This window comes from Rattus norvegicus, chromosome 2 (assembly GCF_036323735.1).
Source record: "Rattus norvegicus strain BN/NHsdMcwi chromosome 2, GRCr8, whole genome shotgun sequence".
In the NCBI taxonomy this organism is placed as follows: domain Eukaryota; kingdom Metazoa; phylum Chordata; class Mammalia; order Rodentia; family Muridae; genus Rattus; species Rattus norvegicus.
In genome coordinates, this window is record NC_086020.1 from 93239062 (window position 1) to 93295008 (window position 55947).

At 40.1% G+C, this 55947-nt stretch overlaps 1 protein-coding gene across 3 annotated transcripts; it reads left to right on the forward strand.

Moving 5' to 3' along the window:
• The first annotated feature begins 3717 nt into the window (after positions 1 to 3717).
• On the forward strand, positions 3718 to 25987 carry Snx16 (sorting nexin 16). 3 transcript variants are annotated; one of them, NM_022289.3, is given in 8 exon segments: positions 4461 to 4649; positions 6287 to 6760; positions 8888 to 8974; positions 9947 to 10095; positions 17571 to 17640; positions 23076 to 23212; positions 23691 to 23810; positions 24894 to 25808. In NM_022289.3, coding segments are annotated over 7 exon segments (1035 nt in total). In that variant the 5' UTR covers positions 4461 to 4649; positions 6287 to 6385; the 3' UTR covers positions 24991 to 25808.
• The last annotated feature ends 29960 nt before the right edge of the window (positions 25988 to 55947 follow it).

Below are 55947 nucleotides of genomic sequence, written 5' to 3' on the forward strand. Positions count from 1 at the left end.
AGAAAGGACTGGAAGAGCTTGAAGGGGCTCGAGACCCCATATGAACAACAATGCCAAGCAACCAGAGCTTCCAGGGACTAAGCCACTACCTAAAGACTATACATGGACTGATCCTGGGCTCCAACCTCATAGGTAGTAATGAATAGCCTAGTAAGAGCACCAGTGGAACCCCCAGTGAACGTGATTGTTGGGGGGAGGGCGGTAATGGGGGAAGGATGGGGAGGGGAAGCCAATGGAGAAGGGGAGGGGGAGGGTTTAAGGGGATGTTGGCCCGGAAACCGGGAAGGGGAATAACATTCGAAATGTAAATAAGAAATACTCAAGTTAATAAAGACGGAAAAAAAGAAATACTGCGTGTCAGATCTGAGGTAGAGCTTGCACATCACCTGGCCCATCATGCTGTGGCTTACCGACTGCTCTCAGGAATGACTAGCATTCATTATTCCCCTCAGCCACAATCTCTCTGCTTTTGTTCTCATGGCTTCCATGTTTCTGCAAAACAAAATTCCACTGAAGAGGTGTGGGTGTTGGAATCACTAACCAGAAAAAAAAAAAAACACTAAAATTGTATTCACTCATTTTCATTCATTTATTTGCTCAACTTGGCCCTACCAAACTTAACCAGAGGTTCTGTTGAGTAATGGAGGTAAAAAAGACCACCTTTCTTGGCCTCAAGGTGCTTCCTTTCTGGTCCCAAAAAGCAGACACAGAGATAATCTTATCTGATGAGACAGGAGTTGACAACCCACCCAGGGGGTTGTCAAAAGGAATGTGAGCACTGATGTAAGGAGACAGAAAAATCGCAGGCCAAAGAGTCAGCAAATCCTGTAAGGAGAGAAAAGCGTGAGCGCTCAGAGCAGCAAATGATGGATGGCTACAGTTGGACTTCCTGGTGCGCTCTCCTATGGCAGGTCCCCAGGAAGTAGCTGATTCATTGATTTCCTAACTGATTGCTATGTGGGTGATATAAACTTCATGAAGGAGCTTACAGGTCTCAAAAAGGTACTTTGTTTTGCAGATCAGAACCAGAAAGTGCAAATATCTAAAACGATCTTGTGGCAATGTGAACTGTATAAAGGCCCAGCTATTTAAAACTGATGTAATTATGGGAGACCTTATTTGGTGTTACAGGCTGTGGGCAGATAGATACCTAATGCATACATAACCCAGCTCCTGAGATTGAAGAAGGAAGCACCAAGGATACAAGACCAGATCAGTTTCCATTCACAAACCAAGAACAGTAGGCTATAGAGGGTGGCTTCCTTGATTCCAGAGAGTGAGCAGGAAGGCATTATGATAAGATCATGATCGATGTAGTCTAAAAGACAATCAGAAGCTTGTCTCTATGTCCAGTTTCACCCTAAAACCACCTTTCAGTTCCATCAGGCTGTCCCCTAACCTTCCCTCCACACCCCTCACTGTACTGTGTGTCCTCTCTCAAGGTTTGTACTATGAGCAGAAAGGCCAGCCTCCCTCCTTTAACAATTCCTGCTAACCTGTAAAGGCCGGAGCAGCCTTCCTCATACATAAACTCCATAGAAAGTACCCAAGTGTCAGATGCTAGTTAAAAATGTAGCAGAAAGAACATCAAAGACAGCTGGGAAAGGATATGTGTAGCTGCACCAGGGAGAAGGAGGAAGTTTGGATTGGCTCTCAGCGCTCAAGAAAATAGTCGGGATCCACCTCAACAAAACTGGGGCTTCTCCTCATGGATCGCATTCATCCTCTCAGGGTCTAGGACACTGAATCTGACTTGCAGGAAGAGTTTTTCCCAGTAGGAGTTCCACAGCGCCTTACACATACCAAATGACTCTTGCTCTGAATGTGAGAAGCTGGAGAGGTCACACATCACATCCACAGTACCTGATCCAAGCATCAGGTTGCCATGCTGCTGCTTTGCTGACCTCTCAGATCTCCGGAACTAGATCACCTATGGTTCTTTCTCTAGACTCCCAAGATCATGGCAGTGAGAAAATAGATCGCATGAGTACAGATCCTAAATAGCAAGACTACAGGAACACCCCCTATGGAGAGCAAGCACAAATCCCAGAATTAATTATTTTTAAATTTAATGGGGTTATTTCATGTCCATTTTTAGTTATAAATTACTGAGTAATTGTTTTCCTATATTATAAACATCATATTTCTGTACAGAGTTTTCGAAGGGATAAACTAATAATGTTCCCTTATGAACTACCACACTTATTATCTGTATATGTTTCTGTGTGGTCTGCATGCTTACATGAGTGCTCACACACCTGTGGTACATGCTTGTATACTTGTATGCAAATTGGGCAGGTATCACCCCTTATCCTTCGTTGTTCTTTATTTTCTGAGGCAAGGTCTGTCACTGAACCTGGAACTAATACAGCTAGTCTAGGAGCCAGAGGTCCACTGCATCCACCTCCCAAGAACTGGGATTAAACACACACACATGCACGCACACACACACGCACACATGCACATGCACAGACTCCCGATTGTTCTCTGTGGGTATTGGGGAACTGAACTCTGGCCCCCACTCTTGCCCAGCAAGTGCTTTATCCACTGAGCCATCTCTTCAGCCCAATTTAAATAATCGTAAGACTTTTCTTAGGGTTCACTGCTCATTTTCAGTTTGCCTGCGTTACTTGCACTTTTGGTTTTACACTAAAACACAGTCTTTGACCAGATTTAGGCAAAAAGCTAACATGTTGAAGTAATGAATCCAAGGAAAGTCAAGAAGGGAGGAAGAATTGAGCAGTCTTAGAGAAATTAGCAGTAGGGCTTTCGGGGACTTCTCACCACAGATACTCCTATGACATTAGTTTCTGTGACATCAATCTTATGCCTTTGCTTGGTCCCACTGCCATTTTAATTCTTTGGAAAGAGCTCCTGTTGGACACAAGTTGGATCAAATATGCTGCTTGAAAAAAAACCCAGTTTAATAAAAACTGTGTGTAAAGAGATATATAAACCTAGCCACCAGAGAAGACAAATGTACAGAAGATAGAGCAATTCCTTAGGAGGTGGGAAATATACCTTCCCATTTCTACCTCTTTTCTCCTGTAGATTTTACATCTCTTCCCCATCACCCTACTATCACCTCAGGCTGATAATAGCCATACATCTTCTTTAACAATACCCTGGGTGCGCTCGAATGCCCTCTTATTGTACGTACATAAATACACATACTATATGCCTATATACATACTCTCACCTTCTAGAGCCTCAAACCAGTGATATATATATATATATATGTGTGTGTGTGTGTGTGTGTGTGTGTGTGTGTGTGTGTTCAAGTGTGAGACACTATATAGAGTGTAAAGTAAAAGTTCTGTAAGTAGAAATGGCCAGTATATACAGACCGTGATAAGGCAGTAGCTCTTATCTGACAGCACACAGAGTGGTCTTCCTTTTTAACTATTTACTGAAAGTAAAACTAGCCATTTGTCAATGCCAGAAAATATGCGATATATACACATATATAAGTGTGTCTGTATATTCTGTTATGCTCCATTCAATAATCTGTAAAAAAAAAAAAGATTACTCTTGAACAATTCCAACATCCTTTACAAGATCGTCATCTTTCTCCAAATTAAGGTCCCTGGACACCCTTATTCCTTGAACGTTTTCTTTCCTTGGCCCCTCTAGCCCTATCCATATTAAGGAAAATATTTCAAGGTTCAACTTTCTTGACTTCACTTTTTTCTTCCCTTTATTCAATGATATTACTCATTGAATTACTACCTTTCTGTCTTCTGTCTCACCCATACTTATTTCTCCAATAAAAGCTAAACCTATGTCAAAAACTATTTAATCGTTTTGGTATCACCACTCTCAATTTTCCTCTTCTTGGTATTGCTTAAAAGCCTTAGAAATCATAGAATGATCTTTAAATCAGACTGCCAAATTGTACTGATAAATGTTTCTGTAAACTTTGATACATAACCATTAAATAATAGTGTTGCTGAAACATAAGTTTTCAAATGAGCAAATCTAAGCAGCCTAATACTGTTTTCACTTGGGATAAATTACTGAGAAATTCAGGAGTCTTTACCATAGTCCTAGATAACAGGGACAAATATTCTATAAAATAGTATTCTGCCTATTCAAATCAGTTTTCAATCCATCAAAGTGAGGCTAATTATGGGAAATGACTAACCTTCTTGAGCCTCAAACCAATGATAACTACAAGTCCCATGATGCAAAGCTCGAGCCTGAGCCTATGTTACACAAAGTGCTTCCTGGGAATTGAAGTCTTCTCGTCACCTACTTGGCAAACTAGATATTGTAGACACATTTCTCAGAAACTCATTTTTAGTAATAAAGTCTGTGGGAGAAGATAACTGTCGATTCCCTGTGACGGACTTAGATTTGTTCGGGCCACTGCGGAGACAGGGACCAACAATTCTAGTGTAAGCCTCCGGGGGCGGCGCCGTGGTGTGACGTCACTTCCTGGAGCGACATACCCCCCTCCCACTTCAGGCCGTCCCTTCCCTCAGGTACGCGGGAACCTGCCTGGGTGGCTGTGCCAAGGCACAGAGTGGCTCGTCTCCAGCGGAGGGTCACGTGAGGAGTCCGAGTGTCCGGGCAGGACGGGACCAGCCGTAGTCGAAGAGGAGCCGCCTTCCTCCACTCGGCAGCGCGGGGTCGCGGAGCGCACCAAGGTAGGACGCGGGGCCACCTGCCGCCTAGACGGCGGGCGCGCGAGAGGTTGCGGGGACGCGAAGGGAACCCGGACCCCGCCGCACCCCTGGCCACGCCTGACCTGCGGTTGCCCGGGAGGACTGGAGGCGCCCGAGCCCGGCCTGAGGGGTCGCGGCCCGCGCCGACCACATCTCCCTGCCTGGTCCCCTGGGCCTGCGTTCCACCACCATGCTGTCACCCATCTCACAGGTAGCGCGGGAGCATCCTCCTGGGGACAGACGTCAGGCGCCCCCGAAGAACGCGACACGCCCTCCGCAGGCTTGGCCGGCAGCTCCCGCGGGTGGGAGTCCCGGGGCGCACACCCAGGCCGCCCTTGGCAGCCCGGGGCCTCAGGTGGCAGATGTCAGAGGCCAGCGCTGGGAACTAAGAGAGTCCTGCTGCTCAGTTATTCTTTAGGGGAGGGGCGAGGGAGTCAGGAAGAACCCAAGGGGTGAATCTGCAGCTCAGGTTTCTTGAATGTTCGACCAAAAGGAAGGTTGTACTGGCCGCGTGCGGTCACACACCCTGTTTCAGCGTCTTCCCACGTCCTGAGGAGACAGCTTGCTAAGAGTAAATAAAGTTAGACTGATCCCCTGTTGCTGTATATAAATAGACCTGTCATTTCTCCTGGTCAGTACGTAAAATTTGAGTTTATTACTTATTAAGGAAGTAATGGTAAATTATTACTTCTTCTACAAAATTATTCTGACATAAAGTATATCCATCATTTAGACCTTAGGTTATTGAGAATTAATAATAGAGACGCTAAAGTAAAAAATTTAATCATTTAATTTCATTGACCGTAAACCCGATATTCCCCCCACACTTTTTTTTCATTAACTTGATCAAGTTTACTTTTGAAATATATTTGATTCTAAGTTTTAAAAAATGTTACTTTCAAAATAGTTGTTGTTGGCTTGGTAGTGCAGGTGTGTATCCCAGCATCTCTGGAGGGTTCAGCAAGATCAAAAGTTCAAGCCTACCTGGGCTGCTTAGCAAGTTCACAGGCAGCAACTAGGTAAGGTAGTGAGGCCTTGTCTAAAGATTAATATTTTTTAAGGAAAGGTTTAGAATACATGCATAGTATTTGTAAGCCTCAATCAAAATAAAAGGGCATTCCTTAATAATAATCTAAACTTCTGACTGACTGTGATTAGCCTGTGTAAATCCTTGGGAGTTTCAGTAATTGTAAAAAAAGGTAAAATGAATGACTCTTTTTTCTTCTTATGTTCCTGTGTTTTGTATAGTAGTACCAGAACGACAAAACTTCTCTTCTTTTTTCTTTTTCTTTTTTTTAGGGGTGGGAGTGGACAGGAAATAGGTTTGTATGTATGTTGGGACTGAGTCCATTTAAAATGAATATTGCAAAACCTGAAGGAAAGTAGACAAAAAAAAAGATGATGTATACCATGAGGGTCAAGAAAAGAGAGGTAAAATAAGTTTGTTCTCTTTACCATGTTAAAAAGAGTTCACAGAGATAAATCAGATTAAAGGATGGTGTTAGATATATGTCTTCATAAGTATTTGAGTGTCACAAATTAAGAGAAGCACTTTGTTTTCTTTTGGATTGAGTTCTGGATTGAAGAGTAATCCTTCAATATGTCCTTCTTGTTTTTAGATAGTGAATTCCTGAGAAGAAAACAATGAACTGCATCTTGGTTGTTCTTTAAGTATCTGGACTTAAAGGTATACAAGTTTGTTGCCAAGACCAAAGAAGATGGCAACCCCTTATGTCCCAGTTCCGATGCCAATCGGAAACTCTGCTTCCAGCTTTACAAACAATAGAAATCAGAGGAGCTCTTCCTTTGGCAGTGTGTCAACAAGCTCAAACTCTTCCAAAGGCCAGCTAGAAGACTCAAGTGTGGGCACTTGTAAGCACACGAATGTCCAGGATCAGATGGACAGTGCATCATCAGTCTGCGGCAGTCCTCTCATTAGAACTAAATTTACAGGTACAGATTCGTCCATTGAATATTCTGCTAGACCAAGAGACACTGAAGAACAGCACCCTGATGCACTGAATTGGGAAGATAGACCCTCAACACCTACAATTCTGGGTTATGAAGTTATGGAAGAGCGGGCCAAATTTACTGTAAGTATTGGCTTCTGCACAGCAGTAACAAGCAAAAGGTTGGTTTACTGGTGCGCTTATGTGTGCTGATTAAGGATAGCCTGTACTTCAGAGCCTTTGGGATCCACTTTTGTTTTGGTATCCTATTTATGAAAGTCACCCTTAATCTTGAATAAATTTAGGTAGCTCATTTTTATTGTTGGCAGTACTTGTTTTTTGAGGTTCTTTCTGACAGTGCTACAGTGATCATTTTGTACCAGTCGTGTGGGAAGTACATGGACACATTTCCATTTACAGTCTACTTAGGAGTAAAGTTGTTAGTTCCATAGCCCAGCTTGGTGAGCCGTGCTCTGTGGGGAACCATTGCAGTGTAGGATTTCCACTCACTTCCATACCTCCCTCATGTGTTGCCTTTTTCCTTCCTTCCTTCCTACCTTCTTACTGTATGTTTTCTACTTTATACACAATGTGAGTTTTCTTAATGACTGTTACATTAAACACTCAAACCTTTGTGGCTATTTGGATATTCTCTCGCACATTCTCCATTTTGCCATTTTCTGTGTTCTGGACCTGGGTCTGGCTGCACTTCTCTACAGTCTTTGCCTCCTATAATGCTGTAAAGATGTTGCCCATGTTTTTGTCTAAGAGTTGTTTTGTTATAAACTTTAACATTTATATCTGCAGACCATCCAGAAGTGCTTCCTAGGTCTGCGCTGCGATGAGAGACACATCTATTTCTATTTTTCTGTGAAATCACTCAATCAGGCATTCAAATAACTAAAAGCCTTCCTTTCCAGTGTTTCCTATGACGTATCATGAAGGTGAATCTTCTGTGCTCCACGTTGACAGATGTTGATACTCAATACTGTTGCTTCTCAGGATAACCTGCGCTGTTTTCCTTATGCACTGAGATTTGTGACGTCCGTAAACCAACTAATCATCTTCACATTACTGTCCTCAAGTGTCTGATGAACCCATCGATATTTGTCTCAGATTCCTCCTGATCACGTCCTATGTTGTCCATGCAGCAGCCTTGTGGTCAGATTTCTGTCTGGTATAGCCATTTGATATTCGTGGAAGAGGTCTGCATTTACTTGTTTTCCACTTCTTACCTAATTATTTTCAAATCCATCCAGCTTTAATATTTAGGGGTTTGGTTTTATTTTGTTTTTGTTTTTATTGGGTTTTTTGTTTGGTTGGTTTGGGTTTTTTTGATTGTTTGTTTTTTGGTATTTGAAGAAAGGGTTTCTCTATGTAGTCCTTCCTGGCTGTTCCTGGAATTCACTGTTTTGATCAAGCTAGCCTTGAACTCATAAAGATCTGCCTGGCTCTGCCTCCTAAGTGTTGGGCTTTGGCATGGGTCACCATTCCCAGCTTTGTTTAAATACTTTAATAATATGTGCTTATGCACGTTGCCTTGTATGTGTTTATCATTAACCTTGCTAAAGTCACATTAAATCAAAGAGTTTGGTTTTGCATTTTCTTGAACTAAAGTTTTTATGTTTATTCACTGCTTCGTGCCATTAACAGATGCCTGGAGGAGAGGCCCTCCAAGAAAAACTGTTGACATAATTTTTGAAAAACACAATCTATTATATAGGATGTAGTTACCATACTGTTGAGATGGGAAGAGACATTTTACCAGTTAAAACTTGATGGCATGTCTTTACACTCACCTACCCATCGTATGAAAGAAAGCATTCTCATTAACAGTATGCTAGGGCATGAATGCTTGTGTCTGCCTAGATTCCTATGTTGAAGCTTAAGCTCCAAGTTGGTGCTGCTATGACATAGATCTGAGCTGGTGTTGGCTCAGTGAGTAAAAATGCTTGCTGCCAAGCCTCGTGACCTTAGTTCATCCCCGAGGCCCAAGTGGTAGAACCAGTGAATAGTTCCTCAGTGTTGCTCTCTGACCTCCACACATATGCTGTGGTGGTTTGTCTTGGTCATACTTTAAAAAATTATTTTGCTGTCATATCCATACATTTGATTCTCTAAATGATTTTGTATTTCTTGCATAAAGATTGCTTGATATATCAAGTAGTTTTCTACAAATGTTTGATTTCTTCCTTTTTCTGCCCACCCCCCTTCTCCTTCTCCCTTCTCTCAACATCCTTTGCCTATCTCTCTTCCTTTCTCTCTTTCTAGGTATATAAAATCCTAGTAAAGAAAAGTCCAGAAGAAAGCTGGGTAGTTTTCAGAAGATACACTGACTTCTCCAGGCTTAATGACAAAGTAAGTAGTCAGACCCCGAGCTGCCCTCAGTTGCCAGTTATGTGTCTGTTCCCTGCATCTTCACTGTGTGTAGCTTCCTGTAAGTTATCAAGTCTTTGTAGGCTCATAGGAAGATCATATAGTTCATTTTACTATAGTAATCATTCGTCTCATCTGCACAGTTAGCTGCATATTTATGAAAAATTGATCCAATCTATTTCATATATGATTATATAACCTCAAAAGTTTGAGGAAATCTATATAGCATCACCTACAATAAAAGGAATGTGAACAAAAGTCTGTAATGTTGATATTAGTTCTATTGCTGCCTACACTGTTAAAACTCTGGTTAATAGTGGTTGGGACTGGGGTGTGGGTGCTCTTCAGGACCAGACAAGCTCACAGTCAAGCTTTTGGTCGCGCTACACTCTTATCTGGTGTCTCTGGGGAAGAATCAGCTTCCCAGCTCATTCAAGTTTTGGTCAGAGTTTGGTTTCTGAATGTTGTAGGGCAAGGCACTTGTTTGATTGATGTCTGTTAGCCAGAGATCATTGTTAGAACCAGGGTCCATCCTTGTATGTGGTTGCTCCATCTTTAAAGTTGCAGCCTAACTACTTAAATGGGCTAGTCAAAAATTGAATACATAATTAACCAGAGAAGATACAAAAAGCTGGTTAGGTAATATTTAACAGTATTTTTGAAATTGGAAATGAAAACTATAGCTGCAGTGAGTCCTACTCGTTACTCCACCGAGATGCCTAGCATGAGAAGGTGGGAAAGACCAGGTGCAGGCATGATGTGGAGCAACTGGAAAGCCTGCATACCCAGCTCTGGGAGATAGCAAGGAACAACAGAGGATGGCTCAGCTGGTTCCATTATCACAGTCACTTGTTTAGTGAATAATTTCAAACAGTCCATGGTATAGAACAGTATTCCATTCATGTAACTGAGCTAAACATTATCTCTCTCTCCCTCTTTTTTTTTTTTTCTCAGTTAAAAGAGATGTTTCCAGGCTTTCGATTAGCACTTCCTCCAAAACGCTGGTTTAAAGATAATTACAATGCAGACTTTCTAGAAGACAGACAATTAGGACTACAAGCGTTTCTTCAAAACTTAGTAGCTCACAAAGACATCGCTAACTGGTATGTAACACACTGAAATAAGAATTAGAAAAAGGATTTCAAAAACAAGTTTAAAACTAAAGAATAAACTTAGGACCAACTTTATATCAGCATATATTGGAGGGTGGGGATGTAATTACCTCTCTCAAACCCATGGAATTTTCTTGCTCTCTTTCAGTTGAGAATTTTATTTAGCATTTAATTTTTATAAAAATTTTAAATATGAAGAGAAAAATATCAGCGTACAATGTCCTCAAACTATCTAGCTGTACACTGGATTTTAGTATCAAGCATGTTAGTATTCATTTAGACAAAATGGCCCACATAATATTCAATTTTTGGTTAATGTAAAAATAATTTTTTATATCTCTTCTAAGTAATATAAAAATTAGGAATTTAGATTAATTAATGTAGTAAAATAACTTTTCTGGAAACATTGAATAGTATAAAAAGATTTTACTTTTTGACTTCTGAATATAAGAAAATCTCTTAATGAAATATATTGCTTGAAGGATTTATGTTATTAGAAAAATGAGAACTTTTAAAAAACTACAGAGAGCATTGACAGTGAGCAGGAACATATAGTACGTGTCTGCTGCTGTGTCGTAGTAGTCGGCGGCTCTAACCCCCTGGCGGCAGCAGTGAGTTCTTTCTACCTGTGCCAGTGTTCTAGAAACTTAAAAGACACACAAGACACACACATACACACACACACACACACACACACACACATACACACACACACACACACACACACACACACACACACACACACACACACACATCCTTATATTTAATAATTCCCTAAGCAGCTTAATGGTGGGGCCACTCCCAAACCTCCACGTAGCTAACACACTCTCCCTGCCAATACTCCTGAATTATTACGTACTAAATCCTATGTATATGTATGCTGGCTGGCCCAGCCTACGGCCCTACAGCCATGACCCCCAGCTCTCACATGTTGGCTGTCTCTGTCCTGCATGTCTCAGGCCTGATCCATCTGCTCCCCCAGCATGGGGGTTCTGCTGCTTCTTTGGCCCCCTTGCCCTTGAATCCTAAAGTCCCGCCACTTTCTCCCTGCCTAGCTAGCCATTGGCCGCTGACATCTTTATTCACCAATCAAAACCAGTTGAGGGCAGGAACCCTCTGCATCTTACATGTGGGATTCTTTTGCAATTTCCAAATAATATAATGCAAGCAATAAACCAAATCCACAGCATGGCTGTGTGCAGTTTTTCAAATAATGATGGAAATATCTAAGAAAGCTGTCTCTCCCTTCCTTTCATTCCATCTTTATGCATAGCACCTTCACCCTCAATGAGACCTGCATACTCCATGTGAGCATCTTGCTCCTCAGTGTGTGCTGCCTCAGAAGAATAGGCTTCAGGCGTCTGTCCCCTTCCCAGCATCATTGTCTGTGCAGACCTGCAAGTCGTCTTCCACACATGCTTTAATCCCTTCCCTTAGGATCCATCCAGACTTGTCTACTTTTCCTCTGTCACTACCATCTTCACCCCAGTGCAAGCAGGTCTTGCCTTAATTGCTGTAGTCTTTCCTCTTATCCTCGTCTCCTCCTTCACTCATATGTCTGTAGCTCGCTGCAGCCTCTGTTCTTTATGCAGTGCAGTTTGATTAGGTCATTCTGGTCCCAGCCACCTTGCCTATCTTTCCAGCAATGGATTTGTTATTCCTCCACTCACCCATTCTGTGTGTATCTGTCATATCCATCTCCTCTTTGTCTAACACCAACATGCTTCTTGCTCTTCAGGTAAATTGTTTTCTGCAAAGGCAGCATTTCGGACTGCTACTCCACTAACTCCTGCACATCCCAAAAGTTTCAGTCAGCATAGGCTTCACTTCATTAGGTCACTGGCCTTTTTGACTAGCATGTTGCCTCTCCATTTCGAAAACCAGGTCTCTGCTTTCTCATAGCCTTCGCTGGTTTGTAAGTTGTCTCCTAGTGCTTTAAGATACTTGTGGTACGTAATGAACTTCTGTACTTCTAGGCAGGATGATACTAGCTTTCTACCAGTTTTTTGAGAAGATAAGACTTAAGTCATCACCACATAGTTTAGTTCTCCTGAGAATCCCAGTTAAGAAAGGCTGGTTGGTACTTTCATCACATTTTGATTTGCACATTATGCTTTTATTAATTGGTTTTGACTTTTTCACCAGATTTTAAGATCTAGTTATGTGGTTATTTCATTCATTGGGCAGTGCATCCCAAGCGTCTCACCGTGCTGACTCAGTTAGTTCTTAGTGTCTCTTGAATGAACGAATGAATGAGTGAATGAATGAATGACAGGACTGTTGGCACTCCATTAAAAAGGGGTTTGTGCAAATGAGACTGTAAAGAGATAAATTTACATTTCAGGAAAACCACTAACAAAAAATAGTGTGCATAAATCATAAAAGGCCTTTACAGTTTATCTTATATTATTAAAAAACTATGAGATCCATACATCCTTTCTTTGTTCTCTTGCCCCATATTCAATAAGTCTTCATACTCAAAATGTGCTAAATTATACTCCAGGGTCCACGTTAAGTAACCGTTTTTATAATTTTATTTTTAACTAGCAAAGTGTAACTTTTTAAAATTACTGGTAATAGGTTTCAGTCATTCAGTGTTAGGAATTGCAGCAGGTGTATAGTACAGGAGCCTGGAATGCCAGCTTGGGAAGTAAAGGCGGGAGATTTTGTACGTTTGAGTTAAGCATGCGCTATATTGAAAGGCCATGTTAAAAAATAAAATAGATGAAGTTAAATCGATTAAATCAATTTATCAGGAAAAAAGGGAAAAGGGGTTAATAGAGGACATGTATCTTACATGCACAGGGCTGTGGCTTTGACCAGAACTGCAAATAAAAAGAGTAGACTTAAACCAGGCATGGTGGAGCTTGCCTTTAGTCCCAGTACTTAAGGAAAAGGCAAGTCGATCTATCTCTGTGAGGGCAAGGCCAGACTGATCCATATAGTGAGTTCTAGGACAGCCAGAGCTATGTAGAGAGAGCCTGTCTCACAACAACAAAACAAAATAAGTAAATAAGAAAGATAAGAAAGAAGTTTACTTCGTTAGAGACATTCAGAATTCCTAAAACTGGAGAGTTGGCTCAGTGGTGAAGAGCACTTGTTCCTCTTGCAGAGGATCTGAGTTCAGTTCCTCTGGCGGTTTTTACGAGCATCTATTACTCCACTTCCAGGCACATAAGACCATCTTCTGACCTCCCAGCACAGGTGGTGTGTACCTAGTGTACTTACATTCATACAGACAGGGCACTTACAATAACATACATACATACATACATACACACACACACACACACACACACACACACACACACACAAAGTGAATCTAAAAACAGTGTTAAAGGGTTCCTGAGACAGCACACTGAACTTTCCTCAATCTATAAATGTGCCTTTCAGGAAATGAAAGTTTCTGACCAAGTTCATCATCAGACATCTAGGAAACCCACTTAAGTTGCATTAGGATGAAAATAAAAAACTTTTCTTTGTTTGTGATAATGTATACATTATTTTTCCTGCATGATATTTAACATTGATCTTACAGTGAAAGAGGTTCCTTAAATAGTTAGTATGAGAAGGTAAAGAGAAGAATTATTCATCTGTCATTAATGTTAGCCCCGTAACTGCTTAGTCACGTAATATAGAAAAGTTGGGCAACTGCTGAGTGACATAGATTATTAAAGTAGAGGTACTGGACGGGAGGAGCAATACTGGAATTTGAATCTGTAGGAATTGTCGCAGTTGTATGGCTAGAAAGTAAGGTTGAGATTGGGAATAGGAAAATGTATGATAGAAAGGAGGAACTAGAACATGGGTTGTAAGTCTGAGGCTGCAAAAGAGCTATGTCCAGACTCCAGAATTGCCATAGTACTACCCTGCTTTGTTTTGCGTTGTCTCTCCACCTTTCATGACTTTCTTCTATGAACTAAATAGAACAGAGGCTGAGTTACTCACAGCAGCAACTGCTCTTATTGGTTCTGTTCCTAGTGTACTCTGAACAAGATGTCCATGGATGCCTCCCTCTCAAGTCACACAGTAGAGGGAAGAAGAGAATTCACTATTCAAAGATATAGAGAGAAGAGTCTTTTCATTTCCTTTTGTTGCACAGGGAACAGAGTTTCCACGAAGGTAGAAAAGAACAGACAAAATTTCTGCACTTGAGTGTCACTTATAGATTACTACAGAGAAACATAGAGTGTGTGCTGTACACTCCCAGCACTCAGGGAATGAGGCAGGAGGACCTCAATTTCTAGACCAGCCTGGCATATAGGAGAGATGTGTGTGTGTGTGTGTGTGTGCGCTTTCTCCTCCTCTGTGTGTGTAGTGCACAGATACACACACAGGCAAAACACTCAGACACATCAAAATACCAAAACCATCAGAAATAATTGAAGATAAACTGTACTGTATCTTTGTACATCCAGATAATTGTTGATGTATTAAACTACTCTAGCTTTTCTTTCTTGTACACTCTGCACATCTACTGTTCTGCTAGCCTGTGTGCCTTACAGATGGCCGACGGCTCTTAATACTGTTAGGATTGCTCCAAATGGGACAGGCCAGCATGGAGAAAAGATGAAAAGAAATTAAGAACCCCTAGTTTAAAAGTATTGAGAGTATTGTGTTCAGGTCTATTTATAAAACACAAAGCAAAAACAAATTAAATGGACTATTTTCATACTAATAGGGTTTATTAGACAGACATATTACTTCTTCAACAAATATTTACATAGAGCTTATTGTGTGGAAGTGTGACTACACAAAGATAAGTTAGGTGCTAGTCCTGAATTAAATCTAAGTGAAAAGATGTGCCCCCAAAAGTGATAATGGAAAGAAATACATCTGTTAGTGGAAGAAATGTCAGACGGCATTTGAGCTCTACAAAAATAATGATATTTGGCCCATCTTTGAGACAGTTAAGAAGGATTTGTCAGATGAAAGAGAATTTTCTAATCAAACTACAGAAGTCAAGCCTACAGGTCATATGCTGGGAACAGCATGAAATTTGATTTGTCAAAGTGCAGTTCAGCTATTTGCACAGTCTCAGTTAAAACACAGCTGTCTAATGCTCTCTCCTACACTGACATCATTTCATCCTTATGCACCATAGCAATATCTACTGTTCTGAGTCTTCACAATTATTTCACATCCTACTTCCAATGTTTTTCTCCTTTTGAACTCTTTAATCTACCAGTTAAACCTGAAGAAGTCCTGTGGGGAGAAAGCTTTCAGACATTACCCCAGACTAGAAGGGAAACGGGGGGAAGGGGGGTGAGGGGAGCTAACGAGAAGCATTTGTGGGTAATAATAAGTATGCTGAACCATGAAGCATTAAGAGTCAGGTTACCAGTCAGCATGAAACACAGCTCTAAACACAAAGAGATAGGTTGCTAGAATGTCATAAAGAAAGGTAGCACTACTGTAGAAAATTGCTCTATGCCAGCTCTGAGACCTGAGCTCTACTCCCTCTTGCTAGAGGAGCTATAGATGGGATTTTGAACTATGGGTCACAAAGGACCAAACTGACTAGTACAGGTTCTAGTGGGCTAAAGGTGTCCAGGTAGGTGCAGGTGATCCGAATCTACCTAAGCTCCCTGTACCACACTTCCCGCTACCTCAGAGGCATCACTTCACTTTTATCTAACTGTGCTACTTCATGGAAAGAATTGGTAGGTAGGGTACAATTCCTACATCACTGGTAATCCTGGTCTCCTTTGTACTGTTAAGCTATTGCAGTATTCTCAAGGCCAGAACTTGAGAGTGGTAATACAAATTGAATGTGTTCAGAGAGTAATGGCCTGCAAGGAAGTATTTAACTTAATACCTAAGATAAAATCATTTTCAGAAGAAAGTAGCACAGATTTATTCTCAGGAAACAGATTTAGGGTCTGTCTCTACCACTTGCACTATGACTGTAAAGGTCATTTTTCTGTGTGGACTTTGATAACATTTTTTAAAAAGATTTATTTATTTATTTTATGTATGTGAGTACACTGCAGCTGTCTTCAGACTTACCAGAAGACGGCATTGGATCCCATTACAGATGGTAATTTGCCACCATGTAGTTTCAGGGAATTGAACTCTGACCTCTCGAAGAACAGTCAGTGCTTTTAACCACTGAGCCATCTCTCCAGCCCCCAGTACCTTGCCTTTTGGAGCAGCTGTGAGAGAGAGCAGTGTGACTCAGTGTACAAGTGTTATTGCATTGCTGGTGCTTCTAGAAAATGAAGCACTGGAGGAAATGAGGACCATCCTCAATGTTTGGTGGTGTCATGTAGAAGATTTAGGGTTACCATGATTGGTTCAAAGAGCCGAACAAAGACTCATAAGTAGAAGTTTTAGGGAGACAAATTACCACTTAGTAAAAGAAATAACTTATTCATTCACAAGGTGGTTTCTGTTCAAAACAGAAACAGTGCATCACCTGTTGTTGTCTGATGCTTAAAAGGGACAAAAAGCGTAATAGAAGATTGATTCAGCTGCATCACAGTGAAGATCTTCCATGTGTCCTTTTTCCCTATTGGAAACATTGGACAGTCTAGAGTCTGCTTACCATCAGCTTCTTTGTTCTGTCTTTGGACTTTTATTTTCCTAATACTACTTTTTATATTCCTATTTTTCTCTTAAAGAGATCTCACTGAATATCCAACTTACCTCTTCATGATTACACAGCTTTCTCATTATAAACCTCTCTGGCCCAATATGACCCGAAAACCCTATTCTCTTTTCAACACAACGCGGCATGTCCTTTATTTAGTGTGTCAGTTAATCATATTCTTGCCTTTTACAAATAAGAAATTGCACATATACGTCAAGTTCTCTCTCAGGCCTGCAATTGCTGTTTGGAAGGGGAGAGTGTGTTTATTGTGAGGAGTTTGACGGTTCGCTGTCTTAGCCTATTATGACGATGCAAAGTATGTCCATAGGAATGTTTCATTATATAAGATGTTTGCTATAGAGAGATGGTCACAGGTTCTTCTCTTAATACCTCGGGCATGTGCATATGAAGTATAAACATAGCAAGGGCAGTCTTTAAGGTATTTCAGAGTAAAGGCTCCTTAGACCTTAGAAAGAGAATATAAATTAAGAATTGCTTTCCTTCATAGCAAGGTGACGCCCATGCAGCTGTCGGCACTCTTGCCTCTTTGAAAGTCAAGAGTGAGGTTTGCTGCTCAGGATAGCAGTCCTTACCATTAGTCTGATGTGTTGGTTGTGATATGGTTTGCATGTAACAGGAAACTTGGGGTTTTTATGTACATTCATAAGATCCAATAGCTTGAGTAAAACCTTTTATCTTTTATAGTTTGGTATTTGCATGTGGCTACATATGTAAAGACACAAACAAATTGTTCATTTTTATACTTCCTACAAAATCGCTTGCCTCACACACTGTAGCTTCAATGTGTCTTTTGTGTTCTGCTGTCTTTTGTAAATTTATTTGTATGCCAGCTAATTTTTTTGCCTTTGAAAAGCCTTGCAGTGAGAGAATTTCTTTGTCTGGATGATCCACCAGGTCCATTTGATAGCCTAGAAGAAAGCAGGGTAAGTGCTGTATTATATGTCACGTGAAAAAAATAAATAATACAGTACAATTACTATATTGTTTCTTGGATGGATTGGCAAACAGCAAATTATCAGTTCAAACTACAGTGATTTTATACAGACAGCTTTTAATATTTGAATCAAAGGTTTCTTTCATTGAAAAACATGGACCTAGTTTAGTGAACAGATAAAAATTCTATGTAGCATGTAATGAATAAAAATCTAAAATTAAATCCTTTCAACTTATTTTTATTGCTTCAAAAATTAATAAAAATTACTTCATTTGGCACTGATTTTATGATGAGCATTCCTTTTCTAAGGTATGCAAGTGAGGAACCTACTGTTAACATTCAAATTAAGCTGATTTTCAGAGGTAGACGGGTTGTCTTGTTAGCAATTCAGCCCATGTTTGATGGTACTCAAATTACAATAATTGACACATTAAAGGGGCCCATTTCTTGAAGCAATAGGCTAGATTCACAAAACAGATTTGGTAATAATAGATCAGCTAGGATTTTATGCACGTTTACCCCCAAATGTTTAATGGCATTTAAATGAAACAGATTTAATTGGTAGGCTACAGTTTAACTGTAGCACTTCTTTGTGTCAGAGTAAATGCTGTAGCTTTTTTAAAAACAGCTTTATTGAAATAAAACCTTCAAGAACTTATTCACTTGTTATTTTGTTATCTCATTGTAAATATGCAACTTAGTAATTGTTAGTATTTATACAGCTGTGGTATCATCACAATCTAGTTTTAGAATAATTACATTTCCTCAAAAAACTTCCTAAAAACATTTTACAGTCTGCACTCCTAGTCCAAGACAGCCCATAATCCACTTTCTTCCCTATAAATACGCATTTTCTGTTTTTTATATATATATATATATATATATATATGTATATATATATATACATATATATATATATATAGGGTCATGCAATAATGTGGGACATGGTTATACATATAATTCACATACTACAATGTACATAATCTTTTGTGTATATGATGTGCATGACAGAGTTTACATAGCTGATCTTTTCTGCTTTCCTTCACCTAGCATGATTACGGGCTGTCCCACTGTATTGCTTCCATTGTTGCTTCTCAGTCTTCTATCATCTGTCAGTGCATGCACCAGATTGCCTTTCCCCGGCCCCAGCCGACTGATACTTACACTGTTTGCAGTTTTATCCCATTGCATGCATGCTTTCCTTTCTCTTGAGTTAAAATAATTACTGGGAAAGTAATTAGTTTCTTGTAAGGCACCCTGATGTTTAACTTTTTAAAGAAAGTCATAATTTTTTCTAAACTAATGGACTGTTTTACATGAGTGGTTTCCCACTGGTCACTTAGGAGTTTTCTGTTTCTCTATGCCGTCACAAATATGTGACATTACAGAACTTCCTCGCCCGCCCCCGCCCCGATTGTTTTTTGTCCAGCCCCTTGAATGGGTCATTTCTTGCTTTCACTATCAATCTAGAGAAAAGTCAGCCTTTCATTTTATTGTCCTTTCTGTGTATATGATGGATACTTCTGCTCTGTTTGGAAGATCTCTGTCTTGGACTTTTAATAATCTGATTGGGATACATCAACATGTGGCCCCTGTGTTTATCACATGCATGCTTCCTGGGCCTGGTGGCTGGAGGCGTGATGGCCATGATCTCCAGTTCTTTGCAGTCCCCTCCTCCCTTCCCCCTGGGTCTCCTTGTAGTTTTCAGTTTGCTGCATAACTTGAAGTGTTGGCTTTTCTCCAGTCAGTTTACTCAGTTGATTATTTTCTTTGTTTACAAGATTGAGTTGTCTATAGGTTTGTCTTTTGAGTTCAGGAATTCACAGTTCTGTCCTATCAGGTCCTCTACTGAGTGTCTCTTACTCATTTGTATTTTAGTCTTTGAAGTTTTTTAACTCCAGAATTTTCATTTGCTTCTATTTGTCATTCTTTCTTATTATTAAGATTCTCAATTTACTGGAAAATAAATATATCTTTAAATTTTTTAATTTTTTAATATACCTAACACACAAACAAGCTGCTTCAGAACTCATTATTCTACATATTATTATTTGAGGTCACTTAGAGATAGTGTCTAATAACTGTTGTTTTTCAGATATGTGAAATATTAAATATATATTATATATATTGTATATCCTTCTGTTTTATTGAATGCTAGACACTTCAGATGCATTTTGCAACCCTTGATCTAGTTTCTCCTCTGTAGACTGTTGTTATGGTCTTCTCATTTAATAACTGTGCGATTTGTCTCCACAGTATATGTAGTCACTGAGCTTTATCTCATTTTTTATTTCGACCTGCAATGTGTTTGACAAGTTCTAGTTTGGGTGGATATATAATATTATGCAACAGTTGGCATTATTACTTTTTCAACTCATACAGCTCATGATTTCCATTCTTTTCAAATAGAGTATTCTTCCTAACTGCAAAAGAATTCTTAAACACTTTACATTTTTCCTTTTACAAAAAAAAAATCTTTTAAATATCTTTAATTCAAAATATGTACTGGCTAGTTGGGAAAAAGTGGGAGTTCGTTTGAGTTAAGATTTCTGAAACTCCACACTATTGCATTAGGGACTGGATAATTCTTTGGCGAGGGGATGCTAATCAGTTCATTGCTAGATTGACTGAAATAACTAGTTTAAATAAATCATCAAAGTGATATTAGGTCTATACATTGAACAAGCAATGTGCAACATAGCTCCTAGAATATTTCTGTAAAACAAATGTAGAGTTTTATAACTGTATTTGAAAATAAATATTTATTTAGAAATTCTCCAATGGCTCTTTTATTTCAAAACAACAAGTGGCTTACAACATTGGCTTGCAGATTCCTCCAGCAGCCTTGTATGTAAGAGAATATCTAAAATGACAATTAGCAACGTCTTTTCAGTACAAGTTGAAATTACTCTAAAAGATAAGGGACCTTAATCCAGTAAAATTTGTACCTACATTTTCAACCTGCATCCTGTTAAAGGGAGACATTTCTACCCCTCCAAGTGTCTATACCTAGAAGGAAACTAAGACTAGGTGGGTCTATTAACCTGGACTGCCCACTTGGGGAAAGTCAGAGTTATACCTCTGGAAATAAATCAGTGGAAGAAATGAGGTTGGGGCATAGTAGCAATAAATAGATAATGATTGGAAATGCGTAATAAAAGCCAGGTACCGTAGCACATACTGGTAATCCCAGCACCATTGGGTGGAGCAGTGATAGGCCAGTCAGTCTCAACAATCAAAGAAATGTATTGTGGATTCAAAAATATTTAAGGAACTGTTATGACTACAAATAGCTAAAACCTAAATCTTTAGACTTTCCCCACATAAATTACAACCTTGTGCTACTCTTCAGCTTGAGAACTTAATTTTTCTTGTTCCCAAGTTTGAGGAAACCAGAAAGGCAAGTAAAGGATGCCTTTGGGTTGTGAGACATTTTCTAGAAGTTGCTGCTGATCATGAAAGAAGAGTACATCTATCACATTCATCATAACTTAACAGTACCAGTTGTTCAAAGTGGTTTTGGATTGGTTGAGGTCTCAGTAATAGCTAAATCATTCTATCAGCATATTTTTCTAATAATTATTCTGAAAGCCTAGTCCATAGGGTAACACTCCCTTGTGGAGATGATTTTTAATTCTGGAAGAAACCCTAAGATTTATAGAAAGCATATTTGGATAGTAGAAATGTTTTTATTATTATCTATTTACTCTCCAGCTGCACCGCATTGGAGAGTTACTCCCAAAATTTGCTGTCAGTCGACCCACCTTATCAATGATGTGTTCCCATCGTTACTCTCTTTATAGTATTACTACTCTTCTTCTAGGCTAGTTTTAACTCCTGGTTACCAAGTGGATTTTCTATACTAACAGCTACATAGGCCACTTCTGTAATTGCCCCATTACCATCCTTCATCATAGTTTCTAGGATATAAATGTAATCTTTAAATCATTTTTCATAGTAAAACTTGTTTTTCACATCAATAGAGTAAATTGACTTGGCCTTTTTCTCTATGGGTGACCACTCATCCCAATACCGCTTGTTAAAGTGTTCACTTTCCTTCATGAGCTAACATTTATAGTTTCCATGAGTTAACTATACTCATTTGCCTTGCCTGTGTGTAACAGTCAGCTCTGTTCCAGTTAGTCTCTCCTTCTGCCAGTTCTGTACAGTTAATTATAGTAGCTTTAGAAGCTTAAGGTTAGCATTGCAAAGGTCCTCTTCCATGTTCAGGTTGGTTTGGTTTTGGTTTTGATTTTCAGAATTGTCTATTCTTTCATAAAAAATTTATAAAAGATGAAAATCCGATTGCATATTAGTTGAGACTATTTTCATGTAAGATTTTATTTCTTTTTCTCTTTAAACTTTCAAGACAGGATTTATATTTAATCATTCTGTTGACAATTGTTTTATAATCTAAATTTTTACAATTGAATTGTTGAATTTTGTATATTTATTTCACATACCTACTGTACCTTTGTAGGTCCTTTTGAATTGGCTGTATTGCTAATTTTAATCTTACAATACTAATATCCAGTTTTTCCTCTGTTCCCTAATATACATGGTGTTTTCCTGTACTATTGTGTTTGCCAATATTCTTGAAGATAAGTTGAAACCCTCACAGTGGGCATACTTTGCCCTTCTTCCCTGCCTTAAAAAAATCCTGTATCATGCTAGATGTTTTCTGTAAGCTATTGGTAGTTTTCTTAATGTCTCCTTTTGTGGTTAAGAACATTTGCTAGATTGTAGGGCCTATGTTTCCATGTGCTTGATTGTTTTATTTACAAAAGCACAAATTCATAGATTTTCAAATCATAAGGAATTGTTTATAAGAGAAATTTTCATTTTTAATTGCTGACTTTAGATGATAATGATTTGGGGTCAAATTACCGACTATATTGTTTTCCTTCCTATCTCTAGTGTCAAGATTATTCTAGTTTCCTAAGCTCAGGAATAGTTCCTCTTTTTCTGTTCTCCAGAGCTACTTGAATACTGTAAATAGCTTTTGTTACTTCATTCTTCATAGAACTTACCTATAAGACTAATTTGAATAGTAATTCCTTTAGTTTATCAGAGTTTAAATAACCAACTCTATTGTGTTTAATAATGGTTGTAGTTTATTCAGATTATCTACTATTATCTATTCTTCATGTTCTTAAATGATATTTTCTTACTTTATCTGTAATTATATATCCATTTTCAGTGTTTGCCACTATAGTTATTCTCAAGGAAGAGAACTTACAGGTACACCTTATGTGTGAACTGTGCCAAAATATTAGTAATCTAAAAAGATAAGTGTGAAGAACAAATTGTCTGGACTGACACATACAACTTTGATGTCTGTGTTCTGACTCTTCAGTAATGTTTTTGAGAGAGGTACTGCTTTGATGCATAATTTTTTTCTTTGCCTTCCTATTCCTTGTAAAGGCTTTCTGTGAGACTTTAGAAGAGACTAACTACCATTTACAGAGAGAACTACTTGAGAAGCAAAAAGAGGTGGAATCCCTGAAGAAACTGCTTGGGGAAAAGCAACTTCACATAGATGCGTTAGAGACCAGAATCAGGTGGGTCATGACACTTGTATTTCAGGCCGGCTAGTCCGACTCTTCACACTCTGGTCTCGGTGCCCTTTAGATTTTAATGTGACTGAGGAAATTTCTGATTCTGAAAGTCCTGGGCTCTTGACCTCTTTCTTTATATTGAATGTAGGAGCCTGAACATTTAAGGTTGAGAAACCTCAGGAAAGTAAGCCTCCAGCTGATTAAAATGTGTGTCTTCATGTACTAGTGTCACATGACTTCTTCTAACTTCTGACTACAAAAGCCGGAGTCCGCCTTTCCATCAGCACATACTGAATGCATGTGGGGAAGACTCTAAATTATTACAGTTGATGATTTTCACTATCAACGGCCTCATTTAGCAGTTAATAGTCACATGACTGCAGAGACTTAGCTGGTCTAAGAATGCACCATGTTGTCATGACAGTGAGGGCACACCATTCTTACTCAGAGGAAATAACTTTCTGTTGTAACATCCCTTTAGAACATTGTCCTTAGAACCGGGAGCATCACTGTATGTGTCGAGAGCAGAAGGTGGACAGATCCTAAGGGTGCAGTCCTCTGTACTTCAAGTCAATCGGGATGTCTTGGATGAAGAATCTAGGTATATAATTGTCTTAGTTAGAGTTACTATGACTATAGTGAAACACGCATAACCAAAAGCAACTTGGAAAGGAAAGGGTTTATTTGGCTTACATGTTCATCATTGAGGGGAGTCGTCAAGACAGGATTTCATACAAGGCAGGAGCCTAGAGACAGGAGCTGATGTGAGGCAGAGACCATAGAGAGTTGCAGCTACTGATTTAATTCCTCTGGCTTGCTCAGCTTGCTTTTTTGTAGAACCTGGGATCACCAACCCATGGACGGCATCATCCACAATACAATGGACTAGACACTTCCCTATGGTCACTAATTAAGAAAATGCCTTCCTTACAGGCTTGCCTCCAGCTCAATCTTGGAAGCATTTTCCCAATGGAGGTTCTTCCCTCTCTGATGTCTTTAGCTTGTATCAAGTTCAATACATCACAATGTTTAGTTTACTACAGCCTGATCATTTAAATTGTACGAGTACTATTTATGAACTTTGTGTTGCTATATCATGAATCTGCTCATCAAAAAAGAAACAGACAAACTAAAGTATCCTAGTTTGACCCTAAGACAAGACTTAATTGACCAGCCAACCTTGCCCCATTAGCAAACTCCAGGCCAGTAAGAGACTTTGTCTTGGAAAATTAGGAGAAGGCCATTGATAGGTCACTGAGTAACTGTGTTGGCCTCCTGGATGACAGCCAGCATCCAGTTCCTTGGTCCCACTCGGGAAGGAGAGAACTGACTCCCTTAAGTCATGCATGCGCTCGCGCGCACACACACACACACACACACACACACACACACACACACACATACACTCTCTAGATAGATAGATAGATAGATAGATAGATAGATAGATAGATAGATAGATAGATAGATAGAATGTTTAAGTGGATAGCATCTGAGGAATGACACCTAAAGGTGACCTCTGGTCACCACAAGTATGCGCATACATGTACATTCACACAAAGAATTTTTGGTTGAATTTACTGATTATATTGTGTTAAATGTATAAGTAGCCTTTCTATGAGAAGATAACAGTAAAATGAGAGCATGTATCTGTCCCCTTCACTAGCATACTCCTCTTCCTTTACAGAGCTGATCATAAGCCACACTTCAACTCTAGAGAAGCCGGAAGTGCAATAGCAGACATAGAAGTCGCACAGTTGGCATATAATGCTGAAGATGACTAACACACTGGTGACTGCTCCCTCCATTTCATCATTTTAGCAGATTTCAGCAGAGTGGCAAATGCCACCCTCAAAGACTGAAACAGAAGAGAACAAGAATGCACGTGTATAAAGTTTACATAATTTGTTTTTTTAGTTATTGGATAGGAACTGTATTCACTGCTGCTTTCGATATCTTTTATCCAGCGTTGTATTTACTACATTGAAAAAAATATACAGTTAGAATTGTTATCAGAGCCCATGTTCTTAAAAACTTTACATAAATTATTACAGTGTCTTGCCTGTATATTGCTCCAAACTACTGTGTTAGTGTATATGTGTGTGCTTGCTTGTCCTAAATCACCACTTATATTAGGTGAAAATTAATTGCATGTTAGAATCTGGGTAATTTCTCTATCTCAGATATGATATAGATTTAAATCAGTGAACACCACAGGAAAGATAAATAAGAATCCAGTTTGAAATGTTAATGTCTATCATCTCTAGATAAAAGTTGCTAATTTGAAATGTTAATACTATTTAAAAGAAGATGACTTTCTAGAACCAAAGATAATGTGTTTTGAAAAGCTATAATTAGATAGGCAAAGCGATAAAAAAGCCTTGATTCAAATGATGATTAATTAATGTCAAGATACTTACTGTAAGTGTCCTGGTTTATTAATATATTATACTTGGATATTTTCCTGCATAATCTTCAACTCAGTTTTCTACCCATAAATTCACTGGGGTTGCCTCTTTCAGAACACTACCTCTTTTTGCTAATCAAGGCATATTCTTTTCAAAATAAATTACAGTTTTGAGGCAAGTGAGTTATAGAAAAAGAAAAAAAAAAATAACCGTATATACTGCAAAGTTCCCAAGTAGCTTGACTCCTGGTGTTCCATATGTATTTCTATGTATGTATGTGAAGATGTTATGCTGTACTATGGCTGATTTTGTTTATATGTATTTAGCCAACTGATGCACTTTATGATAATTAAACTCATTTGTGCCAAGTTCAGTTAAGTGAGTTTCTTTAGTGAATAGAGTTAGCTGGAAGGATGGTGTAGAGCTTTTACTAAGAGTCTACCAGGATCTGTGACCCAGCTTTATGAAGCATTGTCTTATTGCAGCCTTGTGTACAGCGTTAAATGTCTTGTCTCATCTTGATACTGTCAACTCGTATGGTTTCTATTTCTGCTGTTTGTTTACTCTTAGTGTACGTTATAATCATAGAAACATCTTGAAGTCCAAGTTGGCATTAGACTACATAAGCTTTCTAAAATCTGAAAGAACCTCCTAGAGAAGTAGAATAACAATTTATTTCTCCTTTGCAGTCTAGAGTGTTATCGGTGTTTTAAGATACATTTTGAGATGCGGTTGTTTAGCAGTCTACAACATAAGTCATTATATTCAGTGACTCGTGTTAACCATTGATCTTACAGTGAGAATACTTTTTACCAGAGTGCACAGATACGCTCTGCACCAGAACATTTCCCACAAAGTGTATGAAAAGTGTACTTATTGTTAGAGATAGAAACATAATAAGTTAGTTCATCCTAGGTTACTGTAAGCTTTGCAAAAAGCTTGAAAAGAAAAATAAACTACTCATTACCAGCTGGGTATAGTGGCAAACACCCTTAATCCCACTACTCAGGGGCCAGAGGCAGATGGATCTCTGAGAGTTCTAGGCCAGCCTAGTCTACAGATAGAGTTCTAGGACAGCCAGGTCTCTTACACAGAGAAACCCTGTCTTCAAAAACAAAAACAAACCAAACAACAAAAACTCAATACCAGTTGACAATAATAAACACAATGATTTTTGCCAAATGTATTATTTTAAAGTACTATATAGCTGCTTTAAAGATATATAAATTAAAATCCAGCCTCTCAGATTATATTTAAAGTTCTAAGTGACTGACAAAATCTCTTTATTAGGTAAACTGTTATTTACACTTAAAGGCTACATACTTTACTTTTATAATACATTTTACTCCCAAATATTAGCCGTATTTAATGAATTTTCCATTTATAAGAGGAGCATTACAAAAGCAACAGATTACTAAAATACTGGCTACTATTTCCTTTGTTTTCCTCTTTCCTCCCTGTCCCCTGTGGCTTTGATAAGTCAAATTCCATTTAAGAGCTGTGTTTCACAGGAATGCAGTGAACTTATGATTGCTAGTATTCTGTAAGGTCTTCGTGAATAGGTGGCATGCCCTTTTAATTAACCAGTATTCACTAAAAGTTTTTAATTTAGTTGAAACAAAAATATACTTGTGAATAATATTACATCTTCAACTTAAGAATCATGCTACTGATTGAAAAAAAAAAAAAGTAAGTTGTTCTCCCTTAGAAATATCCCTTAAGGTTAGATCAGTGAGTTTGGATTGCACATATCGAATACTGGCAATTAGAAGACTATCATAGGGCTTTGGGCCAAAGAACAATATAAAGTTAGGTCTGTGTTTTGACCACAGTCTCAAATGGTGCATACATCAACTGTCACTTGCTTTTGTCATTTACAAAGATCTATGTCATTATCTAAACAAACCAAAAAGCAAAACAGCCAAGGTAAGCATGAAAAATGAATTCTTTGTAATAGATGATCATGAGGATAAGTTGAGTCTTAACAGCTTTAATACAAGATTTGTAGCTGAAGTATTTTTAATCAAAAAGGAAGTACGACCTCACAGTACTAAAATCCTCTGAGAAAGTGCAGTGAAGGTTCCTCCATGAATTTAGTTGTTCTTCTCATACACCGTGTTTCTTTAGACAGCAGCTGCTATCAATGAGCTTAACCAAAAGGAAGTGTATTTATTTGCACCCCCTAATGTTTGACACAGATCGAAATTGGGAAAACTACTGTGTTTCTCAGCTCCCAGTAGTTGGATCATAGAGCCCATGGCCTGACTGTGACTAATGAAACAAATGGGAAGCAACAGGTTAACTTTGGGAATGTGTCTGGTAAGAAGGTAAGCACGCTCTACACAGCATCACCTGCCCGCCCCTTATTCTGGATTGAAATGAACCCATTCTCTAGAACGCAAATAATGTTCATAGGTACTGGGACATGGGGCAGGATACAAATATCAGACTCTGGTCATTTGTTAATCCACTACAAACTGAAGGTTTTGTTCATTATATTGAGAAAAATCTATATGAAAAGTTAATTGTAGATTATAAAGGGAAAAAAGCCTTTCCAAGGACCCTTCCGGTTTCTGCCAGCACCTGGCGTCCACAGCTCTCTCTGTACCCAAATCCCGTGGGGAAGAGAGCCTGACTCTCAGAAGTGAGGACAATCCTGAGAGCTCAGGGAGAGAACACCACTTCTGCTTACAATCCTGGCCCAAGGGGATCCCTCCTAGAGCTCTCTGGACATAGGAACCAGGGAGCAATCAGGAAGAAGATCCTTCCAGTCTCTGCCTACACCCAAAGCTGGAAGTCAGTCTCCAGAAGCAGACTGAGAACAGAGGTAAGACCAACTCTTCTGCTCTAAGCGACCCGCCTGGAGCCCTCAGAACATATGAACCCAGAAGAACTAGGGGATAGGACCCTTCTGGTTTCTGACTGTGCCCAGAGCTGACCCAGTCACACAGTTCTCTGTACCCAAATCCTATTGGGAGAAAGCCAGTCTTCAGGAGTGCTGACACATAGGCTTACAGGAAGGTCAAGCCACTGTCAGAGACAGCAACACAAGCTAACACCAGAGACAACCAGATGGAGAGACACAAGTACAGAACCTAAGCAACAGAAACCAAGACTAGTTAGCATCATCAGAGCCTAGTTCTCCCACCAAAGCAAATAATGGATATCCCTACACACCTGAAAAGCAAGATTTGGATTTAAAATCACATCTCATGATAATGATAGAGAACTTTAAAGACATAAATAGTTCCCTTAAAGAAATACAGGACAACACAGGTAAACAAGTAGAAGCCCTTGAAGAGGAAACACAAAAATCCCTTAAAGAATTACAGGAAAACACAACCAAACAGATAAAGGAATTGAACAAAACCATCCAGGATTTAAAAATGGAAATAGAAACATTAAAGAAATCACAAAGGAAGACAATCCTGAAGATAGAAAAACCTAGGAAAGAGTTCATGAGTCATAGACACAAGAATCAACAATAGAATACAAGAGATAGAAGAGAGAATCTCAAAGGCATATCATATCATAGAAAACATTGATACAACAGTCAAAATGTAAACCGCAAAAAGCTCCTATCACAAAACATCCAGGAAATCCAGGACACAATGAGAAAATCAAACCTAAGGATAATAGGTATAGAAGAGAGTGAAGAATCCCAAATTAAAGGTCCAATAAATATCTTCAACAAAATTGTAGAAACTTCTCTAACCTAAAGAAAGAGATGCCCATAATCATACAAGAAGCCTACAGAACTCCAAAAAAATTGGATTAGAAAAGAAATTCCTCCCATCACATAATAGTCAAAACACCAAATACACAAAACAAAGAATACTAAAAGCAGTAAGGGAAAAAGGTCCAGTAACATATAAAGGTAGAGCTATCAGAATTGCACCAGACTTCTCACCACAGAATATGAAAGCCAGAAGATCCTGGGCAGATGTCATACAGACCCAAAGAGAACACAAATGCCAGTCCAGGATACTATATCCAGCAAAACTCTCAACATAGATGGAGAAACCAAGATATTCCATGACAAAACCAAATGTACACAATATCTTTCCACAAATCCAGCCCTACAAAGGATAATAGGTAGAAAACTCCAACACAAGGAGGTAAACTACACCCTAGAAAAAGCAGGAAAGTGATCTTGAAAAAAAAAAAAGACACACAAACATAATTCCACTTTTAACAACAAAAAGAACAGGAAACAACAATCACTATTTCTTAATATCTTTTAACATTAATGGACTCAATTCCCCAATAAGAAGATATTGCCTAACAAACTGGATATGAAAAGAATTCTGAGAATTTTGCTCCATAAAGGAAACACACTTCAGTGACAAAGACAGACACTACCTTAGAGTAAAAGGCTGGAAAACAATTTTCCAAATAAATGGTACCAAGAAACAAGGTGGAGTAGCCATTCTAATATAGAATAAAATTGACATTCAACCAAATGTTATTCAAAAAAAATAAGGAAGGACACTTCATATCCATCAAAGGAAAAAATCCACCAAGATGAACTCTCAATCTTGAATATCTATGCTTCAAATGCAAGGGCATCTATATTCATAAAAGAAACCTTACTAAAGCAATAGGTCAAAGGACACATTGCACATCACAAAAAAGTAGTGGGAGAGTTCAACACTCTGCTCTCAGCAATGGACAGATCATGGAAACAGAAACAAAACAGGCACATAGAGAAACTAACAGAATTATGAACCAAATGGATTTAACAAATATAGAACATTTCATCCTAAAACAAAAGAATGTATCTTCTCAGCACCTCATGGTACCATCTCTAAAATTGACCATATAATCAGTCACAAAACAGGCCTCAACAGATACAAGAAGAAGGAAATAATCCCACACATCCTATCAGGTCACCATGGACTAAGGCTGGTCTTCAATAGCAACAGAAGTAACAGCTCACATACATATGAGAATTGAACAATGCTCTCATTGATTACTTGGTCAAGGAATAAATAAAGAAAGAAATTAAAGACTTTTTAGAATTTAATGAAAATGAAGGTAAAATGTACCCAAACTTATGAGATACAAAAAAAAAAAAAAAAAAAAAACAGTGCTAAAAGGAAAACTCATAGCTCTGAGTGCCTCCAAAAAGAAACTGGAGAGAGCATACATTAGCAGCTTGACAGCATACCTAAAAGTTCTAGAACAAAAAGAAGCAAATACACCCAAGAGGAGTAGATGGCAGGAAATAATCAAACTCAGGACTGAAATCAAACAAGTAGAAACTGACATTTCCTCAGAACATTGGACATCTGTCCATAAGCCTCCTATCCTATCCCTTCCCCCTTCTTCTACAAGGGTGTTCCCCTCCCTATCCTCCGCCTGAGGACCCAGCTATACCTCTCCTAGGCATATGCCCAAAAGATGTTTCAACATAAAACAAAAACACATATTCCACTATGTTCAGAGCAGCCTTATTTATAATAGCCAGAAGCTGGAAAGAACACAGATGCCCTGGAATGGATACAGACAATGTGGTACATCTGCACAATGGAGTACTACTCAGCTATCAAATACAATGACTTTATGAAATTCATAGGGAAATGGAATGAGCAAAAAGTATCATCCCAAGTGAGGTAACCCAATCACAGAAAAACACACATGGTATGCACTCATTGGTAAGTGGATATTAGCCCAAAAGCTCAAATTACCCAGATGCAATCCACAGACCACATGCAGCTCATGTCCAAAATGTGGATACTTCATTCCTTCTTAAAAGGGGGGGACAAAAACATCCATAGGAGGGGATATGGAGGCAAAGTCTAGAGCAGAGGCTGAAGGAACCGCCATTCAGAGCCTGCCCCACATGTGGCCCATATATATAATGCCACCAAAACTAGATAAGATGGATAAAGCTAAGAAGTGCATGCTCACAGGAACCAGATGTAAATCTCTCCTGAGAGACAGCAAGAACATGACAAATACAGAGGCAAATGCTAGCAGCAAACCACTGAACTGAGAACAGGACCCCCATTGGAGGAATTAGAGAAAGGATTGAAAGATCTGAAGGGGCTTGCGACACCGTAAGAACAACACTGCCAACCAACCAGAGCTTCCAGGGACTAAACCACTACCTAAAGACTATACATGGACTGACCTATAGCTTCACCTGCATATGTAGCAAAGGATGACCATGTTTGGCACCAATGGAAGGAGAAACCCTTGGTCCTGCCAAGGTTGGACCCCCAGTGTAGGGGGTTGTGGGGGAGGTGGTAATAGGGGGTGGATAGGGAGGGGAATACCCTTATAGAAGAAGGGGAGGGGAGGGAATAGGGAGGTTTATGGACAGGAAACCAGGAAAGGGAATAACATTTGAAATGTAAATAAAGAAATATCCAATAAAAACATTAAATAAATAAACAAACAAACAAACAAATAGAAGTTTCCCAACTAAAGAAAGCACAGAACTAAATGCGTTTAGTGCAGAATTCTATCAGACCTTCATAGAAGACCTAATACCAATAATGTCCAAAATTTACACAAAATAGAATCAGAAGGAACACTACCCAATTCCTTCTATGAAGCCACAATTAAGCTTATACCTAAACTGCAGAAACCTATAATAAGCTTATACCTAAACCAGCACTGAAAGAGAACTTCAGACCAATTTCCCTGATGAATATCAGTGAAAAAATACTCAGTAAAATTCTCACAAACAGAATCCAAGGACACATCAAAACCATTATCCACCATGATCAAATAGGCTTCATCCCAGGAATGCAGGGATGGTTCAATATAGGAAATCAATCAACATAATCAACTATATAAACAAACTCAAAGAAAAAACCGCATGATCATCTCATTAGATGCTGAGAAAGCATTTGACAAAATTCAATGCCCCTTTATCTTAAAAGTCTTGGAAAGATCAGGAATTCAAGGCCCATACCTAAAAATAGTAAAAGGAATATACATCAAACCAGTAGCCAACATCAAACTAAATGGAGAGAAACTTGAAGCAATCCCACTAAAATCAGGGACTAGACAAGGCTGCCCACTCTCTCCCTACTTATTCAATATAGTACTTGAAATCCTAGCCAGAGCAATCAGACAATGAAAGGAGGTCAACGGGATACAAACTGGAAAGGAAGGAGTCAAAATATCACTCATTGCAGATCATATGATAATATGCTTAAGTGACCCCAAAAGTTCCACCAGAGAAGGATTAAGCCTGATAAGTTCAGCAAGGTGGCTAGATATAAGATAAACTCAAACAAATCAGTACCCTTGCTCTACTCAGAGGATAATAGGCTGAGAAAGAATTTAGGGAAATGACACTATTCACAATAGTCACAAATAGGATAAGATACCTCAGTGTGGCTCTAATCAAACAAGTGAATGATCTGTATGACAAGAACTTCAAGTTTCTGAAGAAAGAAATTGAAGATCTCAGAAGATGGAAAGATCTCTCATGCTTATGTATTGGCAGGATTAATATAGTAAAAATGGCCATTTTGCCAAAAGCAATCTACATATTCAATGCAATCCCCATCAATATTCCAATTCAATTCTTCATAGAGTTAAAAAGAGCAATTTAAAAATTCACTTGAATTAACAAAAAAACCAGGATAGTGAAAAGTATCCTCAACAATAAATGAGTTTCTAGGGGAATCACCATTCCTGACCTCAAGCTATATTACAAAGTAATAGTGATAAAACTGGATGGTGCTGGTATAGAGACAAACAGGTAGATCAATGGAGCCCTTGGTCCTGCCTAGGCTGGACTCCCCAGTGTAGGGGAATGTCAGGGCAGGGAGATGGGAAAGGGGGGTTGGGAGGGGGAATACCTTCATAGAAGAAGGGGGAGGGGGATGGGAGAGGGAGATTTTGGATGGGAAACCGGGAAAGGGCATAATATTTGAAATGTAAATAAAAATATCCAATAAAAAAAGACACAGGCTAGCAGAATGGATGGATTAGCAGAATGCCAGAAACATATCTCAACAACAAAGATACTCATATCTCATTATAAAGGGCTGGGAAGAGATTGTTGTATGCCAGAAACATATCTCAACAACAAAGATACTCATATCTCATTATAAAGGGCTGGGAAGAGATTTTCCAAGCCAATGGACCCAAAAACAAACTGGAGTAGCTATTCTAGTATCTAACAAAGTAGATTGTAACCAAAAGTAATTAAAAGAAACAAAGAAGTACACTTCACCCACATCAAAGCAAAAATCCAACAAGAGGACACCTCAATTCTAAATATCTATGCCCCAAATGCAAGGACACTCACATTTAAAAAATAGACATTACTAAAGCTTAAATCACACATTGAACCCCCCACATTAATAGTGGGAGACCTCAACACCCCACTCTCACCAATGGGTAAATCATCAAGACAGAAACTAAACAGAGAAATAGTGAACAGAAGTTATAATTCAAATGTACATAATAGATATCTTTGAAACATTTCACCTAAACACAGAATAATAAACCTTTTTCTCAGCACCTCAGAGAACCATCTTGAAAACTGACTATAACAAAGCAAACCTCAAGAGAGACAAGAAAATTGAAATGACCCCATTCATCTTATCAGATCACCATGGATTAAAGCTGGACCTCAACAACAACAGAAACAAAAGAAAGCCTACAATCTTGTGGAAACTGAACAGCTCTCTACCCACTGATCACTGTGTCAGGGAAGAAATAAAGAAATTAAAGACTTTCTAGAACTCAATGGAAATAAGAGCGCAACATACCCAAATTTATGGGGTACTATGAAAGCAGTGTTAATAGGAAAGTTCATGAACTACCAACATCCACCTGTGCCAGGAGCAGAGCCTAGACTCTGGATCTAAACCCACACACCCATCCCACACTCCAGTTACAGCTTGACTCCCCAGGTATTCTGACACATCCAGGAAGGATCACAGGTGAGACCACAAATTCTTCCCTAATACCTGGTATAACAGGGATCCCTGGCAACATGGGACACAGGTACCCCACACTGCCAGAGACCTGCACACCTTCCAGTTTGCACCTAGGCCTGAGCAGAGCCTCTGCTCTGGATCCCCACCCACTCAGACCACACCCCATTTGCAGCTCAATACTCCCACCCCCAGTGGTTCTGACACATCCAGGATCACCAGATCACAGGTTCACAGAAAAGAAAGGTTCCAGTCAGAGACAGGGAGAACAGATAACACCAGATATAACTAGATGGAAAGAGACAAGCAAAATTTGACTTGTAATATTAGAACCCAGTTCTCACACCACAGCAAATTCTGGATATCCCAAAACACCTCTAAAGCAAGTTTCCAATCTAAACTCTCATTTCATGAGGATGATAGAGGACTTTAAGAAGGACATAAATAAGTCCCTTAAAGAAACACAGGTGAACACCAAAAGTAAAAGTCTTTAAAGAGGAAACACATAAATCCCTTAAAGAAATACAGGCGAAAATAATTGAACAGGTGAAGGAAATGAACAAAACCATCAAGAATCTAAAAATGGAAATAGAAACATTAAAGAAAACACAAAGGAGACAACACTGGAGACAGAAAACCTAGAAAAGACAACAGGACTTACAGATGCAAGCATCACCAACCAAATACAAGGGATAGAAGAGAGGTTGTCAGCCATAGAGGATACCATACAAGACATTGACACAACAGTAAAGGAAAATACAAAAAGCAAAAAGCTCCTTTCTCAAAACATTCAAGAAATCCAGGACACAATGAAAAACTGAACCTAAGGATAATAGGTATAGAAGAGAGTGAAGATTCACAACTCAGAGGGCCAGCAAATATCTTCTACAAAATTATAGAAGAAAACTTTCCTAATCTAATGAAAGGGATGTCCATAAACATACAAGAAACCTACAGAACATCAAACAGCTGGGACCAGAAAAGAAATTCCTCCCAACACATAATAATTAAAACACCAAATGCACAGAACAAAGAAAGAATATTGAAAGCAGTAAGAGAAAAAGGTCAAATAACATATAAAGACAGACCCACCAGACTTCTCAACAGAGACTCCAAAAGCCAGAAGATTCTGGGCAGATGTCATACAGACCCCCAGGTTACTATACTCAGTAAAACTCTCAATTGCCATAGATAAGGAAACCAAGGAATTTCAAGACAAAACTCAATTTAAACAATATCATCCTACAAATCCAGCCCTACAGAGGATAATAGAAGGAAAAATCCGACACACCCAAGAAAAAGCAAGAAGTTAATTTTTTCACAACAAACCAAAGGAGAGAAGCACACAAACATAATTCTACCTCAATCAACAAAAACATCAATAAGCAGCACTCACTGTTCCCTAATATCTCTTGACATCAATGGACTCAATTATCCAATAAAAAGACATACGTGAACAGACTGGATACATAAAAAGGATCCAGCATTTTGCTGAATACAGGAAACACATCTCAGTGACAAAGACACTTCCTCAGAGTAAAAGGCTGGGAAAAAATTTTCCAAGCAAATGGTCTCAAGAAACAAGCTGGAATAGCCATTCTAATATCAAATAAAATTGACTTTCAACAAAAAGTTATCAAAAAAGATGGGGTAGTACTCTTCATGCATACTCATCAAAGGAAAAATCCACCAAGATGAACTCTCAATCCTGAACATTTATGTCCCAAATCCTAGGGCTTCCACATTTGTAAAAGAAATGTTACTGAAGCTCAAAGCACACATTGAACCTCACACAGTAATAGCAGGAGATTTCAATACCCAGTCTCAACAATGGACAGATCAAGGAAACAGAAATTAAACAGAGACACAGTGAAACTAACAGAAGTTATGAAACAAATGAATTTAACAGATGTCTACAGAACATTTCATCATAAAACAAAAAACTATACCTTCTTCTCAGCAATTCATGATACCTTCTCAAAAATTGACCATAGAATTAGACACAAAACAAACTTCAACAGATATAAGAACATTGAGTTAATCCATGTATTCTATTGGACCACCATGGATCAAGGCTGGTCAATAAAAACAAGAACAACAGAACATTGTTCATCCTACATACACATGAAACTTGAGCAACTATTCAATGATAACTTGGTGAGGGAAGAAATAAAGAAATTAAAGACTTTTTAGAACTTAATGAAAATGAAGGCACAGCATATCCAAACTTATGGGATACAATGAAAGAAGTGCTAGGAGGAAAACTCATAGCTCTGAGTGCCCCCGTAAAGTAATTGGAGAGTTTATACACTAGCAACTTAGCAGCACATCTGAAAGCTCTAGAACAAAAAGACACAAATACACTCACAAGGAGTAGATGGCAGGGAATAATCAAACTCATGGCTGAAATCAGTCAAGTGGCAACAAAGAGAACTATACAAATAATCAACAAAAGTTGGAGCTGGTTCTTTGAGAAAATCAGCAAGATAGATAAACCTTAGCCAGACTAACCAGAAGACACAGAGACAGTATTCAAGTTAACAAAATCAGGAATGAAAAGGGAGACATAACAACAGAAACTGAGGAAATTCAAAAAATAATCAGATCCTACCACAGTCTATACTCAACGAAATGAAAATCTAGATGAAATGGATGATTTTTCTAGACAGAAACCAAGTACCAAAGTTAAATCAGGATCAGAGAAAACATCTAAAGAGTTCTAAAAACCCCAATGAAATAAAAACAGTCATCAAAAGTCTCCCAAACAAAAATATTCTGAGCCAGATGGTTTTAGTGAGGAATTCTACTAGACTTTCAAAGACGAGAATGTCAATACTCCTCAAACTATTCCACAGAAGAAAACATGAGGCTACAATCAACTTGGCACCCAAACCATACGAAGACTCAACCAACAAAGAAAGAGAATTTAGATCAATTTTCCTTATGAATATTGCTGTAAAACTACCCCACACCAATATTATGAATTTCCTTATGAATATTGCTGTAAAATACTCCCACACCAAATCCAAGAACACATCAAAAACATCATCCACCATGATCAGGTAGGCTTCATCCCAGGAATTCATGAATGGTTCAATATATGAAAACACATCAACATAATCCACCATATAAACCAACTAGAAGAAAAAACTCACATGATCATCTCACTAGAGGCTGAAAAAGTGCTTGGCAAAATTCAACACCCCTTCATGATAAAAGTCTTGGAGAGAGCAGAGAGACAAGGGACATGCCTAAACACAATGAAGGCAATATACAGCAAGCCAATAGCCAACTCCAAATTAAATGGAGAGAAACTTAAAGCATTTCCTCTAAAATTGGGCCTAAGACAAGGCTGTCTACTCTCTCCATATATCTTCAATATAGAACTTAAAGCTCTAGCTAGAGCAATAAGTCAGCAAAAGAAGATCAAGGGGTTACAAATTGAGAAGGGAAAAATCGAAGTGTCTCTATTTGCAGATGATATGATAGTATACATAAGTGACACCAAGAATTCTACCAGTGAACTCCTACAGCTGATAAACACCTTCAGCAAAGTGACTGGATACAAAATTAACTCAAAGAAATCATTAGCCCTCCTCTACACAAGCAATAAATGGACTGACAAAGAAGTTAGGGAAACAGTGCCTTCATGATAGCCACAAATAACACAAAATAGCTTGGTGTAGCACTAACCAAGCATATGAAAGACCTTCAAGTCAGGCGACACCTCCTAGCAATACCACTCCCTATGTGCTAAACATATTCAAACCACCATAATATCAGAAGGTGGGAAGATCTCCCTTGCTCATGGATCAGTGGGATTAACAGTGGAATGGGTCATCTTACCAAAAGCAATTTACAGATTCAATGCAATCCTCATCAAAATTCCAACCCATTTCTTACAGACCTTAAAAAAGTAATTCTTAACTATACAGGGCCTGCCCGTGCAAAGTCAAATGGTCCTCTGAGGGGGGAATGAGAATGATTATAGGAAAGGCAGAAAGAAGACTCAGAGACAAAAGTTAGAAACTTGGAGGGTTGTCCTGTGAATGCTGCAGTAGCTGTGAGTTTAATTCTCATAAGCTTTTTATACTTTACAGTGTTGTTAAAAGAAATGTGTCACTGAGGGTAGGCTTTGATGTTTCAAAGACTCATGCCAAACCCAGTATCTCTCTCTCTATCTCTCTCTCTCTCTCTCTCTCTCTCTCTCTCTCTCTCTCTCTCTCCCTCCCTCCCTCCCTCCCTCTGTCTCTCACTCTCTCACTCTCTCACTCTCTCACTCTCTCTTCTCTCTGTCTGCAGATTAAGATGCAGCTCTCAACTACTCCATGCCTATCTGCATGCCACTATGCTCCCTGCCATAATGACACTGAACTAAATCTCTGAAACTAAGAGATTAAATTTACCTTGGTCATGGTGTCCCTTCACTATAAAACAGTGACTGAGACAGAAATTGGTACCAGGGAGTAGGGTATTTCTATGACAGGCCTGACTATGCTCTTGTTGAAGGAATGTGTATGATTTGGGAATTTTTGAGTAAAAAAGCAGCTGGACTACTTAATGGGCCATCCTAGTAAGAACATAGAAAACAGTGCTGAGGGAGATTTCAATGATAGGGTTCCAGCTCAAGGAGTTTCAGGGGAGAGAACTAGTAAATGGCCCAGAGACCATTCTTGTGATATTTTGGCAAAGTATGTGGCTGCTTTTTACCCTGCCCTAAAAACACACCTGTGGCTAAATTGAAGTGTTTCATGGCCTTGCCAGAGAAGATTTCAAGACAGCCTAGTATTGACTCTGTACCATAGTTATTAGTAATCATTCTTGTGAAGATCTATAATGAAAAGGAACAAGATGGACAAAGAGAAATACAAATTGTACAGTTTGAGGAGAAAAGGAACACCAGGAAGTGTAATGGAGAAAGCCAGTGCTCAAGGAGATAAAAAGTTTTAAAAAGAAGCCTGATGCTAAATGGAATAAAGGGAGTGATGGCCTCAGATCAAGACCCCACCCAGCTAAGCTTACAGTTTGAGAAAAATAACTAAAAGAAAGATTAAGCGGGGAATGGGGAAAGACCACCATCAACAACAAAGCTGATACAAATGTAATTGAAAGAGGGGGTCATGTTCCAGCCCTAGCAGGTAGCTAAGTTCCAACTTAGCTGCTTGGCTTTGGCCATGGGTTCTGGCATTAAAGTCAAGAATACAAGAGAGGGGTTATGGAGTATTCCTCCTGAGCTAAGGAAAGCTGCTAAAGTCAGCTGTGTGTTAGGCTTATCTCTGCATGAAGGCCCAGAGCAACCATTGCATGAAGCTTGAGGGTGAGGCCTAGACTGGGTTGCAGACCTCAGGAGGTCGGAGATACCAGAATTGTGGGATACCTGGCAAAGAGATCCACAGACTGAATTCGTAACCAGGCCAAGAGAGAGAAGTGTGTTGCAGTCTCAACAAAGCTGAAAGGAGTTGCAGATTAGAGATTGTTTTGACATCAGACATAGAGATATAGAATTTAGAATCTGCCCTGCTGGTTTTCAGTCTTGCTTTGGTCCAGGACTTCCTTACTATGCTATCCTTCCTCCCTTTGGAACGGTAATGCGTATTCAGTGGCACTGTTATGTTGGAATAATTGTAATATCTCTTCTGTGCCATTTTATGCTTGAAGTATGTGATCTGCCTTGTTTTTATTTTACAGGGGTTACAGTTAGGAGATTGTCTTGAATCTCAGAAGAGACTTTGAACTTTAGACTTTTAAACAGTCTTGAGACTGTTAGAGACTATGGGAACACTTAATGCTGGATTGAATGCATTTTTGCACTATGATATTGCTACAAGCCTAGGGAAACCAGGGACTAGAACATGTTAGTTTGAATAAGAATGGACCCTATAGGCTCATGTATTTGAATATGTCTTCACCAGGGAGCAGAACTTTGATAGGATTAGAAGGTATAGCCTTGTTTGGGGAAACTGTGTCACTAGGATGGGCTTTGCCAAATCCAGTCTTTCCCCTGCCCTTCTCTTTCTCATCTAATTATTCCTCTTAAAGTATCCTTATTGCCTCCCAATCCCAAGTTTACTGTCTACATTTTCACTGCCTGTTCAACCTGCCTTCCTCTGGAGTTGCTCCAGAAACCACAGCCTTTCTGTTCCCTCTGTTCTTTGCCCTGTGCCTTGTACTTAGAAAAAGATCTACCACACGGCACATATTCCATTATTATGGAATAACTGGCATCATAAAACCTGAAACTGGATTATTGGAGGGAAAAAAGTCAAAAGCAAGGGATATTTCAAAAGAAATTTTAGTCTTAAAGGTTGATAATCATGCTGTCCTCATGTTGTGCTACTGACTGAGAGGGTGGTAGCAGCTGAGACACACAGTCCTGGTTCACAGGAGAACGCTAGCTGTTGGTAGACAGTTACATACAGTTGCCCCCAATAAAGGGGAAAGGTCTGACTTGATAGAAATGACGTTAGACTCGGCCTGTCCATTGTATCTCTATATGTCTAGCCCATGAAACACTGGTCTAATAGGTATTAGAGAGCCATGTCTTAGCAGAAATGAAGACTCCACATATGCCCTGATGACAAGTGTCATGAAATATGCCTACAGGGTCTAACTGTCTCATCCAGTTAATTTATTTTCTTTCCTCAAGTAATTGGTTTTCACAGAAGATCATGTTTTCCTTCCAAACAAATGCACTAATAACACAGTACCACACAGTTTCAGCTTTACTTGTTTCATATAAAACAAAGTGTAAGAAAAAAGACATTGAAATACATAAGTTTGATCTCATAAGTAGTCGGAAGTGCAAGACAGCCACAGAAACAGGAAGGGATGGAGCTGTCAAGGGTTCTGTGAAGGTGTTTGTGTGGACATGAATCCTGCATGGCTGAGGGAGCTAATGTGACAACATCCAACTGTCAAAGATATAGTAGCAGACATTTCCCTGGAAAGCTGAAGCCATATGCATGATATGTGAGGTTTATCTCCAAGGAAGAGCAACACATTGCTCACAAATATTCCAATACAAAGTTACCATATGGGCAGGACTGATGGACAGGTCCTGACTGACACAGAAGCCTCCTACACAAATTTTCGGAGAAGAGACACTGCCAAGGAGGTCATGGCATCCATGGTACAGGAAGGACAGTACAGACAGCAGGGTCCCACAGTCAGAGGCTGATGCCCTCTGTCTGGGCATCTCTGCACAGGAGGAGCAAAATGAAGGAAAGAGTCTTTTACTTCCTCTCACATGCCTATAGGCTGTCATTTTTCCTAAAGGAAGCATATATATAAATATATATGCATATATATACATATATATAACACATATCCTATAAATTACAACTATGTTAGCTTTATAATATATTATATAATATATAATTTATATATAACATAAATATTTATATAAATATAAATGTATAATTATATACAATTTACATATTATGCATTATATTATATCCAAACTATAATGTATAATACATATATATATATATATATAATTTGTAACTTTTTTTCCTTGTACAAATCTCGACATTTTAGGATTTTATTAAAATAATCTGCCTTATAATTTTCAATTCCTAGAAGGTGCGTTGTAAGAAAGATCTCTCTCCCTTCCCTGCAACAACCGAAGTGTTCTTTCTCCTTTGCTGTTTAGCTACTTAAGGAAGTATTCGGGAAAAAAAAATCAAAACTGGTCTTTAAAAAGAAAAATCCAGAAGATGGAAACTTGGTGGGACCGACTCAGCTTGGGAGGGAACTCCTGGCTACTCAGCGATCCCGACGCCAAAGGGAATTTGTAACTTTTAAATAGAATGTTTATGTACATGGGTGTGTTTTGCCTGCATCCATGTCTATGTACTGTGTATGCTACGGTGCCCATAGAGATCAGACCCCCTAGAGCTGGAGTTATTGACAGTTATAAGCTATCATTGGGTGCAGGGAACCGAACCTCAGTCCTCTGACAGACCAGAAAGTGCTCTTAAGGGTTGAGCCATCTCTACAGTCTCTATTAAGCTGTAACAAAAAAGGAATCATTTTAAAACAAATAATATGCTAATTATCTTTAATTTATATACTTTATATTTATATATTTGTATATTTTGTATAATTTAATACATTTATTAATTATATTAATAAATATAGTGAGTGTTTAATAAATATATAACCTATATATTACCCCACAATCTGTTTTATGTATAGAAAATTCAACCTGTTTCCTGTAAAAGAAAGAGAATGCCACCCAGATTACAGTATTGACCCGTCTAAATGAATTATGGGAAAACTAACAACCATGACCACCACCCGGCCTACAATAGGGCAGCATCTTCTGCACAGGTACAGAGCAATGAACACCACCCTCAGCAGCCACTCAGAAACATCTCTGTGAACATAAAATACAGCAGAACTTTGCTCAGCCAGTTTTGGTGATCGGACCTAGCATTAGTCATTAGTCACGTTGCTCCAATCATTTCCGCTGCATTTTAATTCCAGACTGTAACTAAAAGCGATCCAGTTTACAAGTTCTAACTATGCACTCAATAAGTGGTAGTTATCAAATTAAAATGATTTTTAAATCTATAAAATATTGGATGTTTGTGCATTGTTTGAAATGAAATAAAAACACATCGAACTAGTAATTTACAAGAATAGTGCAGTCATATTTTTGTCTGGAACTTGAGACTTGAAGGAAATAGTTTAGCTGAAGCTGAAAGGTAGGCGGATACTGAGGAAGAGGCTGATGAATCTCACAGTGGCTCAGCCCAAACTCTGGCACAGGCTTGGAAGCTGCTATACCTGGACAGCTCACCACCTAAGCTAAATGCACCAATAAATATGGCAGGAAACAGATACATGAGGACAAAGCTATCTGAATTCTCTGTGAACCTAATGGGGAGGTCCTCTCAGGGATTGTGATCTAATTAGCCCAGTGTATATTGGGTAATGGTATACAAGTGTCATAGAAACAAAGAAACCCCTAGCTCCACTTTCCTGCTGGATTTTCCATCAGACTGGGCAAGGCCGTCACAACCCTGAGGAGCCTGTCTGCTGTGCATGTGGACACTGCTCGGCTGTCCAGCCTACCGGTCACTAGCTCTGATATTTGTTGTTTTTGAAACAGAGTCTCACTATGCAGCCTGGGCTGCCCCAGAGCCCTATGTAGAGCAAACTGGCCGAGAGCCTGTGGGGAGCCTCCAGCCTCTGCCTCCTGAGTGCTCGAGTTACAAGTGTGTGTCATCAGCCAGCCTAAAAGAGAAAAACGTTTTCTGTGAGTTGCTGACAAAAGAAGAAGTACAAACTGGCTTCCACTTGAATTGACTAAGTGTTCAGACACATAAAGGAAGAAAACGTCACACGCGGGCTCAGGCAGCTCAGAAACAGAAAGAAAACGAGCAGGAAACAAAGGCAGCTACGGCTAAGCCCGGTGCTAGGTTCCTGTTTCCCATAAGCCAAGCCTCTGCTCTTCAAATGAGTCTTTGAGAGTTGGTAGGATCTTGGAGTATCATTTTTATAATTGTAATGTAATTCTTGGGGGTTTTCTTACACCCCTTTTGCTCCTAAATAACTGTGGGGCATTTCTACTCCCATTCTAGGCTGCTTTAGCTCCCGAAGAAAGATATAGAGACCTGGTATTTTTATTAACAAGCTGCTGGCACTAAGTTGGGCAAGTTCTAAGTTATTCTAAAATGACTAGGTTGTTACTGCCCAACCAAGTACACCACTCCTTGCCACCTGGTCTTGCTCTGACCCATGCATGTTCTCATGCCTGCTCCCTCATTAACACCTCATGGCAAATCCTCCTAGTCCATCCACATGGTCTCTCCACACCCCTCTCCTTCTCCTCTACTCTCTACTTTTGGGACCCCCAACTTGAGATTGGAAGTCCAGCCCTATCATCTTCTGTCCCACTAATTGGCTAATCAGATCTTTATTAAGCAATCAGAGGTGAGGGGAAACATTTTTTACACAACATCTAGACCAGAGGTGCTTGACTATGCCATCACCCATACTACAACCAGATGTCTGGGAAGAACAATCAGTATCTAAATACACGGGGCACAAAACTATCCTCCAACAATACATGTGCAAGTTTAGGGCCAAAGCACGATCTTCATTGCCTGTGCTAAATGACATAAACTAAGTAAGACCCTGAGAACTGTCTTTCATTTTTCAGCTGACTGGCAATTTCTCACCTAGGGGCTGACCTTACTACATGAATACACAAACCCAAGGTCTGTCCGAACGGTTGCGTTTATGTTCCCCTGTGCTTTGTATCTGCAAAATATTTCTGAGTTTGAAGTAAGTCTTAGAGCCCTAGAGCCTCCCATGCTTAATCCTACCTCTTCATCTATTCTAGTGAAGAATACACTTACAGTTGTATAGCCCTCTGCTCACATTAGATTCTGCTTCTTTTCAACTGAACCAGGTTCACTCACCTTTCTGAGCATCGATGCTCATGTGAAAAGGAGGACTCGGACAGGTACACAAAGTGCCCAACGGAGTGTTTACAATCTCAGGACCCACTACCACTGCCCTGGGAGCAGTGGGATGCATCCTGTGTCACGTAAAGATGGGATTCTCCTCCTGGAGATTTGTACTTCCCTAGAGCTGGATTCACTGTGCTCCAAGAGGATAACAGCTCCCTGGGAGTCAAGCAAAGGAACCCTGAAGTGATGAGTCAGACATACTCTTCCTTCATGGGCCTGTGTAAAGTTACTAGGACTTCAGACTTTGTCACGAAACTTTTAAAGCACCCAACTAGACAATAAACGGAAGCTTAGCCTTTTCTACCTCACCTCCCATCACCCTCAGACTCACAGGCCATACCGGCCCAGTCCTGTTTCTCTAGTGTTCTGAGAACATCCCTACTTCAAGCAATATTTCCTCTGTAGGTAAACAATGACTGGACACAGGAAAATAATTCCAAATTCCCACCTCATGTTGGATTACATGATGCTTATGATTTGTTTTGATGAGCACTGAAAATTAAAATAAAACTTTCCACATAAATGTATGAAGCTTGCAAAGGTATTATTTATGAGCACAAAGAACTCAGGAAATGAAAGTTGACCTATTCAGGATCAAGTTTCAGACTCCTTTAAGTTTTTCTTAGAAGCTTTCTGTTTCTTTTGGCTCAGTCTCATCTTTCAACTGTGTCAAAGGAATAATGGTGATTTTTGTCTGCTGTCAAGACAATCATACACAAAAGGCACTCCTAGATTCTCAGAGCACGAAATGGTCACCATGAAAAACCCATGTCCACTCTGGTTTCTCACATAACTACATGGGTTTTAATGAAGAGGGTTGAAAGTGAACATTATCTGAACCCTGAAGATACCCACATACTTCAAAGTGCTCCCCTCTGGACCCCTGGTTAGGCACAGACCACACCCAACCACCAAGTTCCCAGCACAAACCAAATGCAAAGAGATCCTTTATTAATCAGGGCAAAGAGACAAGGTGGCTAAATCTGATCACACAGAAACAGAAAATGGCTCTACATGTGTTCGTTTTGATAGGGAGAAGGGGGAGGTCTGTGATAGGATGAGCTTGTCAGGACAGTAAGTTCTGGTTGGGTATTTTAATTAGGTTAGTCAAAATAATGAATTTTGTTTGTTGGACCTTAATGCTTTGATAGTTGGACCCGGTAATCAGTTTCAGGAATGAGTCAGTGACCAAGTGAGTGAGTAGACCTTGGTGACTGTCTTTAGGGATGCAATCTAAGGGTACAACAAGGGACGAAGGGGAAGAGGCAGAACCTGTCTGCACCTGTTTGCACTGCTCAGGCCTGTGGTTGCCCTGCTCAGGCATACTAGAGGTCTTCTAACCACATATCCACATCTTTTCTTCACCAGCTTCTGCTAAAATGAGAGCACTCCTTTAGAGTGTTAATTTGAATTAGGAATAAGAATTCCTTCCCATTTCCCTCTCCATTCTGAGATCTCTGCTTTTTCTCCTGGAGATCTGGAAAAGTGGGACAACAGAGCATTATGTTCACTGACCTGTGTTCTGGTTCGTGTGTGTGTGTGTGTGTGTGTGTGTGTGTGTGTGTGTGTATGTGTGTGTATCTGAGTGTATATGTATGTGAGTGTGTGTGTATCTGAGTGTGTATGTGAGCGAGTGTGTGTGTGTGTGTGTGTGCGTGTGCCAGGTCAGCTAGCTGACAAGCTTCCAGGGAATCTCCTACCGCAGCACAGAAATGCTGGGATTGCAGGTGCGCACTGCCACACCTGCTTCCTGTGGTCTCTAGAGCCTCACACTTGCACAGCAAGCTCTTTATGCACCAAGCCATCTTTCTAGCTCCGTAGCCCAGTGCAGTTTAATCTGTAATCCACAAGGACCTGTAGCTGTGGCAGGACAAGTGTTACAATGATAAAGACCTCAATGACACTAACACTTCTCCAGTCTTCTCTGTGATCAGTGATCAATGATCACCCCAGCCCTCAACGCTAAACCTGTTTTCCCATCTGGGCTGTTCTTCACAGAATGCCAGGAAGTTAACATTGTAGTACCATGTTCTATCCTCTTGCAACCTACTTACCAGCTTGAGTTGTATACATCCAAGTTTGTGGCCAGCTGGGCCACATAGAGAGTCTCTGACTCAAAAAATAAATAAATAAATAATGAATGAATGGATAAATAAATAAATAATGAATAAATAAATAAATAATGAATGAATGAATGAATGAGTAGTGTTTGTAACCCTTGGGCCCCAGTCAATATTTTCTAGTCCACGCACAAGTAATGGGGACCTAGAAGTTTAATAATTAAAAGTATGTCTGATAGTGAATGGACCAACTGACCACAACACATAGACCCTTTCCCAGAACTGTCATTTCCATGGATGCCAGTGATTCAGGAAGTTCTCTCACACCCACTGTACGGTTTACAGACCGACTCCCCCTGGTTGACACAAGCACCAAACCTAATCATCCCTCTCCAAACTGCTCTTTTCAGAAATGAAGCCTCACACTGGGAACATGAAGTGAAGAGAGAGAGAGAGAGAGAGAGAGAGAGAGAGAGAGAGAGAGAGAGGGAGACAGAGGTTATGGAAAACAGGGCTTCTTGACGGCCCCCAATGAGGCTATGTTCCCCCAGCATCTGTCGTGCATTTGGTTAAGTCTGTGATGCTTTCGTGGAGATGGGTGTCTTAGCTAGAGTTTCCATTGCTGTAAAGAGACACCATGACAAAGGCAACTCTTATAAAGGCTAACATTTAATTGGGACTGGCTTGCAGTTCAGATGTTTCCTCCATTATCATCATGGTAGGAAGCATGAAGGCACACAGGCAGACATGGCACTGGAGGAGCCAGGAGTTCTACATCTCAATCCAAACACATCAGAATGAGACTGTCTTCCAAACTGGAAGGAGCCTGAGCATAGGAAACCTCAAAGACCAATGATGTACTTCCTCCACCAAGGTCATACCTCCTCCAACAAGGCCACACCTCCTCCACAAAGGCCACGCCTCCTCCAACAAGGCCACACTTCCTAATAGTGCCACTCCCTATGGCCAAGTGTTCAAATATATGAGTCTAAGGGGGTCATACCTATTCGAACCACCACATTGAGTCATCACTGTAATCTTTGAATGAACTTTCACCAGAGCCAGGAGATAGAGTTCTCCATCTTGTCCCTGATCCCTGGACTCATGTCTGCGCTGCAGACATCTGTGCTACCTGCCTCTCTGCAGGCTGGAAATACTGCCCCACCCAAAACTACTCATGAAGCCCCTCATCCGACAGCCACTGGAGGGAGAAGAAGTATCTGAGCCCCTGGAGCAAGTGCTGGCTCCTTAAGTTAGCATCACACCACAGATGCCGTGCTGAGCGGGAGGAAGGCTGGGAGCCCGTGGATCTGTCAGCAAACCATGACGTTTGCCCAGACAGGTTTACTTTCTCCCTTGAAGAAATTAGAGCCTTTTGTCAACTTCTCCCTCTACTGGCTAGTTTTATGTCAACTGGCACAGACTAGAGTCATCTGAGGGGAAGGAACCTCGATCGTGAAAACGCCTTCATAAGATCTGACTGTAGGCAACCCTGTAAGGCATTTTCTTCATTAGTGATTGATGGGGGAAGGCTCAGTCCATTGTGGGTTGGGGCATCACTGGGATGGTGGTCCTGGGTTCTATAAGAACACAGGCTGGGCAACCAAGTAAATAGCACTCCTTCATGGCCTCTGCATCAGTTCCTGCCTCCAGGTTCCTATCTGGTTTGAGTTCCTGTCCTGATATCCTTCTATGAGCAGTGATAGATAAATCCCCTCCCCCCACCCTTTAAGCAGCTTTTAGCCATGGTGTTTCAAGGCACTCCGTCCCACCTCCAGATTTTACCTTCACCTTCAGAATCCACTCAGCCCCGCTGCAGCTTCTGTGACCATTGAAACAAAAGCCCATCTTCGCAATCAGTGATCTAGGCCATGGGAGAAGAGTGAAAGCCCCTTCAGACAGGAGCAGATTCAAGGAGCTACAGTATCACAAATCCTGACACAATCAAGATGAACGTTTTCACTCATCAAACTTCAGAGTTGTTCCAAGCCCAGGGTAGTCCAGGTCTCTGGCACGCAGACAGAAGTGTAGCAGCCATTGGTCATGCTAACTTAGTGTGGTCCCCTCCACTCTGGAGAGGATTTACTTCCCCTCATCATAAAATCCATAGTCAAAAGAAAAAAGTCCTGTGGAATGCATGGCTGCTTAAGAATTCACAGAACATTGGTTTTAAACTCTCCTTTCCCTAGAGCCCTCCTGGATGCAGTTTCTCCCACAGGGCCAGCGTGACTGTTACAAACCCATCTGTTTCTGTGGCTCCCCTCATTTCGCTGTGTGGAGAGAGAATAGCTCACCTTTTTACCACTGTATGGCTACCACCTAATAGGATGCTTGACACACATTAGGAGTTTATTAGTAATCCACGCTTAGAGAGGCTCAGACATATTTCTATATAGGCTGTTTCCTGCTTTAATTAACGACAACAAGTAAGCCCCCCCACACTCACGCCAGTTCAAAATACCAAAGTTATACACGAACTGACTCATAGAGCAATGCTGTGTCCACTCCGTTCCCAAATTCCCTTATCCTTTTTTGAAAGGCTTTGCTGCTGTGATGAAGTGAAAGGCCTCTGAGTGCAGAGACTGCCCCTGGTTGTCTGGGTAGCCCTGCGTAACCTCGTTTGAAGCAGAGCGCCATCTCCTGGCTATGATAATGAGCTGCAAGGTGGTGGCTTTGAAGCCGGGAAGACAGGATCGCCGCCTTAGGCCTTCGTTGTAGCCTTCTGAGACCCTTGAGTGTTTGAATTCTGGTTAGTAAGATTTAAAGGTGTCTCATTGCAAGCTCCTCCATCCTGTGACGATTGGTTTGTCAGCAATTGGAAGCATCCAGAACCCCAGTCTCAGTCCTTCGCAATCCAGAACGGAGCTTTCTGAACATCTGCTTGCAGAAATGGACAATGGATGCTCGCCTAAGTGGATTCTTTCGAGGATGAAAGGCAAGACTGTGGGATACTGTGCAATGTCTGTACCCTCCCTGTAAGGTAGGAAGTGGTTCTCTCAGCCAAGCCCTTCTGCGAAGAGGAGCCGAAGCCCTGGCAATCTGGGACTGCTGGTTAAGCTCGAATCTATTAGATAAGATTAGATAAGGTTTCTTGGTCTTCTATAAATTATTCCCTAAGCCTAGGTATCATATCCTGGCTAACACAGTCTCAGCCATCAGTAGTAGAAGGTGGGGACGCACTCTCAAGTGTCATTGCCACCTGTAGCCTGACCCCAGCAGTTCCCGGTCATGAGAGAAGAGAGAGGGCAAACAAAGGCCATCTCAAAGACCACACTTTCTCAGAGACTCCGTTAAACTATATAGTCTGCCCTACTGCCTCGTTTTGAAACGACTATTTTCATTTACAATCCAATTAATAAAATACAACCTGTTCTCCATTTCCCACAATTGGAGACAGATTTTAGTCAGTGCGCCTTCCTAAGCATTTATGATGGGCTTAGAGTGCCGCCTGGTGGCTACTATGAATAACAGCAGAAGATGACAACTCCCGTAGAGAATCAGCCTGGCGAAGGATTTAAAATCCCGAGGTTTCAGATGACTGAGCAGCTCAAATTTCTTGGACTTGCCTGACCTAGGGGAGACACATCCCTAGACTGACTGACGACTACCCCAGCTACGAATGGAAGCAGCTACCAGCTCTGTTTCGTTCCATTTACTTCTCAAAGAATTTCAACAGTGGGTTACACCATATGAATCCACAGAGGATAGATAACTCATGTCCAAAGCATAATAAATACTTAATATACAAGTCCTGAGTTGTTGCCTGTGTTTTCTTAACTCTAATTAACTTTCAGTTTGCTCGTTTCTATTCTTTTACCTGTCATTTTAACTACAGACAGATCTCTGAGTTCAAGGCCAGCCTAGTCTATAGAGCAGGTTATAGGGCTTCCAGGGCTACACAGAGAAACTCCGTCTTGAAAAACCAATAAGCAAACCAGAAACAAACACAAACTCACTTAAAGAAAAGCAGAAGCCAAAGCTTCAAAAATAAACTACAGGTCAATGAAACAAAAAAAAATTGTTTTTAAAGAAAAGCAAAGTTTGTTAAGCAAAACTGCTAGACTAGCCAGCAATCAGATGAGAAGCCGCAAACAAATGCAAGCATGTTGCCTGGGCCCGGATCTGTTCCTTGTGCCTTTTCTCAGCCTCTTTTCCTGTTGATTTAGTCCGTTCTGATGTGCTTGGCTTTGCGTCATCTTGTCATCTTATATGTTTTATCATTATCCCTTAGAATCTTGTTTATTTTCTTATGAGAGACAGAAAAGGGGTGGATCGGGAGAAGGGAAGGGAGGAACTGGAAGGAGTAGAGGGAGGAGGACAAACCATCATCAGAATATATTATATGGGGGAAAAATCTATATTCAAACGAACAAAGCAGAATCAAAAAGGAGACGTTACCATTACAGAAATAATAAAGAAGATCAAAAGGAGCTACTATAAACTAAAACAAAAACAAAAAACTATATTTTAAAAAAAAACTGGAAAATCTAGAACAAATAGAAAAAAATCCTGAATGCTTACAACCTGCCAATATTAACTAAAAGAAATACAGAATTGGTCAATTATGTGTACTGGAATGGAAATAATTGAAAATCTCTCATTAAAAAACAAACAACAAAACCAGTCCTGTCTGGTCAGGTAAACAGAGACACATGGCCTTTCTCCTACTGTTTTACTTCCTTGTCTCATCAATGTCACAACACCTGACAAAGGCAGCTAAGGAAGGAAGAACTGCTTTGGCTCTGTCCTTCCTGGTGGGGATGGTCTTGGGGCGGGAGCTAGGAACAGCTGGATGCTGATCCCCCCACCCCCATACAGGCAGACAAAAGCTGCTGCCCAGTTCCCTTAGTCCCAGCCTCCGTGCGATGGTGCTGCCCACCATTAGAGTTGGTTTTCCCACATCTAGTAACCTAATCTAGAAACTCCCACACAGGTTTGTTACTACGGTGACCACCCCCTTTCTCTCAGGATTAGTCACCGCAGCTCCCACCCCCACAAATGCAAAGAAAACACTTGACCTGCTCAGGAAAGAGGGTATGAGTCTGGGAAGGTAGTGGAGGAACATCAAAAAGACCACGTGAGAAAAAGACAACACGGAGAAATAAGAACCCTGTGGACTCCTAACACACAATGGTGAAGAAAGCTACAGGGAAGCAAAGATCTGGGAGGTTAGATTTACACACAAATGGGAAAAGGAAAGTGAATTCCAGAAGTGAATACAGCAGAATCATAATTTTGGAAAGAGGAGTCACGTGCTTCATGAAGCAGATGCCGGGAACCACAGGGTGCCTGCCAGCCTACATCACTTGTGTTAACAGTTATGCTAGGGAAAAGATGGCGAAGATCCTGAAACTGTGATCAAAGCGGTGCTGCAGGAGGCACAGCCAAGAGGCCTGGAAAAAACAGCAGACCCACGTGACCCAAAAGGTAGATAGAACGTGGGGCTGGCTGGCTTCATAGAGAACCAAAGGTTTAAACTCATGTAGGAAAGGCTGATGTCACATCCAGCACAGAAAGGAGACCGGTGAAATCACCTTGGAGCAGCACTCGTGTTTAAGAATTCTGAGGGAGGGCTGACCCCACTCACTTCTGGGCAGAAATCCCATCCAACAGGATCGCCTCTGAGACACTGCACAGGTAAGGAATCTGATCGAACAGGTTTGGACTAGAGACCAACAACAGCTCCGCATTAGCCTCTAACTCATCTCAGAGGAAAGAAGGATCCAGCACCCATCCCAGAAAAAATCCCCTTTATTTTCATTTTTCAGCTTTGCTCTTGCATAACTAATGTTTTAAAGCTTTTGTATTGATGGATTGAGTTTCAACTGCTCTATTTCTGTGCCTATTCTATTGCATCCTGCTTCCCTAAACACATATAGTTTCCCTCTTGTGCCTATCTGGACTTCTTTTCCAAGTTACCTTGTTATTCCCACAGATTTGGGGGGAAAGACCACTGATCCAAACCATAGGCAAACCAATTAAATCACTCTTGACTTGTTACATGGGCTGTCTCCCGCAATGAGGGGTTTAATAGGTCAGCACTGAACATGGGGAAGATAAGGTTTTGATAGCTCAGGAGTGGGGGTTCCCAAATGCCGTGGTTGTCAGGTGGTCATAACAAGGTATAACCTAGAGTCAGAACTGGAAGCTACAAGAGAGGGGTGCAGTTAGGTCAAATGTGGTAGCTTTTCATCGGTAAGCCAAGTAAAGGAAGAGCAAGAGTCAGGGCCAAGAAAACACAGCAGAACGGCATTAAGGGCAAGGAGGGGGTTTCAGAAGCACGCTCACATGCACACAGAGTAATCTAGAGTCTGTGAAACCTGTATTTAACATACTACATGTACTCAGGTCTGCAAGGACTATGGTTCAAGATCTTTAAAGGACATCTGAAATCATAGGCAGACTGAACCCTGTAATACTCCATTTTCTCTTACGTATATTTGTGCTTAAACACAATATACACATACATATATACATACACACACACCTATAGTTTACATAATAGGCACAGTAAGACATAACTGAGGAATTCCAACAATATAATCAAATTACTTGTGCCTCTACTCTTCCTCTCTGATTATTAGGTATAATAAGGGTTACTTGGTCACAGGGACTGTAACAGCATGGCAATCTGATAATGAAGAAGGCCACTAGATAGCTATTAAGCAGTTAGCATATACGGGGTGGCATATACGGTGTATACACACAGGAAGAAACACAAGTCACGTCCCGGGTCAGATGCAGAAAGGAGATTGGGATTCCATCCGCAGACTGAGAACAGCACACAACTTATCTGATTTTTTTTTCCTTTTTATGTGTTCATGTGGCTGTCATCCACAGGTGACACCATAGAAATCAACACTGAGTGTAAGGTGGTATTTCTATAACACAGTAACTATATACACCTCAGATCCCACAGAGAAGCTGAAATGAATTACCCTGCTTCCAAAATGGACCAGTTACTCCCCTGCATCATAAGAGACGCATCTCTGGGCTTCCGTGGCGTCTGAACCGGAAGCAGCACCCTGTGTGCTTGGAGTGTGAGTGCCTATCTTCTGAGCAAGGCTTCCATTGCCCTAGCTTCAGTCCTGAGGGTTCCTGCCTTGTTTTCTTCTGAAAAATAGCTCAAATGTTCTGTATATAGTGCAATAAAAGTTCTAGTGAGCCAACAAACGAATGATATAAGTGAGTCTGAAGACCGGAAAGGATTCCAGCTATTTTTAAGGAGCACTTTCTCCCACAGAGAAAATTTAACTAACGTCTTAAATTAAGGAGATGGGAGAAAGTGGAGAGACAGGACAGAAATCGACTAATGCGTCGTCTGTTTATGTCCTGGAGCTGTAAAATAATGGTTCTTTATTAGTCTTTGTATCTTTGTGGTTGGTTTGTTGTTTTATTCTTGCTAGGCTTGCTAGCTTGACCATATTATCTAATTTGTTTAGTGAGACAGATGCTATTGTGAAGTTTAAACTGTCTGCTACTTCGGTTTCCACTAAGTTTTCCAAGGAAGAAAATGTTACAGTTAGGGTTGAACTGTTGCCCACTGTAGAGTGGACATCCGTAGCAGTAGGTGGAATGACGTTTTAGATGGTAGGAATTCCCTCTTTGGCAAGTCCAGGTCACCTTGATTATAGGACGTTATTCATCCCCCATCTTGCTTTCCCATTCTGGGAGGTCTAGATGGCTGGCCCAGGGCTATATCTATGAGCCAAATTGGCCAGTCCAAGGTCTGACCCTGGGATATGACTCCTGAAGAGAACACCTACTTGAATGATAGCAGTCCTGTTCCCTGCAGTTGGCCACCCCGAGAAAGAAGCATCTCAGCTGTGGCTACCCTGAGTCTCAAGGCCTCTCAGCTTTGGGACAACCCTTCCATTTGCATGTAGCATTTCCCACCAATAGCCTGGGCTTGTTTTCATACTATCTTGGATCTTTGTGAGAACAAAGCCTGAGGTCTCCCACCTCGATCCAGGATAAGGTGGTGGCATAGCTTTAGGGAGTGTTCCAGAATGTGCAACTTTGTGACAGTTTTTCTAGGCTGAGGATGCTTTGCCACAGTAGCCTATCATAGCCTTGGCCCTTAGGTTTAGGGTAGTCAGCCTTTATCACGACCCATTTGCTTCACTTCGAAATGTCAACAGGAGGCAGCACTAGGATTCATTTTAAAGTACTTTCTGTTTCTTTTCTTGGTAATATCATTTATAGTTTAAGAAAAGAAATAACTTTTTTGTTGTCATATTTTGGCATTTTAGCAACTCAGCTCATACAGTACCTGGAGCCTCAAGGATAGAGGGGAGCTAGTCTTGCCAAGAACTAATCAATGAAAATATGAACTAATCAATGGAAATATAGTGAGACCATATTCATAGTTTTAAATTTCTCAGGAACTACATATTTAAAGAATAAAGGAGGGGTTGGGAAGACAGCTCAGCCGTTAGGAGTTCTGGCCGCACAGCACCCACATGGTAGCTGGCAAGTGTCTACAACTCTAGGTCCAGAGCATCGGTCACCATCACACATGCAGGGAAGACACCAATGCACACAAAACAAAATTAAAAACATAAATTAATTAAAAACAACTTTAAAACATAAAAAAGAAATAGGTTAAATTTCCAATAGTGTGTTTTGTTTAATGCAATTAATTTAAAATAACATTCCTACATATGATCAATATACATTTTGTAGGCTTTAATTTTTCTCAAAGCCTACTTTTAATGCGGGTTCTTAAATGCTTTAACCTCCCTTCTAGCCCACCATCCACCAGAGGCAGAGGAAAATAAAGGTTATTAGGAGACGGGTGACACGGACCTGTTTAGAAATTGTTCTTTGGAGCAAATTCAATCCGGTGTTATCAGGGAATCGGCAGTTCAGTTCACAAAAACC

What these genes read in the sequence shown, in the direction of transcription:
- Snx16 (XM_006232135.5), top strand. Translation starts at nt 6,386, where the DNA reads ATGGCAACCCCTTATGTCCCAGTTCCGATGCCAATCGGAAACTCTGCT. An exon ending in TCTCCAGGCTTAATGACAAA is followed by an intron (nt 8,975 to 9,946) that starts GTAAGTAGTCAG and finishes TTTTTTTCTCAG; the next exon opens with TTAAAAGAGATGTTTCCAGG. An exon ending in ATAGCCTAGAAGAAAGCAGG is followed by an intron (nt 17,641 to 23,075) that starts GTAAGTGCTGTA and finishes TTCCTTGTAAAG; the next exon opens with GCTTTCTGTGAGACTTTAGA.